The sequence below is a fragment of the Lygodium microphyllum genome, chromosome 11 (assembly GCF_053477565.2).
Source record: "Lygodium microphyllum isolate KBCC chromosome 11, Lygodium_microphyllum_v1.1.10, whole genome shotgun sequence".
Classification (NCBI taxonomy): domain Eukaryota; kingdom Viridiplantae; phylum Streptophyta; class Polypodiopsida; order Schizaeales; family Lygodiaceae; genus Lygodium; species Lygodium microphyllum.
Genome location: NC_141145.1, coordinates 104381939 through 104454027, shown reverse-complemented (window position 1 = coordinate 104454027; position 72089 = coordinate 104381939).

Below are 72089 nucleotides of genomic sequence, written 5' to 3'. Positions count from 1 at the left end.
AACAAACATCATGAACTTCCAAGACACAATCAATATCATCTAAAACACTCTCAAACCACTTCCAAATCAATCAATCATCCCATAAAATCAACCATTCAGCTCTCCAAAACAACAAAAATCAGCCAAAAAACAAGTCATTTCAACACTCAACATATCCCCACACTTAATAAGGAAGCATCCTCGCGACCCAGGAAAAAGGGAATACAAGTTCATTTAAAATCTCAACTTTGATCTTCAATATCTTTTCACAAAGAATCCATCCACCACGACCCCAACTTATAACCTGTTTCTGATATAAAAAATATAAAGAAAGGAAAACTCTTTATACATTAACACCTCTTATCAAACTAAAAATGACCACAAATTTGTAAAGGATATAAGAGTTTGCTTCTTCTTCTTCAGCATCAGCTTCAACTCTCCAACCACGACCCCATCTCTACAAATCTCCAAAACGTAGCTCGTACACGAAATCCAATAGGAAACCACCACGTTCGTTTGACATAAATGAACTCACAACACAAACACTAATACACAACACAACCATCTGAATGACTTCTTCAAAAAGAGAGGTGTTCATTAAAAGCTTCCACCATACATTGGAAAGGTATCAATGAAGATGATCCCTCTTAAAAGATTGATGTTGTCGGAATCGATCCATAGATAAGGATTCATCTACAAAGTTTTTGGGAGGATTTTGAAAAAATTGGAGACAGCACATCCTTTCCAACAGGACCAAGTATCTGCTAGGCAAACAGAGGGCATGAAAATACAATATCTCCAGTTGTTGGGAATCAATGCTAACATTGACATTCATGCACAACTTTGGAATAGGCTTTGAATCATTATGAGAGTGCCTATGCATATACGCCAGGTACCAAGCAAAGTGAGCAGTTAATCTCACTGAGGGATCTGTAGACTGTGAATATTGTTGGGCAAAATGAACATAGTTTTGATAAGCTTGACTGGAAGCTGTCCATTCTCCTGGAATTACTGGCCAATTAATCTGCGGTCCTGTAAGGCAATCATCCGAACTCCATCCCCTTCTTCTGGAAATCTGATTATCAAACCCGTCACAGTCACTAACCAACTGAGGTGGTTGAGATATGGAAGTGTTAGGAGAGGGTAGTGGAATAAGGGAAAGTGGATGAAGGGAAGGATAGGAAAAATCATAAAAGGAAGAAAAGGTTAAAGAAGGAGTGGCAGAAATTGGTAAGGAATCACTAAGGAACGGTGTTAACTGATAAATAGGAAATGTGGAGGGTACATTAATGGAGGGAGAAGGACAGGGTGGAGAAGGGGAAAATACCCTATCCTCAATAAAGGAACAGTATGTGAAAATAGGAATTTGAAGGAAAGATGAAGGTTGGAAAAGAAGGGGTAAAATAGTGGAATTAGATTGACAAAGGGAAATATATATAGCATAGCGGTGAGCCATTTGTTAGTAATAGAGGAGGGTAGGAACAGAAGGTCCCAAGAGAGATCGTCTATGATAGGCATCAAAGAAGGTAGCATCAAATGGATTATGTTTGGAAAGATAGGTTAAGAGATCCATCCTCAGTTGGTTAGTACTTTGGACAAAGGTAGGAGCTGTGTTTTGTCTTTGATTTAGGACCACCGAATCAATCATGGGATGCCACGAACTATCCTGACAATCAGCTACTTTGGAGGAATAACTCTGGAACATATCAGCTATGCGCAACTCCAAATGATTGACATATAAAACAGCCTGTAAGACCACATCCCCCACATACCATGCCATATCTACCTCATCTGGGATTAACAAATCTCCTCGTAGATACATGTATGACATCAACATGGTATCTGGCGTGACAGAATCTTCAAAGACCATTCTGACTACCTCTGTCAACAACTCAGCAGACCAAGCCCCACTCCAGCCATCCTCTGGAAAAGGTAAATCCATCGTGGAAAGCTTCATATAGAAAACCAACTTCTATAAGTGGTAGTGGACAAAGAAAGAATGGTCGGGTAAGACATATCCCTGAAACTGCTCAAAGGTAGACCATAACAAGTCCATTCTGGACTGCAATCTCTCCACTTTATCTTGGAATAGAGGGCACAAAGTAGCCTGTCTCTGTAGGGCAGCCAAATCCTGCTGTGAAAGAGAAGAAATTAATGGAACAGGAGGGCTTGGAGGAACAGAGCGGGACTTTGCAAGCTGATCTTGCAACTGCTGGATTTGGGAGGCTTGGTTGGCCACTGTGTCATTAGCCATCTGTAAAGCTGAAAGCTTGTCATCTAAAAGAACTTGGAATTCTTTCGCTTCGCTGGACATCCTCTCCTTCTCTGCTGAAAGGTTAGTAACGTGTGACTGAGCTTCTAGTAACTGGGTCTTCAAAGAAGAAATCTCATCGCTTTGAGTGGCAACCAGTTGGGTTTGTTGTTCCATTTGCTTAAATAAATCTGCTAGGGTATCCTTAGCAGAAGCTAACTCAGATGTTGCCTTATGCAACTGGTCTTTGGACTGCATGAGCTCTTCATAAAAGGACGCGTACAGCTGTTGAACACAGGCTGTCACTGACAACTCAATGGAACTTTGAATATCCTTGCAGAGGAAAGGAATGGCATCTCCTGAGACGAGACTGTTCAGGGAAGGAACTGAGATATCCAAGGATCCTTCTCGATGTGCTCTGAACAGGTTATTACAAGTGAGATACCCAGGGAGGTCACTGCCAGAAGTAGCAGGGATGGGTACTGAAGGAAGTACAGAAGGAGCTTTATCTGCTACCCTCTTCAAGCGTTTGCGCTGTATGACCAGGGGAGGCGGAGAATCATCATCCTCAATGTCAATGGGTGCTGACTCTTCTGAAGGTGGAGGAGGAGGTACTGGATCTGATGGAGGAGGTGGAGGCACAGTCTTCTGTAAACCTGAATAGGTCAAGAAGGCAGACAAATATGATCCATACGTGACATTGGTAACATTACCCCTGGTGACTTTAACAAAATGCTGATCCATTTTAGTGAGGAGGTAAGTGCTCCAATCAATAGCAACTCCTTTCAGCACCATCCTGGAAGCTATGAAAAGCTCTTTGGATAAATAGTGGGATGGCGTTTTGGCAGGCATAAACCTGTCCTGAAGGAACTGACAGATCGTCTTCCATACGGGATCAGTGATCATAGAAAAAGAAACTCCTGAAGAGTTTATCACCTTCTTAACATCAAGGATTTCCCTTGTCTGCTTCTGCAACAGCTTGAGAATCTCTTCATTAGAGAAGAGCTGACGAGTAGTCACAAAAGGTTCTCCTTTGAAGGGAAGAGACAGAGCCTTCCCTAAGCCTCGAGATGTCAAAGTCATAGACATGCCTTGGACTACTCCTGTCTTCTTGCTGTAAGAGGCCAGGAACTCATCACATAACGACGGATCCTCTGGAAGCAATGGAAAAGGAGTGGCCACAAAAGCAGCAAGTCCCGCCTTCGTGAGGGGTTCAAAAGTAAGTAGGGAAGAGTAATCCCTACTAACGAATGGGACATACTGGATAGGGGGAGGAGCATGAGAAGGCGCCATTCAGATGGTTACACACACACCACAAACACAGACAATCAAGGAGAATGCCTGCAAAGTAACAGACAAAAAACCAAGGATAAGAGAATTACCAATAAAACGTGACACGACCAACTAACCCCAAGCAAACCACATCCGAGAAAAAATTTGACATGACCTTGAGACAAATGCAACCGAAAGCTTCATGCGATGCATCAGACAAACACCCTGAACCCCGTATCAGGTAATAAAAGAAAAAACTGCATACCGTACCCGTAACCGTAACAAAGACATGAAACCAAAACCATACCATATCCAACACATATCAAAACTACATCTGTGATAAACCAAGACTGGACCAAGGAAAATAACACTAAAAACTGCGCAAACCCATCCCACGAAACGCTTCATTAAAAAGGGGAATTAAGTGCAGTGAGGGGGGGAATTAATTTAATGAAGGGTTGATTTTAATCAATTATTAAAAATGGGTGAATTTTTATTAGGTGATAAACCTTAACAAGAAAACGGCGGTTCCTTATTAGTTATTTAATGACCAATTATTAGGTTAAGCGATGCAGTTATTCGATTCCCGGACTTCGATTCCCGACTGGGTCTCTAAATGCAATTCATTGATTACAAATTAAGGTGATGTGGAGCGCTTTTTTGCCAGCGCGTGCTCATGTGACGGCTGGTTGATTTTAATTAAAAATTTAAAGTGCCTCTTTAGCGCACGTAGCGCGTGCTAAGTGAACGGCTGGTTGATTTTAATTAAAAAAAATGTGTGTATAGCGCGAATGCGCGTGGAAACTATGGGTGAATTAAAGGGTTCATTTTAACAATTAATTTGTGATTAAGGGGGAAATGAAAAATAAATAAAGCACATAAAATAAATACCTGGAAAGGGTGTGTATGTAATGCAGGAATGCGCACGGAAGAGTCCACCAAAAGAAGGGAATCCAGGAAAGGAAAAGTAAAGACCACTGATGAAACAACAATGACAACACCTTAGCGGATGGGTGGATTTGGTTTGTGTTGGTTGTTTATGTTGATTTTTATTTTTTATTTTTTATTTTTTATTTTTTATTTTTTATTTTATATTTTTTATTTTTTTGTGTTAAGTTGTGATTATTTATGTTTGAATAAAGGGAAAATGATGAAGGGAGGTGAGGGGAATTTTTTAGAAATTTTTAGAATTTTTTTAGAATTTTGTACGATTTTTAAATGAATTTTCTACATTTATTGGCAATTTGGAGGTGAAATTAGGAAATATTGAATTTTCAGAAATTATAGGGTAGGCAATTGCCAGCGGACAAACTCCTAAAAATTGGCAAAAGGCAAAAGGAATTTTTAGAAATTTTCCTGAATTGTTTTTTATGGAAAATTTAATGTAATGATTAATTAAATCACCTAAATCACATTAATCAGATAAGTCAGTTAGGCATAAGTCAGTTAAGTCTGGTTAGTGGGGGTAAGTCATGTTAGTCTACCTAAGTCAAGTCAAGTTAGTCAAGGTTGCTTAGGTTAGTCAACTAGGCTAAGTTAGTCAACTAGGTTAGGTTAGTCAACTAGGTTAAGTTAGTCAACTAGGTTAAGTTAGTCAATTAGGTTAGGTTAGTCAACTAGGTTAGGTTAGTCAACTAGGTTAAGTTAGTCAACTAGGTTAAGGTGGGGTTAGGTTAACTAGGTTAACTATGGTTAGGTTAAAACTAACCTAGCTAGGGTTAAGTTAGGGTTAGGGGTGGGGGTTAGATTAGTTAACCTAACTCAGATTAAGTTAGGGTTAGGTTAACTTAATTAGGGGTTAGTTTAACTAAATTAAGGGTTAGTTAACTAAATTAAAGGTTAGTTAACTAACCTAATGAGGGTTAGAGAGGGGGAGGAGGAGGAGGTGGTGGTGTCGGCGGCGACCCGGCGGCAGGGTGGCGATGTCGGCGGCGCGACGACGGCGGAGGCAGGCTCCAGGCGGCAGCGGTGGCAATTCCACGGGCGCGGTGGCTCGACTGCAACAGGGGGGCGGGCAGAGGCGTAGAGGAGGGAGGCAGAAGGGCGGGGGGGCGGCGCTGGCGGGAGGCAGAAGGGCGGGGGGAGAGGGACGCTGCTGGCGGGAGGCAGAAGGGCGAAGGCGGGCGGAGAAGCACGGCGGGAGGCTGGCGGGAGGAGGGAGAGGGACGGTCGCGCTGGGGGAAGGGGAGGGAGGCGGCGGGAGGGAGGACGGGCGGCGGCGGAGGAAGAAACGGGCTGGGGGAGGAGGAGAGGGAGGAAGTCGGGGGGGTAGGGAGGAAGACGGAGAAGAAGGGCGGGCTGGGGGAAGACGGGGAGGAGCAGGAGGTCGGGGGGGTAGGGGAGGAAGACGGGGAGGAGCAGGAGGAAGTCGGGGGGGTAGGGGAGGAAGAGAGAGAGAGAGAAAAAGAAACGCACAGAGAGAGAGAAAGAAAGAGAGAGAGAGAGGAAGAAACGGGCGGTTGGAGGGAAGGGGTGGGCAGTTAGGGGAAAGGGGTGGGGGCCCATGGGGGGGCCATGGGGTGGGCAGGTGGGGGGAAGGGGTGGGGGGGCAAGGGCGCGTACCCCCGTCCCGCGCTCGTGCGCGGGGCGGGGTAAAAAAATTTACCGTGACGGGATTGAAATGATGCGGGGAAGACGGTACGGGTTACGCGGACACGACCGGGGCGCGTGGAGACTCGTAAAATCGAAAAAGGGCGCGTTCACGCACAAAACGGGCGCGAGAAAAACGTAAAAATAAAGAAAAATTAATAACGCCCAATCCGGACGTCAAAACGACATAGCATAATAACAAAAAGTGGGCAGGACGACAGGGGGAAAACAAGAAAAATATATGAAGGAGGTTCCGGGAGGGGTAAAGGCGGTCACGTGCAAAAAACACAAAAAACGAACCAAAAACGCAATTTAAAAATTAATATCGAAAGATCCGTGCATCGGAATGAGGTGCAGAAAAAAGGAAAACTATGCAGAAAGATGTCCCCGACAATCCTATCACATCAAAACATAATTCCGACTGAGATAAGACGCGTTCACATGGAAAACCCAAAAAACAAACCCGAAAATGGGATCGAAAATTAATATCTGACAACCCATTCACCGGAATGACATGCAGTAAGAAGGAAAAATGTCCGCAGGAAGGGGTGGCACAGGGTTATCATGTTAAACCGCAGTTCCGATGGAAGTAGAAAGGGTTCACATGCGAAAAACGCCAAAAATACTCCCGAAAACTCATTTAAAAATTAATAAGTAAAAATCCGGAAGTCGAAAAAGGGTGGAGGAAAAAGGAAAAAGGTAGGGGAAGGCATAGGAGACACGGCTGTCAAATCAATTTGGAATTCTGATGCAAATAGGGCAGGTTCACATGGAAAAATGTCGAAAATACGAATGAAAAAGTCGTAAAAACCCGGAAAATTAATAATGGACAAACCGTGTATCGAAATGATGCGAAATAAAAAGGAAAAATGTTAGGGGAAAAGTGGTTGGCAGGGCTAGGATGTCAGATCCTAGTTTCGAAGCAAGAAAAGTGCGTTCACATGGAAAACCGGCTGAATTGCACAAAATGCTTCAAAAATTAATAACTCAAAAACCGTGCACCGGAACAGGGGTAGGTAAAAAGGAAAAATGGTCAGTTCAACGGGAGGAACAGGGCTATAAGGTTGGATTTGGATTTTGGTGAACGTAGGGTACATTCACATGGAAAAAACCTCAAAATCAGGGAATGAAGGAAAACTGCAAGGGAACAGCCCCAAGAGTGGGTGAAACATAATCGGGTGGTTGGGAAGGGATCCCAGGGGGGTAAAAGCAAGTCATGGCATACATGCAGTAACAAGATAAGGCATATGTCACTCGCCCCATGACTAATATCACTCGCAGAAGAAGGATTAAAACCCATATCTCATACCCGGTTGAGAAATCGACAAGGAGGAATGGTACAGAAGGAGTATGCCAGGGTGCACAGTTGATGGTGCAGTAGTGCGTCCAACCCGTCTGGCATAGGTGCAAGGAGGAAGGCAAGGGAGCCTTACAGTGCAGTGTACAGAACAGGGTGATGTGTCTTGTGATGACGGCAAAAACCCATCTCGTGGGTGCACAGGGAAACGGGAACATACCTGACTCCAAGTGTCGTAACGTCCCTCAATCTCACCTCTCGGTAATTGATTGAAGAAACTCCAGTCACTCTCAACCCACCCTCTGTCTCACTCTCTGTTGATAAATACAGGAGGGCAGCCTTTTCCTGAAACCCATTGATGTAATCCTCACAGTCACTTGTGCAAAGGTTGTATGCCTTGTGCGCATTTGATAGTGCAACTGTGCATCCCGCCCTGTGCTGGCATACAGTGCAAGAAGGAAGGCAAGGGAGCCTTATGATGCAGTGCACAGAAACAAATCGTGCTTTGTGCATTGAGAGGCCCATCCCGTGCGTGCAACACTTCATTCACACTACTCACCTCTCATTTGATTTGAAGGGAAAAGACTGGTCTCTCGACCCACCCTCTGTCTCACTCTCTATTGATAGTTACAGAGGGCAACCCATACTCACCTCCCCATCCGGTTAGGATGAAAGCTCACATCACTCAAGGGGTTGTCGATGAAGATCGCGTCATCAATTGTTGAAGAGGCGTACCCAGGGAGGTAGCCATCAAATCGATTATTGTATTGGATAGGAACATGTTGTCTGCTAGAGGACAGTTAGACACTTTGCAGAGAGACCCATGACACAGCGTACCAAGGGAGGTAGCTTCGGAATTGGATCCTGGAAATATCAATTAATGAATCCCCTTCTGGACTGCTGGGTGTTACCACCTTTTCCACAGCCAGCTTCTCGCCCAAGGGTGTTTATCACATTTTCTTGGAATGAGGCCTGCTATGACAGGGAATTGCTTCCTTTTCTCTCATAACAAATTTGTTTGTTTGTTGTTTGTTTTTTTTTCTTTCTTTTTTCTTTTTCTTGTTTTTCCCTATTCCCGAGGGTGTTTCCACCTTTTCTCGAAGAATAGGTCGGCATGACAGGGACCTAAGTCCTTTTCTCCCATAACCGATATGTTTTGTTTTTTTTTTTCTTCTTTTTTTTTTCTGCAAAGTGAGCAAGGGAATGGTAGAAAGACCATTTGTCAAAACCAACCTCTCCACTGATGCTGGTGGAAAATAGAGGATAAGAGATCAAGGCTGGAAGGGGGTTTTGAGGGGACAGAGGGTTGCGCCCTCTTCATCAGAAGTGATTGAAGAACGGCTATCAGAAGTAGCATCATAAGAAGTACAGTGCCGCGCCAATGAGGGAAAGGATCAAGTGTCCATAATTGTCAAGATCCCCAAGGAGGGAAGTACTTCTTCAGGCGATATCCATTGATCAGAAAGGGATCATCAGAGGCATCAACGGTCTGCACTTGGACATAACCATTAGGGTTGAGGCAAGTACTTTATAGGGGCCCATCCACCGCTGTTGGAGCTTGCCAGGAAACTTTCCAAAGCGTGAATCATAGGCTAGGACCAAATCACCTTCTTTGAACTCCTTGTGCTTGATGAAGCTGTCATGGTAAGCCTTGCGTCGAGCTTGCGTGGCTTCCATGCACTGTAGGGCCATCCTATGAATTTCGTCCAAACATTCCAGGTGCAGGAGACGGCGTTGCAGTGAATCATTGTCTCCCAAACGCTCTTTGATAGCCACTCTCAAAGAGGGTAATTCCAGTTCAACCGGAAAAACTCTGTAAGTCGATCATCCCAATCACGACGATGTGCAGCAATTGTTCTTGTCAGAATCGAGCAGAGGATGCGATTCGTGACTTCGACTTGGCCGTTGGCTCTGGGGTAATAAGGAGTGGACTTGCGATGGCGGATCTTATACAACTCCGTCAACTCTTCCATGACTTTGTTGAGGAAATGCGTGCCTCTGTCACTTACCATCTCTAAGGGACTGCCAAAACGGGTGATGATATTCTCGTACATGAACAGGGCCACGCTGTTACCATCGTCCCGCTTTAGGGCTTTAGCTTCACACCACTTTGTGACATAATCTGTACATACGAGGATGTATCTGTTCTGTTTCCTTCTAGTGGGAGGATCGATTGGACCTACAAAGTCAATGCCCCACTTCTCAAATGGCTTTAAGGGAAGGATAGGTTGCAGTGGCATGGCACTTGTCTTCGTGGGTTTCCCCATTCTTTGACAAGCATCACATCTTTTACAGTAATCATAGGAATCTTTGTGGATGGTAGGCCACCAATATCCCGCTAGCAGAGCCTTCCTGGCTGTAGCTTCTCCTGCAAAGTGACCTCCACATGGCTCGTCGTGGCAAGCCTTCAGAACAATCCCAATCTCGTCTCCTGCAACACATCTTCGGAGCACTTCATCTTTGCCTTTCTTGTACAGTGCACCGCCTAGCAGGGTGTAGGGGGCTGATTCTAGCATGAGCTTCTTCCTTTCTCGACTAGAAATACCAGGAGGGTACTGTTGGTTGCCAGCAGATTGGCAATGTCTGCATACCAGGGAGTTACAGTCTCTACCAAGAATAGGGAAGCATCAGGGAGGTCTGGATCATCCTGCTCCTCGTCTGCAGTTTGTGGGATACGCGACAAATGATCAGCCAGAACATGGGAACGACCAGGCTTAATAATCACCTCAAAGTCAAACTCCTGGAATAGAAGGAGCCATCTCATCATTCGTCCTTTCACATCTGCTTTGTTCATCAAGAAGGACAGGGCCTCATGATCCACATAAAATTTAAAGTGGGTAGATAGGAGGTAATGGCGAAACTTCTCCAGGGCAAACACCATTGCCAAGCACTCCAGCTCGGTCACTGTATAGTTCCGTTCCCTATCAGTGACTTTTCGGCTTGCATAATAGATCGGTTGATCCAACTTCGAGGAGCCCTTTTGGCAGAGGACAGCACCTAAGCCTTCAATTGATGCATCAGTGTGTACATGGAACTCTTTCATCCAATCAGGAGGTTGCAGAATGGGTGCCTCTATCAGACACTGCTTCAGAGTGTGGAAGGCTTTGTCACATTCTTCTGTCCAAGTAAACTCTGCATCTTTCCTCAGGAGCTTGTGCAAGGAAGTTGCCTTTGTCGCAAAATGGGCTATGAACCTTCTGTAGTAACCCACATGGCCTAGGAATCCCCTCAACTGTTTGAGGTTGGTGGGTGCTGCCAGAGCTGCAATCTTTTCGATCTTTGCAGGGTCTGTTGATATCCCTTGTGCAGAGACAATGTGGCCCAACAGAACTCCAGAAGAGACCCCAAAGATGCATTTGTCGGGGTTGAGGGAAATCCCATACTCCCGGCATCGGTCAAAACATTGTTCCAGATGTTCCCAGTGTTCATGGATCAAGCTATAGACACAGAAGTCATCTAAATATACCTCAATAAAGTCATGCAGATGATTTTGAAATGCGGCCATCATGACTCGTTGGAAAGTAGCAGGGGCATTGCAGAGCCAAATGGCATCACTCGGTAAGCGTAGGTCCCCCATTCTGTGGTGAAGGTTGTTTTGGATTGGTCTTCTTCCGCGATTTGGACTTGGTTATATCCGCTGAATCCATCCAAAAGAGAATAAAGCTCATGTCCTGCCACTGTGTCCAACAGTTGGTCTGTGAAAGGGATAGGAAAGTGATCCTTCTTTGTCTTGGAATTAAGCTTTCGAAAATCCACACATATTCGCAATTTGCCATTCTTCTTGGGTACAACCACGATGGGTGAAACCCATTCACTATTTGCCACTGGATAAATGAACTCGGCTTCTAGAAGCTTCAGCAGCTCCGCTTTCACCAATGTGGAATAATTCGGGTTCATTCGTCTCTGTCGTTGCCGTACTGGCTTGGCATCAGGCTCCAAGTCAATATGATGTTGACATATTGTGGGATCAATCCCCTTTAGGTCTTTGTAGGACCACGCAAACACGTCCAAATTCTCTTTCAACAAGTTGTACAAAGTTGACAACTCCTCTTCTGGGAGACTGCTACCCACCTTCAAGTGGCGTTCAGTGCCTTCTGAATCCACAAAGGTTAACTGCCTTTCACCTTCCACTTCACGGATGAAGGTCCCGCGGACTGCTTCTGGATACAGATCCGACTCCTTCAAGGGAGTGATGTCCTCGTCTGATGTCCCACTAGAACCAACTTCTTCTTTTGGTGGAGACTTAGGTTGCTCCTTAAGATGTTGGAATGGGATAAGAGCCATTTCGGGTTTGGTTTCAAGAGTAATTACCTCTTGGCTTGAAGACTCATCTTCTGATGATACATCCAGGAACGTCACATAACAGGGACCCTCTGATGCCTGTTGGGTTAGTTGGATTGGTGCTTGTTGGCACGGTGCATCATCATCATCTTTCTTTGGCAAGGATAGGTTAGGACGGCAGGAGCCACTCTTGAAAGACGGCTTGTTCTTCTTAATCCATTTCTTATAAAGGTTTTGCATATGAGAAGATCCATTTACTAGACCAAATGGTACCATCACCATGCTGTCCCATAGCATGAGCTCGTCTGTTTCTGATGCTTCTGGAACTTCTTCCTCAAATGTATCCTCTTCAGGTGGGATAGATTCTTCTGGCTCACTTTCATCATTCTCTTCGTCCATATCATATTCAACCTCTTTTGTCTCTGCTTCTGCTTCTGCTTCTGTTCCTGCTTCTGCTTCTGTTCCTGTTGCTGCTTTTGTATCTGTAGGAGCTCTGTAACAGAAGAATAGATTCTCTGTTTCCTCTTCTGCCTCTGTCTCTGCTTCTGCTTCTGTTCCTGCTGTGACCATGTAACAGGGAGAGCAGTACATCCATGCTTCTATCTCACTGTCAGAAGTGATTTCAGAAGTCATTTCTCGTTCAGGCAGGAAGTATTCACCCATTGATAATGGCTTTGCATCTTTTGGAAGTCGGCTTACAGTATCCACTGTTAAGGAATGTACCATTATTTTCTTGGGAAGAATCTGTTTGACAGCATCTTCGTCTGCTGATATTCCATCTGTAGCCTCGTTAGGGGAGTCAGAAGATAATTCCAAGGAGGTGGATCCATGTCCTTTTTGAGAACCATATAGTTTCAGCACCACTTTATTGGGTCCTCTACCCAAGGTCAAGGTTCCTTTAAACCAATCCGTCCTTGCTCGGGCTTTAAAAAGCCATGGTCTGCCCAGTAACAGAGGATAGGATGTACCATAAGAGTTTGGCTTCACCACCAAATAGGTTAGCCAATAATCCTTTCCAGCCACTGTAGTCTTCACATATGGGAGAATGCCCAAAGGCTTGATTCTACTCTGATCCGCCAGTCTGATGAGCCATTGGGTTGGTTGCACACCTTGTAAGCCTAGATCCTCCATTGTCACATCCGTCATAATGTTTACTGATGAACCTCCATCAATCAGTGCATTTGCAATGAAGCAGCCTTCTATCCACACACCAGTCTCTGGAGTACCCGGATCTAGAAAAGCATTAGCTACATCCACTTCTTTTACAGGCTCTGGAGCCTTGTTGGGCTTTGTTGCTGTTGAGGGAGCAATCCTTAAGCCACGTCTTCTTGTCAGTATACTTTTGAACCTTTTCCGGCAACTGGGAGACAACATCAATAATTGTCGGAATGTGAGATTTGGTCTAAAGGTATCTAGATCTCTGACCAGATCGTATTCCTTAATAGGATCCACTGGCTTCTCTAACCGATTAGGGAATGGGGCAACACCCATTTTCATTTTTCCTCTTTCTTCCAACAAAGGCATCATGGGAACTTCTTCTGCCACTTGTGGCACTTCCTCCTCTTCTGTATCCTGGACCTCTGGTCCTGTCTCTGTAACTGTCTCTGTAACTCTCTGTGGCACTGTAGGGCTCTGTACCGCACTGTTAGGCTCTGTTCTGTTCTGTTATTCTGGTGGAAGATTGAACTTCACTGTTCTGGCAGGAGGGTAATTTTCTTTCTGGGTAGGTGATTCCTTCTGCTTTGCACGCGTGATGGCAGCAACTTCCAATTCCACTAAATTGGAGGTAGGCTCTTGGGCCTTGGCTGGACTATCAGTAGCACTGTTTTTCACTGGGACTGGGCTTGGACAGTCTTTTGCAGTGTGGCCTTCTCCTTTGCATCGACTGCATAAGGGCTTGTAATCCACTGACCTTCGAGGATTTGGACAATTTGGTGAAATGTGTCCCTTTTCTCCGCATCTGTAACACTCCACTTCTGATCTCTGACCCCCGCCAGACTGTCTTCCTCTGTAACTTTGGGAAGGAAATCTTCTGGGTCCGAAATTAGGACCAAACTCTCTAGGCTTGGGTCCAATATCTTGTGTTGTCATTTTGGATTCCAGCAGGTTGAATCTTGCGTCTTCTTCCTTCCTTCTCCTATCATGCATCTCCTTCAGAGAGCAAATGTCCTCTGTATGATTCTTCCGCAAACAGTAGGAACAGAAGGCTCCAGGGATGGTTGGTTTCCGTGTACATTCAGTGGCTAAATGGCCTGCTTGATGACACTTACCACACCAAGTATTTGACCGCATCACATCTCTTCCTGCTCCTGCAACGTTGGATATGCTAGCGGTATTCACTTTCAGCGTCTATAGCTGTTCCGTAATCACATCCATCAACTCCTTTTTTATGTTTGCAACTGAATTGGATAAATAATCCTTCAAGCTTTCTCCTCCTGACATACTGGCAGGAGGGTTTTGAGGAGTTTCTGTAATCACTGCATAAACTGGTTGGGCTGGTACAGAGGGGTCTCTGTTCTGGTTCTGATTCAGAGCTCCTGTTTGAACTGTTGGCTGTTGACTCCAGTTGGTAGGGTTCCACTGTTGCTGCTGATTTGATAATGAAGAAATTGGTTGGGACCATTGTTGTTGTGGTTGAACCATCATTTGAGGCATGGATTGTGGCCACTGTGGATTTAGTGCACTGTACTGTGATACCGGGGACATCTGTTGGTAGGGATAGGGAACAGTCCCTGGAACTGCATTTGGTGGGTACATCATTCCTAGCATCAGAGGAGGTAGGACTCCTCTTCCTGTATTCATTGCTAATCGAGCTTCCACTTCATCGTACAGTCTTGCACCTTCCGTTGCAGCTTGCAGTGTGGCTGGTCTTTGCAGCTCCACAAACTTATGGACTTCTGGTTGTAATCCTCTGAGAAACACCCCCTTTTGAATGCCATCATCTAGATTATGGTTAGTCCATCTCTTCAGGATGGATTCCATTCGTGAGACATAAGCTTCCACTCTTTCTCCAGAGGACTGACTTAGGTTCATGAATTCCTCTCGCATCCGCTCTTCAAAACCTTCACGCCTGAATTTAGTGAGGAAGGCCAACTTCAGGTCGTCCCATGTGCCAAAAGTTCCTGCTGCTTGTCTCTCATACCACTGAAACGCCGCGCCCTTGAAAGTGGCGGGGAATATTGCTAACCAATGCTCAGGGGTTCTGGCATTGTTAGCCACACATGCTACCATAAACTCTGCTACATGAAGATCGGGGTCTTCATTGTACTCTCCCTTAAAAACTGGTAATGGAACTACATTCGCTGGCCTGTCATCAATATTTCCAGGACGGATCTGGCTTGGAAGGGGACCTCCAGCAGGAGGAGGAAGGGCTTGATGTGCCATTGGGACTTCTGTAAAGAGTTCCGCAAGGGCGTCAAAGGCGACTTCTGCTGCGAGCTTGCTCTCGGCTCTGATTCTTGCTTTCTCTCTTCTCACGTACCTCTGGACTCGTTCTAACGCTTGCCTCTTTATTGCGTCATTCATCAGGGGTGTGGCTCCACTATGTTGTTAGTGCTCCACATAGGGTTAACAGAAGACTTCAGTCTCTGGAGGACTCTCTTGCCAACATTTCTTCTACTTCTTTCTTTTCAACGTCCCTGAATTCTGCTTTCATGCCACTGCGCAGAGGAAGGTATTCGGTTCTGAAGGTGTCAAAATGCATACGTCTGAGCATTGTGGTGGTGCCATCATCATAGTAATGCCAACTTCTGATGGTTTCAACAGTGTATGTTGTGAAAAACACTCTATCTACCAACTTCCAGTGGGTTGCTAATTGAACAAACAGAAGATTATCAGTACACCAAGCATCCCATGTATCTTGCTGTTGAGCGTCCACGAACAAATTCCAACTCTTTTCCTTCTTGTCTTTATGAACCTCTACAGACCAAGACTCCTGAAGCTTCTTCACAATCTCCCACTTGATGTTATCTGGAAACTTCTCAATGAATGCCAAATCTTCCATGGATGTTCATTCTCTCTGTTTCTGTTCTTCTGTTTGTTCCCAAACAGTTTGCCACCAAGATGCAAGTTTCTGCTGCTTCAATAGGAAGAGGAAACTGTCCACCACATAGAGCATGCATCATGATGGTGATGTGTTTCCGCCATTGTGGGATGAACTTTTTGTGGAAAGTGGCTTTGATTATGAGAAATTCCAACTCTTCAGTGGAAGAAGGAATTTTACAAACATCCATTGAATTCTTCTCTTCTTGGCAATGCCATTTCCTTCATTTTCAGCCTCTTTTGGTGCTTGTTGATGGCAAGTTTCCCCGGCTGCGCACCAAAAACATGGAGCCCTGAGAGGAACACCAAGGAAAAGGGAATTCTCTTGCAAGAAAATCTATCTTGTAACATCAACAAGCTTGTTTATCATGTTTCATATGATCACAATGAAGAAAAGAACACCAGGCACAACAAATCTTCATGCAGCATCATGTAGACCTCCCACGGATTTAATAGAATCAACCATATTCTTCAACATCTTCATAAAATCCATCAATGGAACAAAGAAAGCAAAAGAATACACCATCTTTGAATGGAAATACATCACATAGTATTCATCTTCAATATCTTCATAGTCTTCTTTCTCAATCTCTCATATACAATCACTCTGTTTGAGTAGAATTGGCTATCTCTGACTCTCTCTCTATCTCACTCCATCAATAATACATCATATCCTCACTACAATCTCTCAAAATCACTCTCAATAATCACTCTTAGGTCGTGGATACCCCTCCCAAGAGGTATGTCTGATATGAAGGGTCACCAGAGCCACTACAGTGTCTCTTCACAACTCACTACTGTCACTTCACTCTAGTCTTCACTTGAGTCTTCAGCATCTACTTCTTCCACTTCCTTCAGCTCTTTTGCACTTGTATTCACCTCTTTCCAAGGTTAGAAAACTTTCCCAAAGTCACACATACATTCCACAGAACACTTACAGAAGCATACAGAACAGTCTACAGAACAGTACCAGAACAGCTACAGTACAGAACAGAACAGAAGCAGAACAGTCTACAGAAGACCTACAGAAGGTTACAGAAGGTTATCAAAACCTCATAACTCACTCTCAAACCATTTCAAACTCTCACAAACCATTCAATAAACTTTCACAATATCTCATTCTTCATCAATCAATACTCCTTCCCTCCTTACAGAAGACAATCAGAACAAAACAGACCAAAACAGAACAAAACAGAAGGTATACAGAACCATTCAGAACCTATCAGAACATCACAGAACCATCAACAAACATCATGAACTTCCAAGACACAATCAATATCATCTAAAACACTCTCAAACCACTTCCAAATCAATCAATCATCCCATAAAATCAACCATTCAGCTCTCCAAAACAACAAAAATCAGCCAAAAAACAAGTCATTTCAACACTCAACAAAAAGATATGTTGTCTTTGACGAGATGGCCTCTTGGTATGGGAATCTAGTTGTAGTGGCTACTGATGGATCCTCTAGCACAAGTAATGTTGAAAATATCCCTACATCTATGAGTGGTCCGCACGTGATGTGTCATCTACAGTGAGTCCTTGGTATGGGGAGTCTCGCCCAACCGCCAAGACCCACAGACCGCTTATTGTTTCAAGCATTCCAAGCGAGCTCTAATGGCTACCTCTGACAAAGCCAATGCACCTTCAAACCTATGAATGTAGTGAGCTTACCTCGATGTCGAAATGAGTTGCCTCCTCCTTTGCACACACTAGTAACTTCACGATCCTAGATGCTAGCTCAAGCATCCTCAAGCCTCCTCTATCAAGTTGCATCCACCATAGCCATATGAGTGCGAGAAAAGAGAAGAGAAGAGAAGAAGAGAAGAGGAGATGGTGAAGAGATTCACTGTCTTGATTCCTCACTCCCACACACTCACTCCCTCACACTCTCACACACACTCTCTCAAGACTACACACACAAGCAAGAAGAAGAGAAGAAGGGAAGAAGAGAGGTCTCTTCTTAGCCACACACAAAAAAGAATGAGCTTCCATTCATTTTTTGAACTTTATATAAAAGCCCTAAAATTCCATGGGTGCCCATCCCTTTTTACATGATCGGCCTTTGTGGCAAGGTCTTTTTCCTATTTCCTTTTTCTTGCCTCACACCTTAAGCTTACACCCATCTATTCCTTTACAAATGGCACAAGAGGGAGCCTGGCGCTCTTTTACAAGAGTTTTTAGAGTTTTTGAGGTGCCTTCTATTTAAAATTGCACTTTCACCTCAGCTTAGCTTTTAGGGGCCACCTTTGTACCTTTGCTCTTTTTTTGTTCTTTTTTCGCTTTTTGCTTCCATTTTTTGCCATCTTCTTGAATCGAGGTTAGAGGTTAACATTACCCCCCTCCGAGATGGGTGCTAGTCCCATGGCACTCGAGGTCTCTGTTGTGGAAGGGTGGATTCTGGGCCAAGGCTAGGGGACTCGTTTGATTGGGAAGCTTCGATAATGATTTGGATGGAGAATTAAAGGTGTGTTGAGTGGATGATGGGGGCCTTCGAAGTTGGTGGTTTGCAGCATCTTGTTGTACCTAGAAGGAGAAAGTGCTCGACCTAAGGGGAGTGTCTATCTCACGGTGCGGTGCTCGGTGCTTGTGCTGGTGGAATAGGGAGTTGGGTCTAACCCTAGGTAAGCCTGGGTGATGTCCCACACTTGAGGACCCTATTCATGTACATGGAGGTGCAGTGTGTGTAGCTTAGGGTGACATATCTAACCATAGGCGAGTATTATCTCCTTAGGTGTGTCCTACCCTTGGGGTGCCCTAAGCGTGAAGTGGGGAGGCAAAAATAGCTAGGGGGTTAGGAACGGGACTGGTCGATTGAGGTCATTGGACGTGCCTAACTTGAGGACCCCTAGGTGCAGTGACTATGAGCTATATACTTCGACTTGTGTGTGGACATATCGCGGGCTCCTTGCTCTTTTTTTTTTGGGTTTTGCTGAGGTACAGGGTCCATGCAGTAGGTAATTGTTAGTCCTCGTCCTCAAAGGGTGGTGGTGAAGGGGATTTAATGGAGTGACTCAAAAATTTCCAACTCTGCATGAAATTCTTAAGGTTCAATCAGACCTGGAGAGGGGTGGTGGAGAGGAATGGATGGCTATAGCGGGTGGACTGGCTACCACTCATATCTTCAAGAATGGTGAGACAAAAGGAAGGCAGGAGGCCTGTTCGCATCATTAGGTGGGTCATCGCACAGCTATCAATGGCGCTAGGGTCAAAAAAGAGTGGGAGGCTGCATTCTGCCGTGGTGGGGTCCTACCTAAGTAGGATTTTTAATAGTCTAAGATAGTTGCAAGTGGTAATGAAGGCGGGATTTGGAAAGGAGGAGAAGTTAGCAATAAAGTGGGTCATGGTGGCATCTAGGCTATCGGAGGTGAAGGTGAGGGCTTGGGCTAAGGTGGTAGTACATGGGTTATATATGGCGAGGAAGTCGTAATGGCCATGGGTGTTTGCATCAAAGTCTACTCCTACTCTACGAGGGTATGCCATGTAGGTGGGGTTGTTTCTCTTAGAAGGGAGGGTATTACAAAAATCCATCCATGTGAACACATTGTCATCACAGATGCGTCTCTACCACAGTGGTTGGCACTCGTATTCGGGCATGGACTTAGGCACTTAAAAAAATTTATTTTGCTATTATTTCGCATCCTCCGTGCCCCAGAGGGTGGGATTGTTCTCTCTTTCCTTCAACCATTATTGGCTTAGCCGGCTTTCGACGTTGATCACCTCATCCACTATTTTAGGGGGAAGGACTATACGTAGGGAATTGGGGATGAGCAAGCTGAAGTTGAAGGGCTTCTTCTCTTTTTCTTGTCTCTCCCAGATTATGAGCTCAACATGGAAACTGGCTGGCAGGTCATTTGGGCATGGTGGGAGGGGTACAGATGGCTGTGCCATAGGGTTCGCTCTCAATCTTTGTCTGCCTTCTTCCACCATTTTCCTTCTCTTCTCCCTCAGAGTGGTTTTTTCTTTCTATGCGCCTGTCTGCTGGCTACCCTGCCCTTCAAAATGGGGTGAAGTGGGTTGTGGGATCACTTCTCCTTCAAATTTGCCTAGGTCAAATTGCAGTTCAGCTTTACTTCCCATGCACTCTTGCTATTGTACCTCCTCTGCGAACCCTAGAGCATCAATCTCCTGGGGGGTTAGGCCGGCTGATAACAGGCTTAGCCCAACTGCAACGGATTGGGGGGGCATGTGTAGCCCTGCTCGTAGAGCTCTGCGCGCTATGCTCAGCTTCTTCTTTACCACCTCCAAGGACTCCCCTTCCTTTGCATGAGTGGCATCCATCAGGGTATTCAGGAAGATTCATTGTTGAGTATTGAAAGCCTGTAATGTCTCCTTTCCCCCCCCCCTGTGACCCCCTTGCTCCCCCGGGCCTCCTCCATAGGAACGGTCCTCCCCCTTAATTTTTTTAAATTTTTTTATAAATATTTCCCTCTCTCTCCCCCTGCCGTATGCATGGTGGAGAGAGAGAGAGAGAGAGAGAGAGAGAGAGAGAGAGAGAGAGAGAGAGAGAGAGAGAGGGTGAAGTGTGGGAGCGGGGGGAATGCAGCCCCCCAAGTGGCGACAGACAGCTGCACCCCCCTTATAAAACCTCCCCCTCCTCCCTCGCACATAGGGCATCGGCCCCCCCTCCAGCATCCACAGGCGGCCCCCCTCCAGTGTCCAGAGGCACCCCCCCTCCATCACCAGCCGTCACCTACAACCACAGGCCCTCTCCAGCCTGATGACAGGCAACGCCCCCCCCTCGTGAGCAGAGAAGAGGAGAGGGAGAGAAGAAGAGAAGAAGTAGGAGAAGGAGAGAGAAGAGGGAGGGAGAAGAGAAGGAGTGAATGAGTGAAGGAAAGAAAGAAGAGAGAGAGGGAGAAGAGGAGGGAGAAGAGAAGGAGAAGAAGAGGGAGAAGAGGAGGGAGAAGAGGAAGGAGTGAAGGAAAGAGAGAAGAGAGAGAGGGAGAAGAAGAGGGAGAAGAGGAGGGAGAAGAGAAGGAAAAGAGGAGGGAGAAGAGGAGAGAAGGAGTGAAGGAAAGAGAGAAGAAGAAGAAGTGGAAGAAGAAGAGGTAGAAGGAGAGAAGAGAGAAGGAGAAGTGGGAAAGAAGAAGGAGAGGAAGAAAAGAGGGAGAGAAGAAGGGAAAGAGAGAGAAGGAGGGAGAAGAGGAGGAAAAGAAGAAGGAGAGGAAGAAAAGAGGGAGAGAAGAAGGGAAGGAGAGAGAAGGAAGGGGAAGAGGAGGAAAAGAAGAAGGGAGAGAAGGAAAAGAAGAGGAAGAAAAGAGGGAGAGAAGAAGGGAAGGAGAGAGAAGAAAGGGGAAGAGAAGGAAGGGAAAGAGGAGGAAAAGAAGAAGGAAAGGAAGAAGAGAGGGAGAGAAGAAGAGAAGGGGAGAGAAAAGAGAGGAATGGAAGGAGAGAAAGAGGAGAGAGAGAGAAGGATAAGAAGAAGTGAAGAAGAAGTAGAAGGAGAGAAGAGAGAAGTAGAAAAAGAAGAAGAAGAAGAAGGAGAGAGAAAAAGAAGAAGAGTAGAGGAAGAATAGAGGGAGAGAGAGAGAGAAGGTGAAAGAGAGGGGAAGAGAGTTGGAGAGTGAGGATGGCTCGAGGAGCCACACTCAAACCACCCCCTCATCATCAAAGGATCCCCTGCCCGTGACCTTTTCCTCCCGAACCGGTCAGCTTGAAGGTTGCTAAGGCCCGGACTATCCAAACCCTGAGTAGAAATGGCTCCCAAGAAGAAAATCACAAGAAGTGTAGGTGCCAAAGCTACCATTGGATCTGATAATGCGGGAGAGGCGAGCAGAGCGACCAACGCAATAAATGCCCCTACAAATGTGAATCAAACCCAGGTTCTTTAAGCGTTATAATTAATTATGTATTATTTCTCATGGAAGAGATGAAAGGGTTAGCTACATGCATGGAACAAGGATGAGTCATAGGATTTTTGTTTACTCTAAGCGCTCGGTTGCATGTGCGGAATGGGAGAGTACGGAGTTCGCATAAGTTTATATGCATGAAATGATAGCTTTTACACACATAAAATGATAAGGTTTTTGCATTTTTTCACATAAAATAATAGCTTTTAAACCAGTTCAGTGCATGAATAGTCATTTAGAATTCATGCTTCGCGATCATGACTAAAAGAAACACATGAAATGATAGTTTCCAATGGATAGAAACCTAGACCTTCATGAGATCTGGTGCATTAGGAATAAGTATAATAGCCTGCGAATTGTTTTATCGATCTTGCTGTGGACTATCGCAAATGGATACACTCTCAGCTTAATTGAAGCTGGTGACCTAACCCTAAATGGATTGTTGACCCAAGTTATGCTTGCTTGTTTGAAAAGGTTGTAAATCCCTTGAGCAAGTGTTTTGATACATCCAAGTTAAATTCTGATTGTGCATGCAATGGGATTGCGATGCCTTGAAGCAAGAGGTTGTGCATTCAACTGTTTGTTAACGTGGTTTTGGATGTTAACCCAAGTGGGGTGTGCTTGATGATTGCATGGCCGGGTCTAAGATGACTGATTGCCATGGAAACAAAAGGGATGTTTTCCCTAGTGATTGTTTTTAAGCTGGGTGCTTCAGCTGTGGTTGATTTCCTAACGGATTAATTAAGGAAGCTGCTTTTATGTGTCAAACATAATGTGGTAGGTAATTAGATAACTAAAACAACCCTCGAGGGAAGCATGGTAGATGTGACCAATGGGTCTATCCTACGGAAGGGTAGTCTCAGTTAGCCGAGAGCTTTCCTCAAAGGAAATGTCAACGAGAAATGTTAGGAAAATTCAGACTTCATGTCAATCCTAGTGGGAACGGTCGGATAAGTTTCGTTGCGGGGCAGACTCGAGAGACCCTAGTTGGCAAACCCCGTGTCATTCCTTGGGAGTGCCGGGCGGCGTCTTCTAGATATATCTCTCGATGGACTGCTAAGTCGTGTCCCACGATTGGAGAAGCGGGCATGTTACAAAGCCACTTGGGCTGCCTCTGCTCTACCTTCTACTAAGACTTTCTCTTTTTCCATGAGAGCCAGGTGACGCACCAAGGTCTTCACTCTTCATTCATTTTGGCCTGCCCACTCTTCGGCTCTCTTTTTCATTTCCTCCATACCTCTCCTTGTCTTTGCACCAGGGCCATGAGCCTCTACTCCTAGTCTTCCAATTCCTTGCTCATTCTCTCCTACTCCTCTCTTTCAAGGCTCAGCCTTTTGGTCATGGTTTCCATTTCTTTGTGGTGTTGTTCCTCTTCTCACTTCCTTCCTTCTTCCCATGCGGCAAACTCTTTCATGCCCTATTCAATCAGACCTATTTTTGCTGCCAAATCCTCATGTTGCATGATTAGAAGCTTATAATCTCTCTGCATTTTCTCTAGCTCTTCATTTTCATCTATGAGCTGTTGTCACCAACTTTGCTCATTTTCTTCCTTGGCTTTTAGTTTCCGTTTCAAGTCAAGGATTTCCTTTTGTTGCGTAGTAGCCATTTTCCTTGTCTTTTCGAGCTGGAAGGCTGCCACCGCCTCCTTTTTCGCTTCCAACTCAGCCACCGCTACCTTTCTTTCCTCCCTTGCCTTCTCTAACTGAGAGAGAAATTCATCAACATATTTGTCATGGTTTGCTAATGGCGTCATAGTAGTAGGGATTGGAGTGGTCAAAGCTTCCATCTTTTGATGTTTCAGATCTTGCCTAGACTCAGCATCTGTGGCTGGCCTTTTCTGCCCCCGGTGGCCATAATCTCCCCGCTCTTTGCTTGCACTAGTTCTTTATTGATAAAGCATTGCTTCCAAGCCATAAAATTGTTCACATCAGTGCTGGCCAGGATGCTTGGGGTGACAGTGGTTGCTTTGCTAGTGGGCACCAAGAGGGACAGGATGGGATGGATGGGAGCCTTACCCTTGCCTTTGATGACCATGGGTGGCCTAACTTTGGGTATGTGAGTGCTTGAGCCGAGTCTGTTCTCCCTAGGCGGACTTAAAGCCTCTAGGCCATTGAGTCAGCTTTTTTGTTCTATGGACGGGGGAGTTGCTTCGGCCATGTCTTCCTCCTCTAGTCTCCTCAACTCCGCCTCCTTTTCCACAGCTCTTCTTTCTCTCTCTTCTTCTATTTTCCTTGATTCTTCTGCCAGCTTTTCAGCTTCTTCCTTCTCCTTCTTTTCCCTCTCCACCACCTCTCTTAGGAATTCCCTTTTGGCTCTCTCTAAATCTTCCTTTTCCTTTTTCCTGCCCTCCATTCTCTTTCTTCTTCTGAGCTGTCTTTCTAGTGGGCTTCTTTGTTTTTTTTTTCCGGATTGAGCCTCCTGCTCCTCCTTCTCTGTCTCAGTTTTCTATCCTGTTGCTCAATGGCTCTATCCCTTGGTGGGTCAGTGACCTATCTGGGATCTCATCTGCTCCTTTGTTCCCTTGTTGGGCTTCTTTTATAGCATCCTGGATGATGGCCATCAACACACTTCCATACCTAATGAAGAAGGCTTTCGAGGAAGGTTTCTTCCTCTCCATATTTTTAGAGGCTAGGGATTCTCCGCCTACCTGTTTACTGCCCAGGGTTAGTGCTTTGGCTGCTTGGTCTATCATCTTGTGCACGTAGCCATTCCACTCCACCTCATCTAGGGTGTGGGCTACCACATTCTCCAGCACAGGCACACTGATGCGGTGCATGAGGGAGTTATAGTGTTGGATGGAGAAAAATGAGTGCACCAACTTTGCGTGCATGCAGATCTCAGCATCGAGGATATCCTATATGTGGATGCCGTCATTTGTCAAAACATCTTTCCTCTTCATCTTTAGCATAGCATACACATCTCTCTTATGTTTTTCTCCACCTTAGGTTCCAGCCCTTGTGCCTTCTCCACCAAGGCCTGGTTTAATGGCACCTCATCTGTCAAGCATTGTCATCATTCTTGGTTGCATTTGTACGTTCTTAGAAATTCCACACATTTCTTGTGGTCAGGTTCCTATGCAAGCTTCTCTAGGTACTTGGAGAGGTTACACTGTTCCACTACTCTCCTTGCGGCCTGCTCATTGGCTACCACCTTCTCAAGGTTATGAATGCTGTGGAATTTTAGCTGACTATAAGCATGGTTTTCTAAGCTAATGCCGTATTGCGTTCTCTCCTCCTCTGTGAAAGGGAGTCAGTAAGCGCGATCTTGCTGCAACATCTTTCATTCATGTCATGAACCATCATTCCCATTAATGCTTGTGAAAGAGTTATTTGCTGAAAAAAAAGGCTTTGTGTTTGTTGAATGAAAACATTTAAGCTCCAACATAAACTTTCCTTTCAGACCTTTCCACCCTTTAATTCAACATTTTTGTGACATTTTTTCTCACTCAAAAATTAATGTGTTTCTTTTGTTTCATTGTGTTTAAATGTCAACTGAGGTTTTCAAAGTGGTGTGTTTTTCCTTACGTGTTTATGTATTTGCTTGATTTTGATTGGTTCTGATTTGACTCACCCACCTTACTGTCAAGATTGTGGGAGAGAAGGAAGGAGTCTCACTTGTAGCTTTCTTGCTTGCACAATGGGGGAATACACACAAGGGTGGAGGTTGAAAACAGTTTTCCTCTTCTTAGTTGTGTAAGCCAAAAGAACTCTCATACAAAGAAATAGAAGAACCCTATATATGGGTCTCAAACCAAACTCAACTAACTAAGGTGGCATACTAACTGAGCCACGAACTAGAGTAGATAAGGATAGCTGTCATCTAGCTATTATTCATGGGCGGTGTACCAACCGCATCTGCAACTGACAAGTCGGTGACATAAATGCACAACGGTCACCCTGACATATCACGAGTGGAGCTCGATATCTCAACACTCCCCCTCGAGCTCAATCCCAATTCCTGCACACCAAGCAGGTCTCTGAACTTGCGCAGCTTCTCTGCGCCCAATGCCTTCGTAAATATGTCAGCTACCTGGATCAATAAGACCTAGTAAAACCCTCTCCCGCACATAGTGATAATGCACCTCAATATGCTTTGTTCTAGCATGATAGACTGGGTTATTTGCCAAGTGTATACTGTTCATGTTGTCACAATAAATGACAACTGGCCCATCTGTAGACTGATGCATATCATAAAGTAGCTTATGTAACCAAGCTACCTCACATGCAGCCATTGCTGCACCCCTGTACTCAGCCTCTGTGCTCGACAAGGCAACTATAGGCTGTTTCTTGATGCTCCAAGTGACTGCAGCACTCCCAAAAGAGAACATATATCCACTGGTAGATCGTCTATCAGAAATGCTACCAGCCCAATCATCATCAGTGTATCCATGCAACTGTATCTGAACCCCAGTCTCATAAAATAGTCCATACTGCAATGTGGACTTCACATACCTGAGTATACGTCTAGCCGCATCCAAATGCGGTTTCCTTAGAGCCTACATAAACTGACTTACCAATCCAACAGCATAGCTCAAATCTGGCCTGGTAATAGTCATATAAATCAAGCTTCCTACTATGCGTCTGTACATAGTAGGGTCTTCCAGAAGCTCACTTGCATCTGCGCTCAGCTTCACATTCTGCTCCAAAGGAACTGAAATAGGCTTACAACCTGTCGTCCCATATTTGGACAGCATGTCCAATCCATACTGCCTCTGCAAGAGCTGTATCCCACTTGGTGATCTAATCACCTCAATGCCCAAGAAATAACGCAGCTCTCCCAAATCCTTCATCTCAAACTTCTGCTTCAATAGCATTTTCACATGAAGGATATCTTCATCACTGTCACCTGTCATAATCAAATCATCAACATAAATGACAAGTAGCATAATACCTTTCTCTGTTTTTCTCACATAAAGTGAGAAATCTGCCTTGGAAATCTGAAAGCCAATAGTAACAAGATACTGTCCTATCTTGTCAGACCATGCTCTAGGTGCTTGCTTCAATGTTGAGTGTTGAAATGACTTATTTTTTGGCTGATTTTTGTTGTTTTTGAGAGCTGAATGGTTGATTTTATGAGATGATTGATTGGTTTGGAAGTGGTTTGAGAGTGTTTTGGATGATATTAATTGGATTTTGGAAGATCATAATATTTATTGGAGGTTCTGTGATGTTCTGATAGGTTCTGTATACCTTCTGTTCTGTTCTGTTCTGTTCTGGTACTGTTCTGTGACTGTTCTGTGACTGTTCTGTATGCTTCTGTATGTGTTCTGATGGATGAGAGTGTAGCTTGGGAAAGTTTTCTAGCCTTGGAAAGAGGTGAATAAAAGTGCAAAAGAGTTGAAAGAAGTAGCTGCTGAAGACTCAAGTGAAGACTAGAGTGAAATGACAGTAGTGAGCTATGAAAGGACACTGTAGTGGCTCTGGTGACTCTTCATATCAGACATACCTCTTGGGAGGGGTATCCACGACCTAAGAGGGATTATTGAGAGTGATTTTTGAGAGATTGTAGTGAGGATATGATGTATTATTGATGGAGTGAGAGAGAGAGAGTCAGAGATAGCCAATTCTATTGAAACAGAGTGATTGTATATGAGAGATTGAGAGAGAAGACTATGAAGATATTGAAGATGAATACTATGTGATGTATTTCCATTCAAAGATGGTGTATTCCTTTGATTTCTTTGTTCCATTGATGGATTTTGTGAAGATATTGAAGAATATAGTTGATTCTATTAAAACCGTGGGAGATCTACATGATGCTGTATGAAGATTTGTTGTGCCTGGTGTTCTTTTCTTCATTGTGATCATATGAAACATGATAAACAAGCTTGTTGATGTTACAAGATAGATTTTCTTGCAAGAGGTGTTCCTCTTGGGGCTCCATGTTTTTGGTGCGCAGCCGGGGAATCTTGCCATCAACAAGCACCAGAAGAGGCTGAAAATGAAGGAAATGGCATTGCCAAGAAGAGAAGAATTCAATGGATGTTTGTAAAGTTCCTTCTTCTACTGAAGAGTTGGAATTTCTCATAATCAAAGCCACTTTCCACAAGAAGTTCATCCCACAATGGCGGAAACACATCACCATCATGATGCATGCTCTATGTGGTGGACAGTTTCCTCTTCCTGTTGAAGCAGCAGAAACTTGCATCTTGGTGGCAAACTATTTGGGAATAAACTGAAGAGAAGAAATAGAGAGAATGACCATCCATGGAAGATTTGGCATTCATTGAGAAGTTTCCAGACAACATCAAGTGGGAGATTGTGAAGAAGCTTCAGGAGTCTTGGTCTGTAGAGGTTCACAAAGACAATAAGGAAAAGAGTTGGAATTTGTTCGTGGATGCTCAACAGCAAGATACATGGGATGCTTGGTGTACTGATAATCTTCTGTTTGTTCAATTAGAAACCCACTGGAAGTTGGTAGACAGAGTGTTTTTCACAACATACACTGTTAAAACCATCAGAAGCTGGCATTACTATGATGATGGCACCACCACAATGCTCAGACGTATGCATTTTGACACCTTCAGAACCGAATACCTTCCTCTGTGCAGTGGCATGAAAGCAGAATTCAGGAACGTTGAAAAGAAAGAAGTAGAAGAAATGTTGGCAAGAGAGCCCTCCAGAGACTGAAGCCTTCTGTTAACCCTCTGTGGAGCACTAACAACATAGTGGAGCCAACCCCCTGATGAATGACGCAATAAAGAGGCAAGCGTTAGAACGAGTCCAGAGGTACGTGAGAAGAGAGAAAGCAAAAATCAAGGCTGAGAACGAGCTCGCATCAGAAGCCGCCTTTGACGCCCTTGCGGAACTCTTTACAGAAGTCCCAATGGCACATCAAGCCCTTCCTCCTCCTGCTGGAGGTCCACTTCCAAGCCAGATCCGTCCTGGAAATATTGATGACAGGCCAGCGAATGTAGTTCCATTGCCAGTTTTTAAGGGAGAGTACAATGAAGACCCCGATCTTCATGTAGCAGAGTTTATGATAGCATGTGTGGCTAACAATGCTAGAACCCCTGAGCATTGGTTAGCAATATTCCCCGCCACTTTCAAGGGCGCGGCGTTTCAGTGGTATGAGAGACAAGCAGCAGGAACTTTTGGCACATGGGACGACCTGAAGTTGGCCTTCCTCACTAAATTCAGGCGTGAAGGTTTTGAAGAGCGGATGAGAGGAATTTATGAACCTAAGTCAGTCTTCTGGAGAAAGAGTGGAAGCTTATGTCTCACGAATGGAATCCATCCTGAAGAGATGGACTAATCATAATCTAGATGATGGCATTCAGAAGGGGGTGTTTCTCAAAGGATTACAACCAGAAGTCCATAAGTTTGTGGAGCTACAAAGACCAGCCACCCTGCAAGCTGCAACAGAAGGTGCAAGATTGTATGATGAAGTGGAAGCTAGATTAGCGATGAATTCAGGAAGAGGTGTCCTACCTCCTCTGATGCCAGGAATGATGTATCCACCCAATGCAGTTCCTGGGACTGTTCCCTATCCCTACCAACAGATGCCCCCGGTATCACAGTACAGTGCACCAAATCCACAGTGGCCACAATCCATGTCTCAAATGGTGGTTCAACCACAAGAACAATGGTCCCAACCAATTTCCTCAATGCCAAATCAGCAGCAACAGTGGAATCCTACCAACTGGAGTCAACAGCCAACAGTTCAAACAGGAGCTCTGAATCAGAACCAGAACAGAGATCCCTCTGTACCAGCCCAACCCGTTTATGCAGTGATTACAGAGACTCCTCAAAACTCTCCTGCCAGTGCCTCAGGAGGAGAAAGCTTGAAGGATTACTTATCCAACTCAGTTGCAAACATCAAAAAGGAGTTGATGGATGTGATTACAGAACAACTACAGACGTTGAAAGTGAATACCGCTAGCATATCCAACGTTGCAGGAGCAGGAAGAGATGTGATGCGGTCAAATACTTGGTGTGATAAGTGTCATCAAGCAGGCCATTTAGCCACTGAATGTACACGAAAACCAACTATTCCTAGGGCCTTCTGTTCCTACTGTTTGCAGAAGAACCATACAGAGGACATTTGCTCTCTAAAAGAGATGCATGATAGGAGAAGGAAGGAAGAAGACGCAAGATTCAACTTTCTGGAATCCAAAATGACAACACAAGATATTGGACCCAAGCCGAGAGAGTTTGGCCCTAATTTCGGACCCAGAAGATTTCCCTCCCAAAGTTACAGAGGAAGACAGTCTGGCGGTGGTCAGAGATCAGAAGTGGAGTGTTATAGATGTGGAGAAAAGGGACACATCTCACCGAATTGTCCAAATCCTTGAAGGTCAGTGGATTACAAGCCCTTATGCAGTCGATGCAAAGGAGAAGGCCACACTGCAAAAGATTGTCCAAGCCTAGCCCCAGTGAAAAACAGTGCTACTGATAGTCCGGCCAAGGCTCAAGAGCCTACCTCCAATTTAGTGGAATTGGAAGTTGCTACCATCACGCGTGCAAAGCAGAAGGAACCACCTATCCAGAAAGAAAATAACCCTCCTGCCAGAATAGTGAAGTTCAATCTTCCACCAGAAGAACAGAACAGAACAGAGCCTAACAGTGCCGTACAGAGCACTACAGTGCCACAGAGAGTTACAGAGACAGCGACAGAGACATGACCGGAGGTCCAGGAGACAGAAGAGGAGGAGGTGCCACAAATGACAGAAGAAGTTCCCATGATGCCTCTGTTGGAAGAAAGAGGGAAAATGAAAATGGGTGTTGCCCCATTCCCTAACCGGATAGAGAAACCAGTGGATCCTATTAAGGAATACGATCTAGTCAGAGATCTAGATACCTTTAGACCAAATCTCACATTCCGACAATTATTGATGTTGTCCCCCAGTTGCCAGAAAAGGTTCAAAAGTATACTAACAAGAAGACATGGCTTAAGGATTGCTCCCTCAACAGCAACAAAGTCCAACAAGGCTCCAGAGCCTGTAAAAGAAGTGGATGTGGCTAATGCTTTCCTAGATCCGGGTACTCCAGAGACTGGCGTGTGGATAGAAGGCTGCTTCATTGCAAATGCACTGATTGATGGAGGTTCATCAGTGAACATTATGACGGATGTTACAATGAAGGATCTAGGCCTACAAGGTGTGCAACCCACCCAATGGCTCATCAGACTGGCGGATCAGAGTAGAATCAAGCCTTTGGGCATTCTCCCATATGTGAAGACTACAGTGGCTGGAAAAGATTATTGGCTAACCTATTTGGTGGTGAAGCCAAACTCTTATGGTACATCCTATCCTCTGTTACTGGGCAGACCATGGCTTTTTGAAGCCCGAGCAAGGACGGATTGGTTCAAAGGAACCTTGACCTTGGGTAGAGGGCCCAATAAAGTGGTGCTGAAACTGTATGGTTCTCAAAAAGGACATGGATCTACCTCTTTGGAATTATCTTCTGACTCCCCTAATGAGGCTACGGATGGAACATCAGCAGACGAAGATGCTGTCAAACAGATCCTTCCCAAGAAAACAGTGGCATGTTCCTTAACAGTGGATACTGTAGGCCGACTTCCAAAAGATGCAAAGCCATTATCAATGGGTGAATACTTCCTGCCTGAACTAGGAATGACTTCTGAAATCACTTCTGACAGTGAGATAGAAGCATGGATGTACTGCTCTCCCTATTACATGGCCATAACAGAGACAGAGGCAGAAGAGGAAACAGAGAATCTGTTCTTCTGTTACAGAGCTCCTACAGAAGCAGAGACAGAAACAGAAGCAGAGACAGAAACAGAAGCAGAAGCAGAGACAGAGACAGAGACAGAAGAGGATGGATATGATATGGACGAAGAAGATTATGAAAGTGAAACAGAAGAGTCTATCCCACCTGAAGAGGATACATTTGAAGAAGAAGTTCCAGAAGCATCAGAAACAGACGAGCTCATGCTACGGGACAGAATGGTGATGGTACCATTTGGTCTGGTAAATGGATCTTCTTATATGAAAAATCTTTATAAGAAATGGATTAAGAAGAACAAGCCGTCTTTTAGCAGTGGCTCATGCCGTCCTAACCCATCCTTGCCAAAAAAAGATGATGATGATGCACCGTGCCAACAAGCACCAATCCCACCAACCCAACAGGCATCAGAGGGTCCCTGTTATGTGACGTTCTTGGATGTGTCATCTTCAGAAGAGGAGTCTTCAAGCCAAGAGGTAATTAGTTTTGAAACCAAACCCGAAACGGCTCTAATCCCATTCCAACATCTCAAGGAGAAAATTAAGTCTCTACCAAAAGAAGAAATTGGTTCTAGTGGGACATCAGAAGAGGACACCACTCCCTTGAAGGAGTCGGATCTGTATCCAGAAGCAGTCCGTGGGACCTTCATCCGTGAGAGGCAGTTAACCTTTGTGGATGCAGAAGGCACTGAACGCCACTTGAAGGTGGGTAGCAGTCTTCCAGAAGAGGAGTTGTCAACCTTGTACAACTTGTTGAAAGAGAATTTGGACGTGTTTGCATGGTCTTACAAAGACCTAAAGGGGATTGATCCCACAATATGTCAACATCATATTGACTTGGAGCCTGATGCCAAGCCAGTTCGGCAACGACAAAGGCGAATGAACCCGAATTATTCCACATTGGTGAAAGCGGAGCTGCTGAAGCTTCTGGAAGCTGAGTTCATCTATCCAGTGGCAAATAGTGAATGGGTTTCACCCATTGTGGTTGTACCCAAGAAGAATGGCAAATTGCGAATATGTGTGGACTTCCGAAAGCTCAATTCTAAAACAAAGAAGGATCACTTTCCTATCCCTTTCACAGACCAACTGTTGGACACAGTGGCAGGACATGAGCTTTATTCCCTTCTGGATGGATTCAGCGGATACAACCAAGTCCAAATAGCAAAAGAAGACCAATCCAAAACAACCTTCACCACAGAATGGGGGACCTACGCTTACCGAGTGATGCCATTTGGGCTCTGCAATGCCCCTGCCACCTTCCAGCGAGTCATGATGGCCGCATTTCAAAATCATCTACACGAGTATATTTGGATGACTTTTGTGTCTATAGTTTGATCCGTGAACATTGGGAGCACCTGGAACAATGCTTTGACCGATGTCGGGAGTACGGGATTTCCCTCAACCCCGACAAATGCATCTTTGGGGTCTCTTCTGGAGTCCTGTTGGGCCACATTGTCTCTGCACAAGGGATATCAACAGACCCTGCAAAGATTGAAAAGATCGCAGCTCTGACAGCACCCACCAACCTCAAACAGTTGAGGGGATTCTTAGGCCATGTGGGTTACTACAGAAGGTTCATAGCCCATTTTGCAACAAAGGAAACCTCCTTCCACAAGCTTCTGAGGAAAGATGCAGAGTTTACTTGGACGGCAGAATGTGACAAAGCCTTCCACACTCTGAAGCAGTGTCTGATAGAGGCACCCATTCTGCAACCTCCTGATTGGACAAAAGAGTTCCACGTACACACTGATGCATCTATTGAAGGCTTAGGCGCAGTCCTATGCCAAAATGGCTCCTCCAAATTGGATCAACCGATCTATTATGCAAGCCGAAAAGTCACTGATAGGGAACGGAACTATACAGTGACAGAGCTGGAGTGCTTGGCAATGGTGTTTTCCCTAGAGAAGTTCCGCCATTACCTCCTATCTACCCACTTTAAATTTTATGTGGATCATGAGGCCATGTCCTTCTTGATGAACAAAGCAGATGTGAAAGGACGAATGATGAGATGGCTCCTTCTATTTCAGGAGTTTGACTTTGAGGTGATTACTAAGCCTGGTCGTTCCCATGTTCTGGCTGATCATCTGTCGCATATCCCACAAACTGCAGACGAGGAGCAGGATGACCCAGACCTCCCTGATGCTTCCCTATTCTTGGTAGAAACTGTAACTCCCTAGTATGCAGACATTGCCAATCTGCTAGCAACCCAACAGTACCCTCCTGGCATTTCTAGTCGGGAGAGGAAGAAGCTTATGCTAGAATCAGCCCCATACACCCTGCTAGGTGGTGCACTGTACAAGAAAGGCAAAGATGAAGTGCTCAGAAGATGTGTTGCAGGAAATGAGATTGGGATTGTTCTGAAGGCTTGCCATGACGAGCCATGTGGAGGTCACTTTGCAGGAGAAGCTACAGCCAGGAAGGCTCTGCTAGCAGGATACTGGTGGCCTACAATTCACAAAGATGCCTATGATTACTGTAAAAGATGTGATGCTTGTCAAAGAATGGGGAAACCCACCAAGACAAGTGCCATGCCACTACAACCTATCCTTCCGTTGAAGCCGTTTGAGAAGTGGGGCATTGACTTTGTAGGTCCGATCGATCCTCCTACCAGAAGGAAACAGAACCGATACATCCTCGTATGTACGGATTATGTTACAAAGTGGTGTGAAGCTAAAGCCCTAAAGCGGGACGATGGTAACAGCATAGCCCTGTTCATGTATGAGAATATCATCACCCGTTTTGGCAGTCCCTTAGAGCTGGTAAGTGATAGAGGCACTCATTTCCTTAATAAAGTCATGGAAGAGTTGACAGAGTTGTATAAGATCCGCCATCGCAAGTCCACTCCTTATTACCCCAGAGCCAACGGCCAAGTCGAAGTCACCAATCGCATCCTCTGTTCGATTCTGACAAGAACGATTGCCGCACATCGTCGTGATTGGGATGATCGACTTATAGAGGCCCTCTAGGCGTATAGAACCTCCCATAAAGCAGCAAAGGACAGACACCCTTCCAGCTGGTATATGGTACAGAAGCTGTTTTTCCTGTTGAACTGGAATTACCCTCTTTGAGAGTGGCTATCAAAGAGCGTTTGGGGGATGATGATTCACTGCAACGCCGTCTCCTGCACTTGGAATGTTTGGACGAAATTCGTAGGATGGCTCTCCAGTGTATGGAAGCCACGCAAGCCCGACGTAAGGCTTACAATGATAGCTTCATCAAGCATAAGGAGTTCAAAGAAGGTGATTTGGTCCTAGCCTATGATTCACGCTTTGGCAAGTTTCCTGGTAAGCTCCAACAGCGGTGGATGGGCCCCTATAAGGTACTTGCCATCAACCCTAATGGCTCTGTCCAAGTGCAGACCGTTGATGCCTCTGATGATCCCTTTCTGATCAATGGATATCGCCTAAAGAAGTACTTTCCTCCTTGGGGATCTTGACAATTACGGACACTTGATCCTTTCCCTCGTTGGCGCGGCACTGTACTTCTTATGATGCTACTTCTGATAGCCATTCTTCAGTCACTCCTGATGAAATGGACGTAACCCTCTGTCCCCTCAAACCCCCCTTCCAGCCTTGATCTCTTATCCTCTATTTTCCACCAGCGACAGTGGCGAGGTGGGTTCTGACAAATGGTAGTTCTACCATTCCCTTGCTCAATTCGAAAAAAACAAGAAAAAGAAAAGAAAAGAAAGAAAGAAAGAAAAAGAAAAAAAAAACAAAACATATCGGTCATGGGAGAAAAGGACTAGGTCCCTGTCATGCCTACCTATTCTTCGAGAAAATGTGGAAACACCCTCGGGAATAGGGGAAAACAAGAAAAAGAAAAAGAGAGAGAAAAAAAAAACAAATCTGTTATGAGAGAAAAGGAAGCAATTCCCTGTCATAGCAGGCCTCGTTCCAAGAAAAGGTGGTAAACACCATTGGGCGAGAAGCTGGCTGTGGAAAAGGTGGTAACACCCAGCAGTCCAGAAAGTGGATTAATTAATTGATATTCCTAGGATCCAATTCCGAAGCTGCCTCCCTTGGTACGCTGTGTCCTGGGTCTCTCTGCAAAGTGACTACCTGTCCTCTAGCAGACAACATGTTCCTATCCAATACAATATTCGATTTGATGGCTACCTCCCTGGGTACGCCTCTTTAACAACTGATGACGCGATCTTCATCGACAAACAATCGAGTGACGTGAGCTTTCATCCTAACCGGATGGGGAAGTGAGTATGGGTTGCCCTCTGTAACTATCAACAGAGAGTGAGACAGAGGGTGGGCCGAGAGACCAGTCTTTTCCCTTCAAATCAAATGAGAGGTGAGTAGTGTGAATGAAGTGTTGCACCCACGGGATGGGCCTCTCAATGGACAAAGCACAATTTGTTCTGTGCACTGCACTATAAGGCTCCTTGGCCTTCCTTCTCGCACCGTATGCCGGCACAGGGCGGGATGCATAGTTGCACCATCAAGTGCGCACAAGGCATACAATCTTTGCACAAGCGACTGTGAGGATTATATCAATGGGTTTCAGGAAAAGGCTGCCCTTCTGTATTTATCAACAGAGCGTGAGACAGAGGGTGGGCTGAGTGTGACTGGAGTTTCTTCAATCAATTACCGCGAGGTGAGATCGAGGGACGTTACGACACTTGGAGTCAGGTATGTTCCCGTTTCCCTATGCACCCACGGGATGGGTCTTTGCCCTCATCACAAGACACATCACCCTGTTCTGTCCACCGCACTGTAAGGCTCCCTTGCCTTCCTTCTTGCACGCAATATCCCTCATCATCGACAAATTTCCTGTGATTCCTTCCATCAGCTACCTCCCTGGGTGCTGCCGTGTGGTACCTGCCATGACGAACATGTGCCGAAAAGATGCCTTGGTACCTCCTGCAGTCGACAACAACACTGGACGTGCTATCGACACTCAACTTTGCTTCTTGACAAAATGGGCCAAGTTTTTCTAACCCTCCCACTTTGGTTTCTCCGTGATGTTCATGTTTTAAGTGTGGGGACGTTAGTGGATGGTCTGTGGCGTGGTCCTAGGTCCCTGTTGCTGGGTTAACCCTATCTGTTAAGGTCTTACGTGTGGGGACGCGTCCCTGCGCGTCTACATTGCATACCCTTCTGCATATGCCTCAACCTGCTCATGCATGTATGCCATGACTTGCTTTTACCCTACTGGGATCCCTTTCCATCCACCCGGTTATGTTTCACCCACCCTTGGGGCTGTTCCCTTGCAGTTTTCCTTCATTCCCTGCTTTTGAGGTCCTGTTCTGTGAATGTACCTTACGTTTCCCAAAGTCCCCATCCAACCTTATAGCCCTGTTTCCTCCTTTGCACTGACCATTTTTCTTTTTTACCTACCCCTGTTCCGGAGCATGGTTTTTGAGTTATTAATTTTTGAAGCATTTTGTGTAACTTAGCCGGTTTTCCATGTGAACGCACTTTTCTTGCTTCGGAACCATGCTTTGACATCATAGCCCTGACAACCACTTTTTCCCTGACATTTTTCCTTTTTATTCCGTGTCATTCCGATACACGGTTTGTCCAATATTAATTTTCCGGTTTTTTACACATTTTTCGTGCATATTTTTGACATTTTTCCATGTTAACCTGCCCTCTTTGCATTAGAATTTCAATTTGATTTGACCGCCGTGTTCCCTGTGTCTTCCCCCACATTTTTCCTTTTTCCTCCACCCTCTTTCGACTTTCGGATTTTTACGTATTAATTTTTAAATCAGTTTTCGGGAGTATTTTTGGAGTTTTTCGCATGTGAACCCTTCCTACTTCCACCGGAACTGCAATTTAACATGATAACCTTGTGCCACTCCTTCATACAGACATTTTTCCTTCTTACTGCATGTCATTCCGGCGCACGGTTCGTCCGATATTAATTTCCGATCCCATTTTCGGGTTTGTTTTTTGGGTTTTTCCCACGTGAACGCGTCTTATCTCGGTCGGAACTCTATTTTGATGTGATAGGATTGTCGAGCACGTCTTTCGGTACAGTTTTCTTTTTTTTCCGCACCTCATTCTGATGCACGGATCTCCTGATATTAATTTTTATTTGCGTTTTTTGATACGTTTTTTGTGTTTTTGCACGTGACTGCCCTTTACCCCCCCGGAACCTCCGTCACATATTTTCCTTGTTTTCCCCCTGTCATCCTGCCCACTTTTTATTTTTACGTCCTTTCGTTTTGACGTCCGGATTGGGAGATATTAATTTTTCTTTAATTTTTCGTGTTTTCACGCGCTTCATCTTGCGCGTGAACGCGCCCTTTTTCGATTTTACGCGTCTCCACGCGCCCCGGTCGTGTCTACATGACCCGTACTGTCATTCCGACGCTATTTCATTCCCGTCACGGCAAATTTTTTTACACGTCCCGCGCACGGGCGCGGGACGGGGGTACGCCTTTCCTTTTCATGGGCCCCCCGCCCATTCTTTCCCATGGCCTCTTCTCAGGCGCCTATAGGCACCCCCCTCCCTTTTTACCCCCACCTCCCTTGGGCCCCTCCCTAATCTACCCCCTACCCCTTACCCCCCCTTGGGTGCCCCACCCTTCGGGCACCCTCCTCCTAGGGGCCCCTGCCCATTCCCATGGCCCTCCCCCCCTTCCCATGGTCCTCCCCCCCTTTCCACCCCCCCCCCCCCCCCCCCCCCACACCCTTCCCTATCCCCCCACCCCACCCTTCTCTCTCCCCGACCTCTTCCCCCCTCAACCGCCTCCCATCCCCTCCTTCCCTCCCACCTCCCTCCTTCCTCCCCCTCCTGCCTCAGCGCCTCCTCGTCCTTCTTCATCCCCTCCCTTCTCCCGCTCCTTCTCCCTCACGCCTCCTCCCTCTCCACCCCTCCTTCTTCCCTCCCTCCTTCTTCTCCCTTCCCCGCCGCCTCCTTCCCTTTTTTTTCCTCCTGCCTCCCTTCTTCCGCTCCTTCCCCTCCTGCCCGCGCCACCATTGGGCTCCTGCCGCTGCCGCCTGGAGCCTGTTGCCCGCCGCCTGGAGCCTGCCGCTGCCGCCGGGAGCCGCTACGCCAGTGTCACCACTGCCGTCGGATCGCCACCGCGCCGTCCGCCGTCGTCGAGCCACCGATCCGCTGCAGACTCGCCGCTGCCGCCGGATCGCCGCCGCGCCGTCGCCAAAGTCACCGCCGCCCCCTCCTCCTCTTCCCCCTTCCTCCTCCCTCACTCACCTCAGGTTAGTTCCACTAACCTAACCATTGTTAACTAACCTAACATTAGTTATACTAATTAACCCTAGTTAGTTACCACTAACCTAACCTACCTACCTAACTCTAACCCTAACTAACCCTAGTTAGGCTACCTAACTCTAACCCTAACTAACCCTAGTTAGGCTACTTAACCTTAACCCTAGTTAGTTTCATTAACCTTAGTTAGGTTAGTTCTAACTACCCCTAGTTAGGCTAACCCTAACCCTAACCCTAACCCTAACCCTAACCCTAACCCTCACCCTCACCCTAACCCTAACCCTAACCCTAACCCTAATCCCAACCCTAACCCTAACCCTAACCCAACTTAGGTTAACTAACCCCCTTTAGGTTAGTCTCCATTGACTTAGTCCCCCCTAACTGACTTATCTAACTTCACCTAGACTAACCTAATTCCATCTGACTAACCTGACTTGACTTAGTCAGACTCCCATGACTTACACAAACTAACAAAACTTAACTGACTTACTTTCAACTTACTTACCAGACTAAGCTGATTTATCTGATTTAATTAATTTATAAATTAATTTTCACCTCCTACAAATTCAGAAAAATTTCTAAAAATTCCCTTCGCTTTTTGCCAAGTTTTGGGAATTTGTCTGCTGGAAATTTTCAACCCTAAAATTTCTGAAAATTAAATATTTCCTAATTTATCCCCCAAATTCCCAACAAATGTAGAAAATTCATTTAAAAATAGTAAAACATTCTAAAAAAAATTTAAAAAATTATTCAAAATTCCCCTCACCCCCCTTGACCATTTTTCATTTATTTTTCATTTTAAAATATTACGATACAAAAACTACACGCACGTTATTTAGCTGTACATGTGAATGCACCCCTACGTGCCCTAAGTATAAATACATTTTATTCTTTGTGTATACCCCTATTGTTATTTATAAAAAAAAAAAACAAAAACAAAAACAAACCAACAAACCAACAAACCAACAAACGGAAATTCCCCTTAACACTCTCTATTTTATTTGCATACACTCCATTGTGGATATTTCCTCCATATTCATGTGCTCTATATTTTGATTTCCTTCTTATTCTTATTATTATTTTAAAAAAAAAAACATAAACAAACCACAAACCAAACAACCAAAAAACAACAAAACACATCCACAAAACATAATAACCTCACAAACCAAAACCAACCATAAATCATCCCAAATTACAAAAATTAAAAAACCAACCAAAAAACAAATCAACCCATCCACTAAGGTGTTGTCTTTGTTGTTTCGTCAGTGGTCTTTACTTTTCCTTTACTGGATTCACTTCTTTTGGAGGACTCTTCCGTGTGCATTTCTGCATTACATACACACCCCTTCCAGGTATTTATTTTATGTGCTTTATTTATTTTCATTTCCCCCTTAATCACACATTAATTCTTAAAATGAACTCTTTATTCACCCACAGTTTCCACGCGCATTCACGCTAAACCCACACACATACTTTTTAATTAAAATAAACCCGCCGTTCACTTCGCACGCGCTACGTGCGCTACAGAGGCACTTTAATTTTTAATTAAACTGAACCAGCCGTCACATGAGCACGCGCTGGCAAAAAAGCGCTCCACATCACCTTAATTTGTAATCAATGAACTTGCATTTAGAGACCCCGTCTGGGTATCGCGGTCTGGGATTCGACTTAAAGCATCGTTTTAACCTAATAATTGGTAATTAAATTTCTAATAAGGAACCGTCGTTTTCTTGCTAAGGTTTATCACCTAATAAAAATTCACCCATTCTTAATAATTTATTAAAATCAACCCTTCATTAAATTAATTTCCCCTCACTGCACTTACTTCCCCTTTTTAATGAACCGTTTCGTGGGATGGGTATGCGCAGTCATTAGAGTTGTTTTCCTGGTCCCGTCCTGGTTTATCAACGATGTAGTCTTGATATGTGTCGGATGTGATATTGTTTTGGTTTACTGTCTTTGATACGGTTACGGGTACGGTATGCAGTTTTTTTTCTTTTCTTGCCTGATACGGGGTTCTGGGTGTTTGTATGATGCATCGCATGAAGCTTTCGGTCGCATATGTCTCAAGGTCATGTCGAATTTTTTCTAGGCTGTGGTTTGCTTGGGGTTCGTTGGTCGAGTCACGTTTCATTGTGTTGGTTGTTCTCTTATCCTTGGATTTTTGTCTGTTGCTTTGCAGGCATTCTCCTTGATTGTCTGTGTTGTGGTGTGTGTGTAACCATCTGAATGGCGCCTTCTCATGCTCCTCCCCCTATCCAGTACGTCCCATTAGTTAGTAGGGATTACTCTTCCCTACTTACTTTTGAGCCCCTCACGAAGGCGGGGCTTTCTGCTTTTGTGGCTACTTCTTTTCCATTGCTTCCAGAGGATCCGTCGTTATGTGATGAGTTTCTGGCCTCTTACAGCAAGAAGACAGGACTAGTCTAGGGAATTTCTATGACTTTGACACCGCGAGGCTTAGGGAAGGCTCTGTCTCTACCCTCCAAAGGTGAACCTTTTGTGACCACTCGTGAACTTTTCTCTAATGAAGAGATTCTGAAGCTGTTGCAAAAGCAGACAAGGGAGATGCTGGATGTTAAGAAGGTGATCAACTCTTCAGGAGTTTCATTTTCTATGATCATTGATCCCGTATGGAAGACAATCTGTCAGTTTCTCCAGGACAGGTTTATGCCTGCCAAAACGCCATCCCAGTACTTGTCCAAAGAGCTTTTTACAGCTTCCAGGATGGTGTTGAAAGGAGTTGCTATTGATTGGAGCACTTACCTCCTCACTAAAATGGATCAGCATTTCGTTAAAGTTACCAGGGGTAATGTTACCAATGTCACATATGGATCATATTTGTCTGCCTTCTTGACCTATTCAGGTTTACAGAAGACTGTGCCTCCACCTCCTCCATCAGATCCAGTACCTCCTCCTCCACCTTCAGATGAGTCAGAACCTATTGACATAGAGGATGATGATTCTCCGCCTCCCCTGGTCATACAGCACAAACGCTTGAAGCGGGTAGCGGATAAAGCTCCTTCCGTACTTCCTTCAGTGTCCATCCCTGCTACCTCTGGCAGTGACCTCCCTGGGTATCTCACTTGTAATAACCTGTTCAGAGCACATCGCGAAGGATCCTTGGACATTTCAGTTCCCTCCCTGAACAGTCTAGTCTCAGGAGATGCAATTCTTTTCTTTGTAAAGATATCCAGAGCTCCATTGAGTTGTCAGTGACAGCCTGTGTTCAACAACTGTACGCATCTTTTTATGAAGAACTCATGCAGTCTAAGGACCAGTTGCATAAGGCAACATCTAAGTTAGCTTCTGCTAAGGATACCCTAGCAGATTTATTCAAGCAAATGGAACAACAAACCCAACTGGTTGCCACCCAAAGCGATGAGATCTCTTCTTTGAAGATCCAGTTACTAGAGGCTCAATCACAGGTTACTAGCCTTTCAAAGGAGAAGGAGAGGATGTCCAGAGAAGTGCAGGAGTTCCAAGCTATCTTAGATGACAAACTTTCAGCTTTACAGATTGCTAATGACACAGTGGCATACCAAGCCTCCCAAATCCAGCAGTTGCAAGATCAACTTGCAAAGTCCCGCTCTGTTCCTCCAAGCCCTAATGTTCCCTTGATTCCTTCTCTTTCACAGCAGGACTTGGCTGCTCTTCAGAGACAGGCTACTTTGTGCCCTCTATTCCAAGATAAAGTGGAAAGATTGCAGTCCAGAATGGACTTGTTATGGTCTACATTTGAGCAGTTTCAGGAATATGTCTCCCCAGACCATTCTTTCTTTGTCCACTACCACTTACAGAAGTTGGTCTTCTACATGAAGCTTTCCACGATGGATTTACCTCTTCCAGAGGATGGATGGAGTGGGGCTTGGTCTACTGAGTTGTTGACAGAGGTAGTCAGGATGGTGTTTGAAGATTCTGTCATGCCAGATACCATGTTGATGTCCTACATGTATCTACGAGGAGACTTGTTAATTCCAGATGAGGTGGATATGGCATGGTATGTGGGGGATGTGGTCTTACAAGCTATTTTGTATGTCAACCATTTGGAGTTGCACATAGCTGACATGTTCCAGAGTTATTCCTCCAAAGTGGCTGATTGTCATGATAATTCGTGGCATCCCATGATTGATTCTGTGGTCCTGAATCAAAGACAAAACACAGCTCCTACCTCTGTCCGGAGTACTAATCAACTGAGGATGGATCTCTTAGCCTATCTTTCAAAGCATAATCCATTTGATGCTACCTTCTTTGATGCCTATCATAGACGATCTCTCTTAGGACCTTCTGTTCCTACCCTCCTCTATTACCAACAAATGGCTCACCGCTATGCTATATATCTTTCCCTTTGTCAATCTAATTCCACAACTATTTTACCCCTTCTTTTCCAACCTTCATCTTTCCCTCAAATTCCCATTTTTACATACTGCTCCTTTATTGAGGATAGGTTATTTTTCCCTTCTCCGCCCTGTCCTTCTCCCTCCATTCATGTACCCTCCACATTTCCTATTTATCAGTTAACACCCTTCCTTAGTGATTCCCTCCAAATTTCTGCCACTCCTTCTTTAAACTTTTCTTCCTTTTATGATTTTTCCTATCCCTCCCTTCATCCACTATTCCTTATTCCACTACCCTCTCCTAACACTTCTATATCTCAACCACCTCAGTTGGTTAGTGACTGTGACGGGTTTGATAATCAGATTTCCAGAAGAAGGGGATGGAGTTCGGATGATTGCCTTACAGGACCTCAGATTAATTGGCCAGTAATTCCAGGAGAATGGACAGCTTCCAGTCAAGCTTATCAGAACTATGTTCATTTTGCTCAGCAGTATTCACAGTCTGCAGATCCCTCAGTGAGATTAACTGCTCACTTTGCTTGGTACCTGGCGTATATGCATAGGCACTCTCATAATGATTCCAAGCCTATTCCAAAGTTGTGCATGAATGTCAATGTGAGCATTGATTCCCAACAGCTGGACATATTGTATTTTCATGCCCTTTGTTTGCCTAGCAGATACTTGGTCTTGTTGGAAAGGATGTGCTGTCTCCAGTTTTTTCAAAATCCTCCCAAAAACTTGGTCGATGAATCCTTGTCTATGGATCGTTTCCGACAACATCAATCTTTCTAGAGTGATCATCTTCATTGATACCTTTCCAATGTATGGTGGATGCTTTTTAATGAAAATCTCTCTTTTTGGAGGAGTCATTCAGATGGTTGTGTTGTGTATTAGTGTTTGTGTTGTGAGTTCATTTATAAAAAAACGAACGTGGTGGTTTCCTATTGGATTGGATTTCGTGTGCGAGCTACATTTTGGAGAATTGTGGTGATGGGGTCGTGGATGCAGAATTGAAGTTGATGCTGATGACGAAGAAGCGAACTCTTATATCCTTTACAAATTTGTTGTGATTTTTAGTTTGATAAGAGGTGTTAATGTATAAAGGGTTTTCCTTTCTTTGTATTTTTATATCAGAAACAGGTTATAAGGTGGGGTCATGGTGGATGGATTCTTTTTGACGAGATATTGACGATCAAAGTTGCGCTTTTTAATGCACTTGTATTCCCTTTTTCCTGGGTCGCGAGGACGCTTCCTTATTAAGTGTGGGGATATGTTGAGTGTTGAAATGACTTGTTTTTTGGCTAATTTTTGTTGTTTTTGAGAGCTGAATGGTAGATTTTATGAGATGATTGATTGGTTTGGAAGTGGTTTGAGAGTGTTTTGGATGATATTGATTGGGTTTTGGAAGATCATGATATTTATTGGAGGTTCTGTGATGTTCTGATAGGTTCTGTATACCTTCTGTTCTGTTCTGTTCTGTGACTGTTCTGTATGCTTCTGTATGTGTTCTGATGGATGAGAGTGTAGCTTGGGAAAGTTTTCTAGCCTTGGAAAGAGGTGAATACAAGTGCAAAAGAGCTGAAAGAAGTGAAAGAAGTAGCTGCTGAAGACTCAAGTGAAGACTAGAGTGAAGTGACAGTAGTGAGCTATGAAAGGACACTGTAGTGACTCTGGTGACTCTTTATATCAGACATACCTCTTGGGAGGGGTATCCACGACCTAAGAGGGATTATTGAGAGTGATTTTTGAGAGATTGTAGTGAGGATATGATGTATTATTGATAGAGTGAGAGAGAGAGAGTCAGAGATAGCCAATTCTATTGAAACAGAGTGATTGTATATGAGAGATTGAGAGAGAAGACTATGAAGATATTGAAGATGAATACTATGTGATGTATTTCCATTCAAAGATGGTGTATTCCTTTGCTTTCTTTGTTCCATTGATGGATTTTGTGAAGATATTGAAGAATATAGTTGATTCTATTAAAACCGTGGGAGATCTACATGATGTTGTATGAAGATTTGTTGTGCCTGGTGTTCTTTTCTTCATTGTGATCATATGAAACATGATAAACAAGCTTGTTGATGTTACAAGATAGATTTTCTTGCAAGAGAATTCCCTTTTCCTTGGTGTTCCTCTTGGGGCTCCATTCAAGCCATACAAGGCTTTCTTCAACCTGCAAACAAACTCAGGATGAACATCATGCACATAACCTGGTGGCTGCTCCATATAGACCTCTTCTTGCAAATCACCATGCAAGAAGGCATTCTTTACATCCATCTGATGTAAAAAACATCCCTTTGATGCAGCCATAGCAATGACTGCTCTTACGGTTGCCATCCTTGCAACCGGACTGAATGTTTCTTCATAGTCAATGCCATATGTTTGTGCATACCCCTTGACTACTAATCTTGCCTTGTATCTGCACAGAACCATCTGCATTGTGCTTCACCTTATAAACCCACTTACAGCCAATTGCATTCTTACCTTTAGGGAAAGGTACCAATTCCCATTGAGCATTTGCTTCCAAGGTATCCATTTCTTCATCCATGGCTTTCTCCCATTTTTCTTTTCCCATGGCTTGCTCAAAAGAAGTGGGTTCTGGTTCCTGTATCACTTTGACCATATATGCATAGTGAATGGTTGTAAATCCATCATATTTCAGCCTATCCACAGGATACATAACTCTGGTTGACCTGCGTAAAGTAGGTTCACTCCCAGGTGCTCTCAAAACATCCTTGGTCTTCCTTACTCCAGGTGTAACAATAGAAGGAATACCCAACTCATCATCAATGCTCTGTTCTGAGCCACTGGATTCACCATCCACATAAGAGTGACCTGCATTCACATCAAACATGGGCTAATCTACCTTCTCTTTTTCTTTTCGTGACACCTGCATACCACTATTTGCACTGCCTTGAGAAGATTCTCCTGATCTCAATCTGCCTGTCCATGGCGAAGAATGTGAACCATTGCTAGAGGACGCTCTCGGTCCACTAATATTTTGTGATTGCTGCTGTGAATTCTATGCAGCATTACCATTTTGTGCATCTACATCATCTATCACATTTAATGGTTTATACCAACTACTCATCTCATCAAAAACAACATCTCTGCTCACTGTAAACTTACGAGTAGAAGGGTTATAGCATCTATACCTTTTTTGCTGCAGAGAGTAACCAATAAAGATGCACTTCTCAGCTTTTGGATCCAACTTGGATCTCAACTCATCTGGCACATGTACATAGGCAATGCAACCAAAAATTTTCAAATGGAAAATATCTGGTTTCCTACCAGTATACCTCTCCTCTGGAGTCATCCCATGTATTGCTGCAGTGGGAGTCCTGTTCATTATATAGACTGCTGTAGCAACTGCTTCAGCCCAATAAAAATCTGGCAGGTCTTTTTCATTGAGCATGGCACAAGATACCTCTCCAATATGCCTGTTTTTCCTTTCTGCAACTCCATTTTGTTGTGGGGTATGACTGCATGAATATTGCTGCTTTATGCCATGCTCCTGCAGGAACCTTGCAAACTCATTTGAGAGGTAGTCTCCCCCTCCATCTGACCTTAGGCATTTTACTTGCAAGCCTGTTTCTTTTTCAACCATAGCTTTAAGAGTTTTGAAATGCCCAAAAACTTGACTTTTCTTTTTCATAAAATACACCCAAACTTTTCTGCTATAGTCATCAATAAAACTGACAAAATAATGACAGCCTCCAAGAGATGCAGCTTTAGTAGTCCACACATCAGAGTGGATTAATTCCAATGGCTTCTTACTCTCTTGAACATGTCTAGGAAATGGTTTCCTTGCCTGTTTTTCAAACTGACAGGCTTCACATACCTTATACATTTCTGCAACCTTGAATCTAGGCAATCCTGCAACAATGTTTTGAGCCTGCATTGATTTAAGTCGCTGTACATTAATATGACCAATGCGTTTATGCCAGATATCAATATCTGCAACTACACCGGTCCCATGTGTAAACATTGCTGCACTCAATTCAGACATGTCTACATCCAATGTAAACATTCTGCCCTTCTTATTTCCTTTTGCTATCAAGCGACCTTTATTTTTCATATCCTCAACAAAGCATCCATGAGGATTAAATCTGACCTGCAAGCCCTACTCAACCATTTGACCAATTGAAACCAGATTCTTGGTGATATTCGGGACATGAAATACATCGGACAGGTATTTCTTTTTCCCATCCTGCATAGACAAAGGAATTTTTCCAATCTGCACAATAGAATGTGCAGTATCATCACCAGTCTCCACAAATCCTGGTTTTTTCATTTTCCTTGCATCCTCCATCCATTCTGCATGACCTGTCATGTGGTTTGATGCACCTGAGTCAACATACCACACATCGTTGCTTTCTTCTGCACTTGTCACAGAATTGTTCATGTGCTGCACCATGAACAAATGCTCATTTCTGTCATCACCCTGTCTACTAGAAGATGCATAATTCCCTTGTTGCAATTTTCCATTCATGATATCATTCTGCTTTTTATAGCAGTCTTTAGCTATATGACCCATTTTACCACAGTAGTAGCATTCAACATTACTGTTTGCATTTTGGTCTCTTTGCCATCCACCACGACCTCTTTGGCTCCCCCTGCCTCTAGAGTTACCACGTCCTCCTCCATAGGACTGGTTTTCTTGAGTTTGCTGCATATTCTGATTTCTACCACGGCCTCCAAATCGGCCTCCTCTACCTCTGCCTCTACCTCTTCCAGCATTTGAGTAGAAGACAGCTTCTTTTGAAGTTCCTCCTGAAGAAGATGCACCACCATTTCTCTGCTCCTCAGAAATTAGAAGAGCAATCAGCTCCTCAAAATCAGGAAATCTTTCACGAACTGAAATGGATGTCCGAAACTGTGCATAATCCTTTCCTAGACCATTCAAGGTCACAGAAACTAAATCATCATCTTCCACTGGCGACCCAATGGAAGCAAGTGCATCTGCAATCTTCTTCACCTTCATGTGGTAGTCATTGATGCTCATACTTTCTCTTTGCACATTATGCAACTCTTGCTTGAGCTGCATTTTCCTGGCTTGCGTATTTGTGCTATACATTTTTGACAAAGTATCCCATGCCTCCTTTGGCATACTTGCATCCTGAATATGCACAATCATAGAGTCTGAAATACTGATAGACAGCCAGTACATAACTTTCCTGGCTCTCTCATGCCATGCTTTGAATGCCTGCATTTGCTGTTGATTGGGAACATCAGGAAGAACTGGTTCTTCTTCATTTCCTGCAACAAATTCCCAATATCCTTTTCCCATAAGGGAATTCGTCATTCTAAACTTCCATGCTTGGAAGTTGTTCTTGTCAAGCTTTTCAGTGACAATCTGTGAAAGAGAATCAGACGCCATTACAGAACACTGCAAAAAATTTTGTCACTGCAAAGAACACAGCTTCAGCCTCACAAGGGCAAATCTGCAAAACTGATGAAAGTGGTATTTGACCACACAGTCACTTCCTAGTGACAATTTTGCATCAACAGGCAACAAGGATGATTTTGTAAATCCCAATGTCTCTGCGCACAGGCATATGATGCAATTTCTACAGTAACTTTTCACCGAGCTGTAGAATAGTGACTGCACAGCATAAAACTGGGCCTTTTCCTGAGTGTGTGCAGAAAAGTTCCGCCTCCAAAACAGGCCCCGAAATGGCCTCAAATAAATAAAAAAAACAGGGTCGCCGAGGGCTAAAGCCCTCTCTCACAGCATATACTGCCCTCTTGCTTCACCGCGAAGGGCGTCTCAACCTGAGACAATGCACTCTTGCAATTTCCGGCTGTGCTACCTGCAGAGATCTGCTCCCAAAACAGAAAATGAAAGCAACACTGCTCCTCTTACCAGAACGCCGCGAGCTTGGCTTGCTTTCTTGAGCTCCTTACCACGAACAAGGCTCTGATACTATGTCAAGATTGTGGGAGAGAAGGAAGGAGTCTCACTTGTAGCTTTCTTGCTTGCACAATGGGGGAATACACACAAGGGTGGAGGCTGAAAACAGTTTTCCTCTTCTTAGTTGTGTAAGCCAAAAGAACTCTCATACAAAGAAATAGAAGAACCCTATATATGGGTCTCAAACCAAACTCAACTAACTAAGGTGGCATACTAACTGAGCCACGAACTAGAGTAGATAAGGATAGCTATCATCTAGCTATTATTCATGGGCAGTGTACCAACCGCATCTGCAACTGACAAGTCGGTGACATAAATGCACAACGGTCACCCTGGCATATCACGAGTGGAGCTCGATATCTTAACACTTACTTTATCCCCTCCCCTTTCAAATTTGAGGAGAATCCTTCTTAGGATTGAAAGTTATCAGGCCCAGGCCTGTCAGCTTTCGGCCGAGTGTTTACTTTTGCATGAGCCAAGCATAGAAGTTTGGATTGTACTCCAACTGAGCATCATGGTCGAGATCAAAGGGTCGGCTACCTCCATGTGTGATATAAGTAAGGACATTTGTCAAGACGTCACTGGAGTCGATGCGACTAGCAATATGTAACTCTTCCTCTGTCAGGAGGCCATCAAGGTAAGGGTGTCCTTTGATGTGCTCTTCTAGGGGTTGGTCATGAATAGTTGTTAAAACCCTATACGAAGTTGGAGCAACATAAGTTGGGTCATATTCCAATGTCCTAATGGCACATCGCTTCTCAGCATTGGTAATTATTTGGCATCCGTTGAGTGATAGCAAGCTCTGTAAGAATGGGAATTTGGTTTCAGCAAGCTTTTTTAACTCCTCTAATTCTCGATCAATGATAGCAAAAGAGGCTTGCTTATCATATGACATGATGAGCCGTTGTTTGATGGCTTGCTTTGTAGATATCTCAGTGCGGAGCAACTCTGTAGAGCTGAGTTGGGTGCTTTGACGAATGAAAATTCCATTGTGTCCCATGAACAAGGCATTGTACAAACTTCTATTGCAAAGGGCTCTTGCAATAGGTTTAAGTCCAAGCGGCCAGTGACATGAATGTGGCATCTAAGCATCTGATGCAAGCAATGACATCATCCCACATGTCTTCGGCTAGATCCGTGGTCAGTGACAAGAATGATTTCTGCTCATAGGAGGTCTAAGACCTGCGGATGGTTGAGTTTTGACAGAACTATAGAGTTTGGGAGCAGATAGTTGCGGGCTCGGTTGTTCTTGAGATTGTGGTTGGGTTGCTTCCGCAGCGGGCTCAGACGACTAGATTGCGAATGGGGCATCATTACTTGTGGATGCGGCCTCCTTAGTCTTGATTGAGTTGTGTGGGACTGGTTTGGGAATAGTAGGCTAAGGTTTGGGTGGTAGACCTAGTCAGTCTTCATGTGCATAATCAGTTGCGAGTCAAGTGCTTGGTGTCTCAAGTCTTCTGCGGTGTTAGGCCTTGACATGTTGTATGGTGGGGTATGGTTACATGTGAGGGTGGCACTTGCTCAGTGCTCTTGGCTACTTTAGACTTAGGGATCCATATCTAAGCATTACCCTCATAATAACCTTGTGCTTGCAATAGGGTCTTAGGAACCCATCGCGGCTTGACCACCCATCGTTGTTTGTAGCTTTATTTTGGCCTCCTAGGTTTTGAGGTTGTGTTGTTAGCCTTGCAAAGGCATGGTCGATTGCTTTTTGGTGGTAGGTTCTGACGTTTAGGCACCCACCTTAACTAGTGTTCATAGGCATTGACCTTGATTTTAGTAGGTTGCTCGCATAGAGGCTTGGAAGGGTGTAACAAATCACAACCCTCCTCCTTGGACTTGGCTGAATGCGTGCTTACTGGTGGCATTGCGGGTTTGGTGGGAGTCGCGCAACCCTTACTGAAAGCCACCACTATGTTGATATTGCCAATGGCTAAGTGGATACTTAGCGACTCATAATCAACATTGCAGTGAGCTTGCTTTTTAAAGGTTCGACCCAATAGCGATCCAGTCCCTGCATTTTTGGTGTTTAGCAACACATAAAATGTCATTGGTATGCTCGCAGACTCGATAGAAACTGGGGCCATGCATTTCCCTAGGAGTGCATATAATCAACCCCCATATGGGCTCAATTTGGCGGTAGTGGGCTGTAGTTGTGGTTTTCCAATATGGGTCCAATGATCGTGGGTTAAGACATTGAAGTCTGCTCCCTCGTCGACTAAGGCATTGACAATGCATGTTTGCTTGGCAGTGATTGTGATGCGGAGGTAGGCAGGTTCTATGTTTTCCTCATTTTCATTGTCAATCTCCGTGATTGTGGCTACTCGTACTTTGACAGACATTTCTACCATTGGTGCTTTGTGCAAGGGGTATGTGGGGATAATACTTCTTGATGCAACTGCCATTGAAGAAGCCTACGGCCTCACCTTCCCAAGTCTCGAGTTCGACATTGCCGGTTCGACTAATGACACGGACCCTAAAGGGCCCTAGACCTTTAAACTTCATTTTCTATTTATGCCCCTTGATGGAGTCTAGGAGCACTAAGTCGCCTTGTTCAAAGTCGTGCTAATTGACATGCTTGTCAAACCAACTTTTGTATCGTGGTTTCTCGTACTTGAGTACATGGATAGCTAGGAGGCAAGTTTCCAAGAGGCATTTGAGTTCAATTAGACATTTCCTCCATGCTTCCTTCCCTTCCCATCTTTCGTGAAGTGTGATCCTCAAGCTAGGAACGAAGAACTCTACAGGTAGAATTGCTTCAGTTACATAGGTCAACCTAAAAGGTGTCTGGCCTATAGCCGTTTTGTAGGCTGTGTGGTAAGCTCGAGGGGGGGTCACTCATAAATATATGTATATATAATGTGAGTTCAAAATAAGGGGTTTTTAAAACACCATTTTTATACATTTTTTACATACAGAAGGGTGTCATATAAAGGGGTTACTTACAGATTCAATAGAAAAGGGTTGTGTTTTATTCAAGAAAAATTCATAGATTAGGATATTTATAAATAGGCCATGAACGCACGTTATATAGAGAATATATATATATAGTGAACCCCCCGAGGTGGTAAGCCCACAAGGCTGCCATCAGCTTGTTATCCTAGTCACTGCGCGAAGCAGAGACCACCTTGGTCAGGACGTTTACTAGAATTTTATTGGTGGATTCCGCCTGGCCATTTTCCTGAGGGTAGTATGGTGAGGATTTCTCATGAATAATTAGAAATGTGGATAAAAGATGTGCGATCACTTCATTAATGAAATGTGTGCCTTGGTCACTAACTAGTTTGATGGGGCAGTCGAATAGTAAGATTACCTGCTCCCATAGGAACTTGGCAGCCGTTCTCGCGTCATTCTTTCTCGTAGCCCGTGCTTCTACCCATTTCGTTAGATAATCTGTGGCTACAATGATATACTTGGCTTGAGAGTATTGTGCCGCAAGACTAACAGGTCATATGAAGTCAATTCCCTACTTCTCGAAGGGTTGTCATACATTACCGAGGTTAGCTTCATTTGATCCTTGCGAATCGGGACCTTTGTTTATTGACACTCGTCCCAGTGCTTAACAAACCGTGCTGCATCGCAAAAAAGCGTGGGCCACCACAGTTGAGACTGCAACACCTTGCAGGCTATTGTTTCTCCACTAAAGTGTCCTCCAGCAATTCCATTGTGTGCTTCTGGGAGCACTTCGTGCATCTCCTACTTGCATACGCATCTGTGCAACAATCCGTCTTGCCCTAGCCTATACAACTAACCTTTTATCAACTGATAGGGTTGGATCTTGAGGATGAGCCGTCTAAGTCGGGCTTTCTCTATTGGTTGTTTAGGCAATCCTTGTTTAAGCACTTGGACTATGTCATCTACCCAATATGGCATAAAGTCGGCTCATAATAAATCTCTCTCGCTAGACATGCTAAACAAGTGCGCATCTGGCAAATCATCTATGATGCCTTGTCCAGTAGCCTCTCCCATGGGGATGCATGACATGTGGTCAGCCATGTAGTGCTATTTCCCTTTTCATACAACCACAGAGAAGTCGAATTTTAAAAGCAAAAGGAGCCATCGAGCTAAGTGGCCTGTAGCACAAGATTTGTTTACTAAATACAGCAAGGCTTGATGACCCACAAAGAAGGTGAAAGGAGTGGCTAACAAATAATGCCGAAATTTCTTCATGGAAAATACCATGGCCAAACCTTCTCTTTCTGTTGTCGAATAGTTCATCTCGGTCTCAGTGAGTTGTCTACTAGCAAAGCTCACTAGATAACCAAGATTGTATTCGCCAGGTTGGCACAAAACTACCCCTACAGTGAATTTTGAAGCATCAATATGCACGTGGAAGGTAATGGCTCAATCTGGGGCTCATAGAATTGGTGTTGTGATCAAAGATTTTTTTAATTTCTCATACACGTGTTGGCACTCTTCAGTCTATTCAAATATAATCAATAGCTAGTACAAAGGTCTAGCAATCAATGCATAATTCAGCAAAAACCGCCAATCCCTTATAGTTGGTCGGGGGGTGGAAGATCAACAATGACCTTGACTTTTGAAAATTCTGTGGAAATGCTATTTTTTGACACCACGTGCCCTAGGATACATCCGTGCTTTACCCAAAACTGGCACTTTAAGGGATTTAGAGAGAGGCGATATAGATGACACCCTTCAAAGATAACTCGAAGTCTGTCTAAATGTTCTCTCCAGGTTGAGTGAACACACAAGTCATCTACGAAGACCTCCAACTCTTTCCTGAGCATGTCTTTAAATATAGTGCACATAAGGCATTGAACACACAAGTCATCTACAAAGACCTCCAACTCTTTCCTGAGCATGTCTTTAAATATAGTGCACATAAGGCATTGAAAGGTGGTTGGAGCATTCATCAACCCGAAGGGTATGACTATGTAGGCAAAGACACCCCACTTAGTAGCAAATGCAGTCTTATGCCTATCGTCAGGATGCCCACACCTGATTGTATCCAGAGAAGCCATCCAAAAATCTATAGGCCTCTTTTCCCACCACTCTCTCGGGCATGTGCTTGGTGTACATCGATGGGTGGTTGTCCCTCTTAGTTGCAGCATTCACCTTCTTGTAATTGAGGCATACCCTAATCTTATGGTTCTTCTTCATTACAATGACTATGAGTGATATCCTATCTCTATGCTCAATTTCGTAGATGAATCCCACTCTCATCAACTTGTCAATCTCTTCCTTGACTGCACGAGCATGTTTTGGATTCATGGGGTATGGTCACTGCTTGGCCGGCATTGTGTCTGTGGCATCATGGGTATGTTATGAGTCACTACACTTGGATCCATCCCCTTGAGTTCTTCGAAGGATCAGGTGAATACGTCTATATACTCTTGTAAGAGGACAATGAGACGTGTCTCCTCCTCCTCCGTCAGGTCATCGATAGGTCAGGGTGTCTCCCCTTCCTAGGCTAGGTTCACCTCCTTGACCTTGGCGGGTCCCTCAATGGGTTTACTTGTTTGCCCTTGACATTTGATACCTAGCAGGATCACTACCCTATCGCCCTTTTTGAACCTCATAAATCTCTTGGGGAGGTCATGTGGTTTTCGTTGTTTGTCCACTCTTGCGTCCTTAGATTGTTATGCCCTTTCTTCTTTTAAGCGTTTGCGCCTCAAGTGGACGGGCAGGTCTCCCTTGGTACTTCTAGTCTTGGGATGCCTCGGTATTTCTGGGTCACTTTCTGAGCTCACTTCCGACTTGGAATCGAACTCTCCGTTTTTGCTAGATGAGGCAGTCTCCCCCAGTGGTCGCAACTCAAAGGGTGACTCTGTTCTAAGCACTGGTGTGTTACCTGGTTGGGTTAGGCCTACTTGTCCCAAATCTATGGCTCTTATACGTTCCAACAACGAGGCGCGGTCACAATCCATGTGCATGACCCCTTGCTCTATCCTGAAGGTGTTCTTTCTCTTCGGCTTGGATTCTACCCATATATGTTCTATCACTTGTCCTTCGCTGTCATATTCTATGGTATCTATCTCATCCTCACTCTCATCATTGAAGCAATGACGGTCCTTGTATTCGTCATTGGAAGCATCTTCGTCTAACCGCTCGTCGTCTCCTAGGTCTTGGTATGTCTCGTGTGTTTGATCGGGAACTAGGGCCCAATTGTACCTGAGGTTTAGGTCATGCACCTTAGCCCATTGCCACCTCGGTTCATTTAAGAGATCTTGGAGTGGCTTGAAGTTTGATGTTGGATTGCTTGCTAACTTGCCGGTCAAATACTCTAAAACCCCCTGGAGCTCCCTCCAGTTTGTTGGCACTTGGAAGGTGACAGGGTTGGATCTTCTACAGAGGTTTCTTGCCATCATGCATATTGGTACTGAGGGTGTACCCTTGGCCTCACCGATCATCTTAATGGCCTGTTTGTACTCCTTGTCATCCGAGAATGGCACATCGATGGTAGCAAGGACATGCATCCAGTCTCGCTCGTCTTCAAGACATGGGATATACTTAGTTAGGGGCCCATAGGATTTCTTGATCTGGGTATCACCCTTGAGCATCACGAAGATGGCGTCGAGGTCAACTGGTGCAGTTTTCCAAGAGTCCATTTCCACCCTCACGGCTTCTGTTCTATTTCCTAGGAAGATGAGACCATTCCCCCAATCTTCGATCACTCTGGCATTGCACATCCAGGGTCGGCCCAATAGGACATCGTAGTCCACTCCCTCCATGACTATAAAGTCAACTAAGAATTGGACTCCAGCAATTTTCACCAGTCAGTTTTTTAGCACCGCAAATGGCTTGACTTTCATTCCATTAGCTAATGTGACGTTGAACCTAGCAATCTCGACAGAAGGGTTGCCCCAAGTCAGGAGCGCTGCATGGCTCAGTGCACTAACTCCCGCCCCTGTGTCTACAATCCCTTTCCTTGTTGTATCGCCTAGGGCTGAGACTGGTAAGACTGCGTGCTTCTCAGTGCCTCCCAAAAAGCATTAATGTGTAAGGATTTGGGCATGGAATGCAATGTCAAACTTGGTATTTGCATCTCTACATCATGTTCTTGTAGGCCTACAGCAGTTTGCTCTTGTGACCCTTCAACCCACTACTTCAAGTCTTGCCATAGGATCCGATGCTACCTAAGAAGATCTCCTAGGCTGACAGTCACTGCGGTGGTCACTAGAATGGTAAGGAGGTCATTGGCTACTTGTCTTTCTCCTGTTCCGTATTGTCTTGGCCAATGGTCCTGATTGGGTTGCTAGTCCATAGAGTTAAGGCCTTGCCTAAGCGGTACTGCTTGTGGCACAACCACATCTCTTGGTTTTAGTGGAGGGGGTGAGAGTGGCATACTAATGTTGGAGAGATCCTCGATCTCATCCTCCAAGATGGGCTCCGCATCTTTCAGGTGTTCCTGAGCCTCCTTTATCCACTCCTTCACCTTCTCGATGACCTCTAGTTGGTGCTTTGGGTCGGGGTACTCTCCCACCTTAGCACTTTCCTTTTCAGCAGTCTTTGGGGCTGATGTCTCTGTCTTAGCATCAGTGACTTTCTTTCCAACCGGTAGCACTGTGGCACTCTCAATTTTTAGTGCAATTTTAGCTTCGGGTCTCTTCTTCCTTCGCTTATGGCTCTTCTTCCCTATCAAGGCTGTGTCAGGATTGCTAGGACTTGGTAGTGATATGCCAACCTGCTTTGTTTGTGCATGGGTCATGACATGCAATGGTATAGGTGTAGCCTCCCCATCCAAATTCTCAACACCGAACAACCCCAATGGGATGGATGGCACATTAGCTGAGCTCGAAGATGGTTTTAACTTTGGACAGTCAACAAAGAGATGCGTGATTCCACATTCAGGACACCTTAGGTCAACCTTGTCTCTATTTTGTTGCTCCCTTTCAGGACAACATGATGAGATATGTCCCACGCGATTGCAAGTCCAACACATGATTGGCTCTTGGGTCTACCCTCCTAGGCCTCTACCTCATCCCCTACCTAATGCCATCATTGGTACTGGTCGATAGCCCATAAGGACTATGTTGCCCTCATCGTCATGCGAGATGTAAGGGTATACATAAGGCTCTTCCTCATTTGGCTCTTTCACGTAGTGGATTGGAAGATCGCTCAGTGGATGTGTCACATGGACCAGGTGGTCTGGGTATTCTAGTAGGATTTATATCCATCCTAGGATTAGCCAGCTTAGCATTGTTTGGCGTGGGAAGGGCCAATGGCACTCCCCTTCCTAAGAATTGTTGCGGCCTGTTTGCTAGGTAAGATTGACCGTACGGTTGTGAGTATGAAATTCTTCTAGGAAATCTACAATGCACACTATTGTGACCAAACCTACCACAATTAGCACAAGGTCGTGACCTGGGGTCTTGACACTCAGTCGGCAAGTGGTTCCTGCCACAGTACACGCATTGGACATGTGGTGGTGTTGGTCGTCTTAGCATTCCACAGTACATGCATTGGACATGTGGTGGTGTTGGTCATCTTAGCATTTCTGCACTTAGCACAAGGTCGTGACCTGGGGTCTTGACACTCAGTCGGCAAGTGGTTCCCGCCACAGTACACGCATTGGACATGTGGTGGTGTTGGTTGTCTTAGCATTTCTTGCATCTTGGCTATTTCCATTTTCATGTCAGCCAATTCCTGGTTGGTGTCTGCAGCCTTTCCCTTGTCTTGGGTACTTGTGCTTGATCGCTCGCTGGATGCTGAAGCTCTCTCCATACTTCTTGAGTTGGTCTCATCTTGGTTCAAGTTCCTAAAGCTCCTCTCCCTCAATTGGTCATCAACTCGAATGGCTTCTTCGAGCGCCCTTACTAGCGCGTCTCGCTGCAAGCTCGAGTTGCCCACCAAGGCTTTATAAAGCTCCTCATTTCATATTCCACTGATGAATATTGTCGACACTACTCTTTCGATCGGTTGGGATTCTCTTGAAGAGATTCCTTACATGGGTCACACAGTTGCGGATGTCCTCTTTTTCCTTATGCTTGATGTTCATAAGTCGTACTATCAGGTTGTTAGAGTATCTAGAAGAGATTTTTCAGTCCATTGAAGTTCACTCGCTCCGCAGTGTCTAGACATGTGTACCAAGTTGGACCCTTGTCTCCGAAGCAAAGCCCGAATGCTTGAGAGCGTTGAGTCAAGTCGGTGAGACAGTTGGCCTCATAGACCTACTCCAACTACTCTATAAAGCTATACGGATCATCTTGGGGATGGTACTTATCAAGCTTCTTAATGACAACTGGTATCTTAGGCTGGCTCTTGGAGCCTTGGTTCACCCCTAACCCCGCTAGTAGTGATGTGGCCAATGCTGCAGTGCTCTGCTCTACTACTGTGTTGTCTAGCAATCACTTCATGAGAAGCTCACTTAGCGTCAAGTCTCCTTCTAGCGCTCTCTTATGGTCAGTTTAATTTTTTCCTGCTAGGTTCAGCACTCATTGTATCTCTTGCATCTCTGTGTTCTGCCTCATTGCCTCATGCTCCTAGTTTACTGGTCTCGGTTGTATTCCACTATGCCTTGCAGTGCTTTGTGGGCTATTTTTCTTTTCTCCTCTAGGTCAGCTATGATGGCTTCTGCCACTCTACCGCGATGCTCATACGAAGCGTGAGAGTCGTAGCTACTCACCAACTGCTGGATCGCTTCAGGAAAAAATCCTAAGTCAAATTCCTCATTCTCCCTATGGTCTGAGATTTCCTTCCGACATGGTTGTGTTCTCTTGCTCCACCAAGCTATCGATAAGGTTAAGGAGGTCGGGTAGATCCATGTCTTTGTTGCTATTCACTTAGTCCTATACTAGACTCCAATTGCCCATCTATGTCTTGGGATCTCCTCTTATTGGTGGATTCCTTCAAGTTCCTTTATTTGAGTGAGTTCCTTAATTATTGCATACAATTCTCAAGTTACCTCTACTCAGCGAGTGTGTTCTTTTCCGTGCACTTGTGCTCAATCAGGATTTTAGTTGTTCTTAGGTGTACTTCAAGTGCTGGAAGTCAAGATGAGTGTGAAGAGAAAGTGTCTAAGCAGCTTGCGTACTCTCGTCTTGTCTTAGGGCCTAATAGGCTAGTTCACTCAATTTCTGGCAGTCTTGGTAGGTTTTAGGGTTTCTTGTTGTGCCGTCTTACTCGGTTTAGGTTTGTTTGGGGTCTATGTCTTTACTAGCTGTTAAGGTGCTAACTCTCTCAATAGCCTACGCAAGCTGTTAAACAGGTGCATCTTGCAAATTTGCCTATTCCTTGCGCCAGAATTGAATTATGGACGTCGGGATGGCTCACAAAGGTTATTGCAGGGGCCGAGTGATAGACTCGGACGGGGCCGAATGGTTGAATAGGGACACTGGCCGAACTTGTAGCTTGGACGGCCGAACAGATGTGGCCGAGGGCTGAATGGGAACGTTGAGTGCCAAGTTGGGCCGAGTGCCAAGTTGGGCTAAGTGGTCCAAGGGCCAAGGGCCGAGTGCCAAATTAGGCCGAGTGGTCTGAGGGCCAAGGACTGAGTGCCGTGGGCCGAATATTAAGTTCGTCCGAGTGGTCGATTTGGACGGCCCGAGTGGTGGGTATCCAAGTCAAGTGGTTGGAGTTATCCGAGAGCCAAATGGTTTGATTTTGGGACTCGGCCACCCAAAACCAAGCCACTCAGATAGTCAAAGTCGCACGCGATGACGGCCATGCCAAGGATGATCTCATTGAATCCAACAATCCACGCAATCACTAGGCATGCCAACTTCCAGATCACAATAAATATGTAGTGGGAAGGTTTTGATATACCTAAATTATGCAAAGAACTCCTCGATGGCAAGATCAAACCGAATCAATGCTGGAAACTCTCTCTCTCTCTCTCTCTCTCTCTCTCTCTCTCTCACTGCTAGGGTGAAAAATGAGCTCTTCTATGCTCTCCTGGCCCTTAAAACCCTTCCCAAGCAGGGTCTTTCTCTCCCCAATCACTCCCTTGTAAGCATTAATCATTCCAACTACTCTTTTTTCCCATTTATCCTGATTTGTGCCTCTTTTACTTTGTTTATAGCAGTAAACCCTATGATTCTCCAATCTGGTTTCGTAATCCTAACCTATGCTAAATGCAACAAGAATCAAAAGCAAATAATTGAAATGGTCTCCCCTTCTTTCCCAATCATTAAATAACCAAAATAACCAAAATACTTGTATCAAAGATCAAAAGCCCAACTTCCTACCTATTTCAAGCTCCGGTTCGGGAATGAATCCCTTACTTTGATGCTCGATATGAGGCGCACAAGTGCTCAAGCTTGAATCTATGTGGCCCGACAACAGGACCAAAATGTGGGGAGTCTCGCTCAAACCGCCAAGACCCACGGACCGCTTATTGTTTCAAGAGTTCGAAGGAAGCTCTAATGGCTACCTTTCACATAACCAACACACCTTCAAACCTACGAATGTAGTGAGCTTACCTCGATGCCAAAATGAGTTGCCTCCTCCTTTGCACACATCGGTAGCTCCACGATCCTAGATGCTAGCTCAAGCATCCTCAAGCCTCCTCCATCAAGCTCCATCCACCATAGCTGTGCACGTGCGAGAAAAGAGAAGAGAAGAGAAGAGGAGATGGCGAAGAGCTTCACCCTCTTGATCCCTCACTCCCACACACTCACTCCCTCACACTCTCACACTCCCTCTCTCAAGAGCACACACACAAGTAATAAGAAGAGAAGAAGGGAAGAAGAGAGGTCTCTTGTTAGCCACACACCAAAAAGAATGAGCTTCCATTCACTTTTTAAACTTTATATACAAGCCCTAAAATTCCATGGGCACCCATCCCTTTTTACATGACTAGACTTTGTGGCAAGGTCCTTTTTCCTATTTGCCTTTTCTTGCCTCATGCCTTAATCCTACACCCATCTATTCCTTTACAAATGGCACAGGAGGGAGCCTGGCGCTCTTTTACAAGAGTTTTTAGAGTTTTTTGAGGGGACTTCTATTTAAAATTGCGCTTTCGCCTCAGCTTAGCTTTTAGGGGCCACCTTTGCGCCTTTTCTCTTTTTATATTCTTTTTTTGCTTTTTGCTTCATTTTTCTACCATCTTGAACTGAGGATAGAGGTTAACACTTGTTTAAGACGGTTGCGGAATGTCTACGTCCACTAACACGGGCATGTCCGTGAGGAGGAGATTGGATAAGGAAAAAGAAAATATGTTTGAGGATGTAATAGGTCCACTTACTGTAGGTTATGAGTTGTCCAACAGTGATAGCTTGGACAGTGAGTTGGGGATTCCTTCTGTTAAGATGCCTGGTGCAAGGTAAAATCAGTATGTACTGCCTCATGAGAGGTAAGCCTAGAGTGAGCCACAATTAAGGAGATCTGAAAGGTCAGAATACTAGTTGATAGACTTACATACATTGGATATTCAGCCCGTCATTACGCCTATATGACTAAGGTGACACGTTTCAAAAAGCCCACTAAGTTTGATGAGGCAGTTATAGATGAGAAACTGGTATGCTGCCATAGATAAACAGTATTCAGCTTTGGCTGAAAAATGGAACATGGGATTTGATTCAATTGCTTGAAGGAAAAGTCCCCATTGGCTACAAATGGATGTACAAGGTTAAATGCAAGTCGGATGGGTCATTGGAACATTATAAGGCCAGGCTAGTCGCAAAAGGGTATACACAGTAGTATGGCCTTAACTATGAGGAGAATTTTATCTCTGTAGCTAAAATGGCAACATTCAGAATAGTCATTGCATTAGCAGTAGCTAAAGGCAGTAAGTTATGGCAAATAGATGTAAAAAATGACTTTCTAAATGGCGACTTAGAGGAAGAAGTTTATATGGAGCAGCCTGAAGGCTATGTGCATCTAGATGTTTCGACACATGTATACAAGCTAAAAAATGCATTATATGGGCTGAAACAAGCACCCAGAGCTTGGAATGCTCGAATTAGTAGTTATTTACAGTAGCATGGATTTAGACTGGGTGATGCAGATCACAATTTATTTGTGAAGAAGATAGATCATAGCTATGTGTTTCTGGTTATCTATGTCGATGATTTAATCATTAGTAGATATGATGAGAGCAAGATTGTTGAAATAAAGTCATTGTTGCAGACAAAATTCAAAGTCAAAGATCTTGGTGAGTTTAAATATTTTCTAGGAATTGAGGTAGTGTCTACGCCTCAAGGCATATGGTTAGTATAGAAGTAGTATGCTTATGACATGTTACAGAAGTATGGTATGGCTAAATGTAAGGCTATGGATACACCCCTAGACCAAAATGTCAAGCTACAGATTGATGTTGGGACTGAGATAGAGAATGTTACCATGTATAGATAGATGGTGGGCAGCTTGATCTTCTTGACTATTGACCTGACTTGAGCTATGCTATGGGACTGATCAGTAAATTCATGCAAAAGCCTCCAGCCAGGGGATCATGAGATATGTAAAGGGTACTATAGATTATGGGTTGTTTTATGTATATAGAAAATTGCTTGACTTGACAGGATATTGTGCATATCCCACTAGGCAACTAGTCTTTCCTTATGCTTGCTCACACTACCATTTGCATTATGTTTTACTTTGTAAATCCAATTGCAACCTAAACGTTTCTTTTTCTCAAGTAGTGGCACCAAATCTGAAGTTTAATTTATATTAAATGTAACCATTTCTTCATCCATGTCTTTATCCTAATGTACAAGATCAATAGCTTCCTAAAAACAAGTGGTCTCAACTAATTTTATGGCCTTTGCTATATATGCATAATGGAAAGTACTACAACCATCATATCTCAACCTATTTATGGAATATCTTACTCTTGTTCACCTTTGCACTTATGGAGCACTCTGTGATCCTTTTGTATTTGACCTTGGTTTTCCTTACACCAACAAGCATGTGTTTAGCACACCAAGTGAATCAACCACCTTTTTTTTTCCCATGTGTGATACATTTTTTGCACTTGTAGTAGTGCTATTTGTATGCAACCTACCACTCCATGGTCTCTAAATAGACCTACTAGAAGAGGATTCTTCTGACCACTCAATGTCTATGGACTATGGATCCATAATTTTTGCAATCACCTTTACTTTTTCATCATTTGCAACAACCTGTTTTTTAGCAACATACTAGCTGCTCATCTAATCAAATACAACATCTTTGCTCACCTATCACTTGTGTGTAATTGGATTATAATACTTGCAACCCTTTACTGAAGGGTACTAGTAACTCACAAATACACATTTTTTTAGCTTTATGATCACCTTCTCTCTTAGCTCGTCTCGAATGTGTACATATGCAATGCATCCAAATACCTTAACATGTGACCAATTTGGTTTCTTGCCAATAAACTTCTCCTCTAGTGTCACATTATGCATTGTAGCACTAGGAGTCCTATTTAAAAAATGATGAATGTTCTTTTTAGCCATTAAAGCTTGTGCAATTTCTACAATGTGCATGTTCTTCCTTTTAGCAATATCATTCTATTGCAAAGTGTACTTGCATGTAAACTACCTTTGAATTCTATGCTATTTCAAAAAATTGCTAAATTCATTAAGAGATGCTCTCTCCTCCATCAAAATTTAGAAACTTAATCTGCACACTTGTTCAGGAAAATTTCTAAAATCCTAAAAGTGAGAGAATATATTACTTTTCTCCTTCATGAAGTACACCCATATCTTCCGCGTATGACCATCAATAAAGGTTATATAATACTTACATCTAGCCAATGATGTAGTATTTGTAGGACCCCATACATTTGAATGTACAACATCAAGTGAATGTTTGCTTGCATGTTACCATGATGAAATGCATGGGTATGCTTGTTTTCCAAATTGGTATACTTCACACACTTTCTACATATCGGCCACTTTGAACTTAGGTAGCCTTGTTACAATTTCATGTGACTGCATATTTTTCAATCACTACATATTTACATGGCCAATAAATTTATGCCAAATGGTAACATTAGCCAATCCTCCTACACCTTGTGCAAACATAGCACTCTTCAACTTAGATACAGTTATATCCAAGGTAAACATCCTTTCCATATGCTTGCCTTTTGCAACTAGTTTACATCAGTTCCTTAAATCTTTTACAAAGTAGCCATTCTTGAATTAGCTTTACTTTCAATCCCTACCCAAACCAATAGAAACCAAGTTCTTTATGATGCTAGGCACATGTAGCACATCAACCAAATACTTAACTTTTCCATAATTCATAGACAATGAGACACTTGCAACATGAGCAATATGATGCATTGTATTCTGACTTGTTTCCACAAAACCGAGCATTTTAGGATTTTTCATTTCTCTAAAGCATTCTCCATGAGGTGTCATATGGTTAGAGGCACTTGAATCCACATACTATATATCATCAGTCATTACTACTCATGCATCTGTATTTACTGCATTCATCATATGTTGCATAGCAAATAACTTCTCATTCTCAACCTAATTATTGGTGATGCCTTCTCTCATTTCTATTATTTCTATCTCTTCTCTTTTCTAGATAGTCATATGAAATATGACCTTTTTGACCGCAATTATAGCATTCTCTATTATCATAAACTTCATTTTGTTTTCTATGTCCTCTATTGCTTTCCTTGCCTCAAGATTGGTCTCTACCACATACGTATGTGACTACTCTTGTGAGTCATGAGATTTCCCTTAAATTTTTTCATAAAGGCCACTATCATAGCCTTTACCACCACCAGACCTCTATCTCTACTTGTGCTAGAGTAGAGCATGTGATCATCTGCTTTCCCTTCAGCTGACCTAACCACTTGATTAGGAATAGATAATTGATTAATTGGCATAACATTAGGGTTCATCATTTGGCTTCCATTATTTAATAGAACCATTTGGCTAGCCATTGGCATAGCAACATTAGGAGGAGCCAAAAACATGGGCACATTCTACATTATGCTTCTTCTTCCATTTGAATTGGTCATAGTTGTACTAATCACACCACCTTGACTTCCATCATTAGTCAATGCCAAATTATTGCTAGGATTTAGATTCAAATTTAGGTTTACCTGAGATGGGTAGGCCACTTGTAAGCAAGACTCTAGCTCCTCTACTCATGTAATAGTAGTGTCTATATCAGCAAGAGTAACAGTACTCAATTGCACTTGGATATTGAAGTCTACTCCATGTAAAAAGTACTACACTTGGGTAGTAGATGGAATTGGAAGAGAGGTTTGCAATTTGTGAAATACCTCTTTCAGTTTCTTGGCATAAGCTCGAGCATTCTCATGGGGCTCTTGATGTGTCACATTCAAAACACGTAGCCAATATTGTCCAACTCTCTCAGGGCAAACTCTCTTCGGAAGGCTACAAAGAATAAGTCGATCATGGTAATGGTTCTAGCTTCCAAGCCATGGTACCACATTGCAACTCCTCCTTTTAGAGTCATATTGAAAAATATCATGAGATTTCCTGAATTCAACAATTGGATATTAATTTTTGGAACTCACTAATGTGGAGCCTTATATCTTCATCTGCTAACCCATTAAAAATGGGTAGAGGAAACCTAAGGCTAGCAAATTTGGCATCCCTGTAGGTATTGCAATGGGTTTCACCATCATGACAATCGAGTTTTCTCTAGGGGTTTGTATTGGTGCGGTTATACTGTCACTCAAAGTATATTGAATTTTTGAGAAAAGTGAAATGCTAAAGCTTCCTCCTTCCCCAACCAGGCTAACTAGAATATTGATTGGATCAACAAGACCTCACTTACTTAAAGATATTGGAATACTATGCTTAGGAGAATATCTCCTAATGATTTTAGCTCGTCATCCAGCCCTTTCAGCTCTTTCTTGTCATTGAATCTTAGTGTGATAGTGTCTATCGGGAAATAACGGGTCTATTTCAATGCTCTTTGTTATAAACTGACTAACTCGTCCCTATTAACCGAGATTCAGAATTCGCTACTTATTAGTGATTCTTGAGAAATACACCATCTATCAGGACCTAAAACATGCCTGACATTATTCCTAGGGCTTTAGCCACTAGCCTCCTATGCTCACCAGATCACCCTCATGGCCTCATGCGACTAGGAGCATCAGATGGCTATACACCACTTTAAATAAATCATGTGTTTGTATCGATTGTAGTCTAGCATTTTCCCTTTCCAACTCCAACAAAGGTAGTATTTAAACATACAGGTGATAACCACCTCAATTTATATACATAAAGAGCTCCCTCCAGCAAATTGTTGTGGCTCCTACCGCTCTCTTACACCCTAAGGATTGGCCCCAAGAGGATGTGTCATCTTACACATAATACACAAATGTAACAGAGTCATCTCATAATCTAAACATAACGATCCAGGAGATTGTACATATATTCCTTACTTAATCAATCACCCCAAAGATATCACACTACCCTATAGCAAAGGGGAATATTATACTCTCAACATTGGTTATCACCTAAATATACAATTACCATGCATCTAGAAATTTATCTTTTGATATCACATTTAGATTGCATATGCAAAGTGTATGGCACTTTGTGCTCAAACAACTTAAGTAAATGATGCCAGGAGGCATATTCCACGGTGGATTCCGTGAGGTTTTACGGTGGATTCCGTAAACTTAGATGACCGGGGCTCATACACAAGGAGGATTCTTTGTGCGAGAAGTTGATGGGGACGCCTGTCCTTTTTGGGCGTTTCATTAATTTAGTGTGTACATGGGTGATTCCATAGCGGGTGATTCCGCAAAATGCATATTAAATTAATAAACGTTTATGAGTTTAGAGTGCGCACTCGTAATAAATTAAGGTTAGGATTTATTTCTAACCAGTTGATTTATTTATGTAGCTGAAGACTGCTAGGTATTCACTTTTGTCGGTTTAAATTGTATTATTTTACTAACGATTGTGAATGCTTCAGTTGATGTGTAGAGATAGCAGCAGTGGCGGAGGAAAGCATTGGAGTCTAGCGAGTATTCGACCTTTGGATTATATTTTAATAGGCGCCACGCCTATATTTTGTCATTTCTATAGAGACATTGATTATTGATTATTATTTTGTATGCGCCTATGCGCACGTATATGTTATTTCTATTTTGGACATTGAGATTGGGCGTGCCAGACTCTATGGACACCGTCCATTAGCTTTATTTCCTATTTTTGTAGAAAGCAAACTCAAAAGCTAAAAGCTTGTCATATTTTTGTAAATTGGGCTATTATTGAGCATGAAGATGGAAATATACATAAAATACATGCTTTGTGAAGCGCTCACACAAGGCGTGGGGGGAGAAAAAGGTAGAGTTCATTGTTCTTGGGGACCTTCCGGGATTCACTACGTGAGCATTCTGCGTCCGATCTGCGCACCAGTAAAAACCAACCAACATGAAGCACACAAACAATCTTTTCATGATTTCTTTCTTATCATGTCATGTTGTATTAATAAGGAAAATCATCAGGCATCGTGCTATTGAACCTCTTAAAAATTACATAAATTGCGGTCTATATACTCAAATATGCAAAGAAATAAAAAACTTGATCAAATATATCTCCATTTCAGCCCCACACCCCCTACCGATTACATTTTGACTGCTTGCAAAAATGTAGGGAGATTTCGTGACAAATTTTCATAGAAATTAGTCCTAAAATATGTACTTCAATATAAAAATAAAAGAAAAATAAGGTAAATCCTCATGCTTTACCTTAATTACACATTCACAAATAATCTATGTTTTTATTTTTTTCTTTTATTTGACTATTTTTCATTATTTTTTCCATTTATTTCAGTATAAATGATTGATTTTTCTGAGTTCTATTATTTGTATGACTTATACGAAGTATGATCCATCAACATATTCATTTTCATATCATACAAACATCATTTGACTCCCAAAACCCAAAAACAACCTAATTTTCAATTAAATCATGTGTTCTAAGTTTTGTGATTTTATTATTTTTCAATATATGAGAAGGAAAACAAATGAATTTCTAACATTGCATATATAAGCAAAAATGTTTCAATCATTTGCAACCATCTTTCCATCATATGCACTAATGATTTATCATAAAAATTAAATAATGATCACTTACTTGAAAGTTCACATACATATGTCTCGTATTTCGAGAAAATGGAGCTACTAATGCAAATTTTTAGCTGGCGACACATCCAAATCATGCAATCTACTTCCCATTATGCTTCCAAATTATCATCCATCATCACCAATTCATCAAATCAGCCATCTCTTTATCTCTCTCATAAATAGCCATGTGAATAAGAAATGAAGAGAAGAGAGAAACAAGAGAGAGAGAGAGAAAGACTAAATTTGATCTTGCTACTTACTACACCATTCTTTACGATCTTTGAAGCAATTGATAGCAAGAAATTGATGTTACTCATGCCCAAGAGTATACAGGAGATCATGACAATAATTAAATATCAAATTTTAAGGGGAAGTAGGGGTGCCAAAAAAAATGTGTCCCCCCATGTTGTGTGAATTTTGTGCCCTTTGCCTTCTTTAAACCATGATTAAGGAATAACCCACAAATTAAGTAGATTAATTTAGCATTTTTACACTTGCTCGACGTTCCTATTGGAGGGGCAAATAGCCTCGAAATTGTGATCCAACTAGATGCTTTATGGTGTTGAAATCTATCAGTCTCTGGCTTCCGTCACCTGCTTTGCAATTTTTGGATCTAGTAGCTACTTCATAACACCAAACCTTGTGGCTATTTAATGGGGGGTCAAACAAACTCTAATTGATGAATGGACACTTGCGTTCGATTTTTGACGTTGAAACGCATCTCGGTAATCTCCGGCTCCTTGATCCATAGCCGTTTCATTTTGTATAAAAAATGTCTCTTTTATTTGTACCAAAGATGCCTCTTTTATGGGTCTAGGGGTCCTTTTGCACTTGAATCCCAACTTGAAAATCTGCTCTCACTGATAAGACTTATCGAGATCAAGATCTTCATCGTGCTTTTCAAATTCAGCTAGTGCACTCAATGTCAGTTCATTAATAACTTCATTAAACACACTCTCAAGTACTACTATATTGTAATTCTTGGTCTTGGTATTCTTATAAGTGCAATTGGATGCATTATTAGCCATATATTTTTCACCACAATTGAAATATAGACCCTTTTCTTTTCTTGAAAAGATCCATAGGCATGAAATTGCCATTGTTTTTTTGAATTATTTCGAGGTCTATTGTCACCTTGCTTAAACTCAACTTGGTTGATTGCTGACTTTGAAGTACTTTGCTATCTTGAAACATTGAAAGTAGGGTATATAGGGACTTTGGGATTACTAAATGAAGTATGAGAGCCTACATAATACCACCAAAGTTTCCATGTTAAGCAACAACCCTTTTCTATCCAAAAAAAGCCTACATAGGAATGTCCTTTCTATACTTATGAGCATACCTCTCTACAAGCTTAATGACTTGGAATAGTGTGGTAGTTTTTTAGGCCATAAAATTAGTTGACAAATTAGTCTCTAGACCATAAATATACTCATCCAACTTTGCATCATTTCTCACACTCTACATACATGGTAAGATGCAAAAACTAATTTGTGTACTCTCTAAATTGATAGGCTTCTTTGCTGCAATTGATACCATCTTCTAGCTAGCTTTTCTTTCTCAATGGGATAGACAAACACTTGAGCCATCTTAGCTTTGAATTCCTCCCAACTATCTACTTGCTAATTTTTCCTCTTTATATACCTCAACTATATATGAGAAAATCCCTCAAGGTGAAGTGTGGCAAAGTGAATATTTTGGTCATCTAACCTTAAGAAAAATGTCAAAGTAGGACTCTAATTTTGAAGTCCACTGCTCCAAATCAATCGATGACGATGAAGGGCCACTATATTTGGTTAACACAATCTTATCATCATGGAGTTCCCTCTCAACAAAGCCTTGCTATCCATTACTTGCTTGGGGCTGCATATCCATGTAATTGCCATTGGGGTTTGAAAGATTGAAGACACTCCCATGATTTTTGGTTTGAAACCTACTTGGAGGAATAGGTGGATAGCTTCTAGTGGTTTGAGGAGGATTTGACCCATGAATGCTCAAACAATATGCTCATTAACCGTAAAAGAAGTCTCCCCAATCTCATAAGTATTGTGTGGTATCCCTTTCTTCCCAATGATACCTGGTTGAAGATTATTATTTGATGGTTGAAATGACTATTTATCTCTACTCTCTTTGTGTGCCATTTATGCTACCCTAAGCATAGATATTTGAGCACTAAGTTTGTTTAAAGAATCTCTAGTGGAAAAAGTAAACTTCTCTAAGGAATCCTTAGTAACACAATATTAGTGAGTTTGGGAATTTCCCAATCCCATTTTGTGAATACTAAAAAGGTGGCATCTGGATAACATGCCCATAAGTTTCTCAAAACCATATGATGTGACCTATCATTGGAAAGCGCTTGAAAAATGGAATCTATTGAGCTATAGAGTGCTCGATTTGAAGTTATAATGTTCAAGTTATGACAAATCCAAAGATTTGACCACATGTCCCAAACTTATGGGAAATCCCCATATTCCCCAATATGGTGTTTAGTATATTATGCCATCTACTCCATAACTTCCTTGATTTGCATATTGGATTGAACTAGTTACTCAACTGCATGATCCAATTTAGAAACTAATTTCATATGTATGATGGAATACCTATTCTCTTGGTTACAAAGAGTGGCATTAAGAGTACTATATACACCATATTCTTAATAATTTTCATCGTCCTAACGTGCCTCAGGTATTGCCTTACATGATTCATTAATTCGTTGCTAAACGTCATCATTAAACTTGTTCTTTCCCTTGTTTCCATTTTGACTTAGTACAATGTAGTCCTAGTAGATCCCCTGATACAAAAATGGCTATAATTTTACACTCCAATATCAAAATCAAGAACTTTTTGATGAAAAATGAAGCAAAAAAATTGCTCTTCAAGATGAGTTATAACACTCACTTTGTAGAATCAAAATAAAATATTCTTTTATTATTGTACAAAATAATCTTGCACCTTGAAAAGTGTTGTTTTAGTGTATCCACTTCCCCTAAGTCCAAGATAAGGTCTCCCAACCCTATGGTACCTTGAATATGAACTATAAAAGCTGAATACAATCTGCAATATCATGTATGGGTCCTACAATTTCTTTGCATTTATCTATAACACCTATAAGTGGTCCCAATTCACTATTTTAGTGAAATGTTCTATGTAAAACCTGTAACCAATATCGGATAACCTGCAACATTTATGGATGATTAAAAATCAAGGTCCAAATGCCTTATTACACCTAAACACACATATCTCCAACTAGGAAGAGTGTAATGGTTGAAATTTTCCCTGTAGTAAGCCTATGATAACCTGTATAATCCCATAAGCCCTTTAATGGACCAATGGAGTCCCAATCAATGCTCTCCAGCTGAAATCTTTAGATCTTCAATGACTCCACTCATGATACTTGTGGTGAGGGATATGACAACATGATAGGTTCTCTACACGGTCTTGGAATCATAGGGAGGTGGGTAAAGTTCCCCCTGAGTTAGTTGATTGTATTCATTTGGGATCTTTAATAGTGGGGGAGAGTCACCTCACTATTGTCCCCCTATCTCTCACGGTATCCATGTTTTTCCTCTGTGGGCATATCAACATGGTATGAGTATTCTAATCAAGCAAATAGGGACGAGATATATAGCTGAAAATTTTATTCAACCTTCAATGATATGCAATATTTGATCGATGAAAAATTAGAATCAAGAAATAGGGGTTGATCGAGGGTCTTATCAATGCAATTTAGTGACTTACTTATTGCAAGTACTTACCCTTACATTATTTTTTTCTTGTGCAAAGAGAATCATACAATCAAATTGGGGTTATGCATCAAGACAATGTAAATGACATTCACGATGAAATAGAACTAAAATGAATGTTGAATTTCAATGAAAGGCTCTAATCAATGAGAAATCTCTAATCTATTGATTAATTTCAGAGAATTAATTGACCAAGAATCTCATAAAAAAGGACAAGCTTTACACAAGTGGATATTTAGAGATTTTATAGATTAAGTAAGATACCTTGATCAAGCTTGAAGAAGATGATTGATTCACTTGGAATCAAGCTTCAATCCAATGGTTGAAAAAATTATCGTAATCCTTCAGTAAAAGCCAATAATCCATACAATTCAACCCATACATGCTTGAAGAAGATTAAAATCCTTGAAGAATCAATGATCCAAGCCTGCTTGAACACTTGAATGTCAAAGATTCAAGCTCTCTGAACAAAAGACCCAAATATAACTCCATTATGAGCTTCAAGAGGCTCAATGTGTTGAAATCATTAAAATGTCTTCAATCTTGAGGCCAATCTTGCTCCCAAATGCTAGTAGAGAATCCTTGGAGGTTAGGAAGAGCCAAATATTGAAGAAATTGAAGCTTCCAAACATATGGCCATGGCTACCCTACTGTGTATTAGAATTTTACAGAAGAAAGATGAAGATCAAAGAAGC